This window comes from Hypanus sabinus, unplaced genomic scaffold (assembly GCF_030144855.1).
Source record: "Hypanus sabinus isolate sHypSab1 unplaced genomic scaffold, sHypSab1.hap1 scaffold_623, whole genome shotgun sequence".
Lineage (NCBI taxonomy): Eukaryota > Metazoa > Chordata > Chondrichthyes > Myliobatiformes > Dasyatidae > Hypanus > Hypanus sabinus.
Genome location: NW_026781479.1, coordinates 29,088 through 101,176, shown reverse-complemented (window position 1 = coordinate 101,176; position 72,089 = coordinate 29,088). Strand labels below are relative to the sequence as shown.

Genomic DNA, 72,089 nt, shown 5'->3' with positions numbered 1-72,089 from the left:
GATACCGTTTCCTGGATGGTAGCAGCACGAACAGTTTGTGGTTGTGGTGAATTTGGCTCCCAATATCCTTTGGGCCCTTTTTACACACGTGTCTGTGTAAATGTATTGAATGGCAGAAAGTTCAGAACTACGGATGCACTGGGCTGTCCACACCACTCTCTGCAGGTTCCTGTGATTAAGGGAAGTACAGTTCCCATACCAGGCAGTGATGCAGCCAGTCAGGGTGCTCTCAATTGTTTCCCTGTAGAAAATTCCTAGGATTTCGCCCCATCCCGAACTTCTTCAGCCATCTGAGGTGGAAGAGGTGCTGCTGTGCTCTTTTCACAACACAGCCGGTATGTACAGACAATCTGAGATGCCTGCTGACGTTTATGCCGAGGAACTTAAAGCTGTTCACCTTCTCAACCGCAGATCCAATGATGTCAGTATCAACCGCAGATCCAATGATATCAGCCTGTCTCCTTTCCTCCTGTCATCCACAATCAGCTCCTTTGTTTTGGTGACAGTGCGGGAGAGTTTGTTTTCTTGACACCAGTCAGAATAATTGCTGTCAGAGTCAGCAATCAAATGGTTGAGCATGGGGCGATGAATGTGCTGAGCTGTGTATGTCACAATGCAAGAAGCCTCGTAAGAAAGCCAGATGAGCTCAGGACAGGGGATTGTGATATTGTAGCCATTATTGGGACTTGTTTATACCCAACAGTCTGAGGGATTTAGAGGAACAAATTTGTAGAGAGATCACAGACCATGCCAAGGAACAAAGGATAATTCAGTAAGTGATTTTAACTTTCCATATATTGACTGGGACTCCCATACTGTAAAAGGACTAGATGGAGTAAAGTTTGTCAAATGTGCCCTTAGTACGTAGAATTCCCGACGGAGAAGTGTGCAATAAGCTGTTAGGAAATGATCCAGGGCTGCTGACAGAATTTAGTAAACATCATACCATGAGATTCAAAGTAAAGATGGAAAAAGAGAGGTCTGGACCACGGGTTGAGATTCTAAATTGGAGAACAGTCAATTTTGATGGTATCAGAAAGGATCTGACAAGTGTGGTTTGGGACAGGCTGTTTCCTGGCAATGGAGTATTTTTAAGTGGGAGGCCTTCAGAAGTGAAATTTTGAGGATATAGAGCTTGCATGTGCCTGCCAAAGTAAAAGTTGAAAGGTGACTGGTCTAGGGAACCTTGATTTTCAAGAGAAATTGAAGCCCCGGATATTTCGTTCCTCTAAAAGCCTCAGACTGTTGGGTGCTACTGAGATCCATTAATGACTACAAATCACAATTCCACACACTGAGCTCATCTGACTTTTTTGTTGTCATCTTCTGTTAGGTTCTAAAAGCTTCCAAATAGTTTTTGCTCTTTTGTTTGCCCTCTGTTTGACTTTTATGTTGGCTCTGGCTTCTCATTCCAGCCACTGTTGTGTCCTCAATGTTTTCACTTCCTTGGGATATATTGATCACTCAGCTCTTGCTTGCATTTGCCCTATCTATACTCTCATGGTACTATATGCTTTTAACAAGTCGTCCGTCCAATGTATAATTTCTTTGTGTATGTTTGGAGCCTTTTTTAGGTGCATATGATGATGAGGGGCATTGATCGTGTGGATAACCAGAGGTTTTTTTCCCAGGGCTGAAATGGTTAACACGAGGGGGCATAGTTTTAAGGTGCTTGGAAATAGATACCGAGGCAATGTCAGGGGTAAGGTTTTTTTTTTACACAGATAGTGGTCGGTGCGTGGAATGTATGCCAGCAGTGGTTGACAAAGCAGATACAATGGGGTCTTTTAACAACCTCTTGGATAGGTACATGGAGCATAGAAAAATAGAGGGCTGTGCACGAGGGAAATTCTAGGCAGTTTCTAGAGTAGGTTACATGGTCGGCACAGGACTGTGGGCCAAAGAGCCTGTAATGTGCTATAGATATCTCTGTTCTATGTGAAGGAGCAAAGCAACTTCGGTTATTCGCCGATCCTCTATTACCACCCCCATCACTAAAGGTGACTTAATTATCTCTGCTGGGGCCCCTACAATTTCTGCTCTTGCCTCCCACAGGGTCTGAGGGAGCTCCTGGCCATACCCTGGAGATTTATCCACCCTAATCTGCCTCAGGTTGGGAAACACCTCCTCTACTTTAGTGTGTATGGGGTCCACGATGTTAATGCTGCTTTTCCACACTTCCATTGACTTTGTATCCCATTTGCTGAGTAAACAGAGATGAAAGAAAATGAGGATCTCCCTCTCTGCTTTGTTTCCACACATGGATTGCCACGCTGGTCTTCCAGACGACCAACTTTCTCCCTTGCAATACTTTTGCTCTTAATCTATCACTAGAATCCCTGAGGATTATCCTTCATCTTTTCTGTGAGGGCAACCTCAGAATCAGAATCAGACTTTAATCGCCAAGTACCTGTACACATACAAGGAATTTACTTCCAGCAGATGTTGCCTCTCTGCTCATAACAATAATAATGATAAATATAAATGAAAATATAGATTATACATACAGGTAGTGCAACCCAAGTAATAGTTAGCCCACAGTTAGCTGGCAGTCAACTGTTCAGCAAAGTGACAGCAGTAAGGAAAAAACTTCTCCAGTGCTTATTAGTCTTAGTCTGGAGGGATCTGAAGTGCCTACCAGACGGAAGCAGTTCAAACAGTCCGTGCGCAGGATGGGAGGAGTCCTTTATGATGTACCCCGCCCTCTTCTTCAACCTGGAAGAGTACAGGTCCACAATAGAAGGCAGGGAGGCTCCAATGATGCGCTCGGCATCTTCTTTTAGCCATCCTGATTTATTTCTTATAGCACAGAACACTAGAGGGGAATTCTAGGCAGATTCTAGAGAAAGTTACATGGCTGTCACAACATCTTAGGCTGAATGGCCTGGAATATGCTGTAGATTTCTATGTTGAACAGCCAATTAACTTCTCTTCCTTAACCTGTGCAGGGTCCATGATTTTAATGCGGCTTTTCCACACTCCCATAGAATCTTTGTCCATCTCCTGAGTAAGTAGAGATGAAAAATTATTTAAGATCTCCCCCATCTGCTTTGGTTCCACACATGGATTGCCATTCCGGTCTTCCAGAGGACCAACTTTGTGTCTTGAAATCCTTTTGCTCTTAATCTATCTCTAGAATCCCTGAGGATTATCCTTCATCTTTTCATTGACGGCAACCTCATGCCATCTTTTAGCCATCCTGATTTATCTTTTATGTGTTCTCTTGCATTTCTTATACTCCATAAGAAACTGCCTGTCGATCCCTGTTATGCAACTCCATTTTGTGCTTCACCAGGGTCTCAATATCTCTTGCAAACCAAAGTTCCCTACATTTTCTATCTTTACCTTTTATTCTGGCAAGGAGATACCTGCTTTGTACTTTCAAAATTTTGCTTTGAAGGCCTCTCATTTACCAGGCAAACCTTTGCCATAAGGCAGCCTGTCCCAATCCACAGTTGCCAGATTCTAGTGTTGATTCCGGGTGTTGATCATGTCCTGAACACATCCGCCTTTCCTCCGCTGCTCCTTCTATTGAAATATACAGGGCTCGGCATATTCACTGCACCATGCTGAACGTTTTCATTCCTGACTTTGAGGACTGAACAACATCTGTCTCCACAAACTCTCTCCACTATCTGTTCTGTTATTCAGGCTCCCATTCCCCCTGCAACTTTAGTTTAACCCTCCTTACCCCCACCTCCCACCATGCAGATCTATCACCCCTTTGGCTTTCCTCTCCCAGATAAATAAAAAGGAGATGCATACCAGGTACAGGCAGATAGGAACAACTGGAGTACTTATAAAATACAGGAAATTCAAGTGAACACATATGAAAGAAATAAAAGAAGGCATGAGGTTGCCCCAGCAGACAAGGTGAAGGAGAATCCTCAGGGATTCTGCAGATATGTTAAGAGCAAAAAGATTGCAAGGGAAAAAAATTAATCCTCTGCAGGATCAGAATGATAATCCATATGAGGAGACAAAATCGATGTGGGAGATTTTTTTTGCATCCATATTTACTCAGGAGATGGACACAGATTCTGTAGAAGTGAGGCAAAGCAGCATCAACTTCATGGACCCTGTACAGATTACAGAGGTGGAGGGGTTTGCTGTCTTCAGGTAAATTCGTGTGGATCAATCCCAGGGCCTGATAAGTTGTTCCCTAGGATCCTGCGGAGGACAAGTGCTAAAACTGTCCGGGCACAAGCACAGATATTTAAATAATCTTAAGTGGCAGGTGAGGTACTGGAGGATCGGAGGACAGCCGATATTGTTCTGCTGTTCAAGGAAGGCTCTAAAAATAAACTAAGAAATTGCACATTGGTGAGCTTGACATCAGTAGTGGGAAAGGTCTTGGAATGTTATGTGCAGGAACCCGATATATAAGTATTTGGATAGATGTGGACTGATTAAGGATAGACAGCATGCATGGTAGGTCATGTCTAACCAATCTTATAGAGTCTCTCGAGGAAGTTATCAGGGAAATGGATGAAGGCAAAGCAGCAGATGTTGTCCACATTAGCAAGGCACTTGACAAAGTCTCATATGGGAGGTTTGTCAAGAAGGTTCGGTCACTCACCGTTCAAGATGAGACAGTAAATTGGATGAGACACCGTCTTTGGGAGAAGCCAGAGTGTGGTAGCAGATGGTTGCCTCTCTGACTGGAGGCCTGTGACTAGTGGTAGCCACAGCAATCAGTGCTGGATCTGATGTTGTTTGTCATCTATATCAGTAATCTGGATGATAGTGTGGTTAACTGGATCATCAGGTTTGTGGATGACACCAAGATTGATGGTGTAGTGGACAGTGAGGAAGACTATCATGGCTTGCAGTGTGATTTGGACCAGCTGGGAAAATGGTTTGAGAAATGGAAAATGGAATTTAATGCAGACCAGTGTGAGTTGTTGCACTTTGGTATGACCTACCAAGGGAGGTCTTCCACATTTACTGGTTGGGCATGGAGGAGTGTTGTAGAAGAAAGGGACCTGGGAGTACAGGTCCTTAATTAACTGAAATTGGTATCACAGTCAGATAGAGACGGAAAAAAAGATTTCAGCCCAATGGCCTTCATGAACCAAAGTACTGACAACAATAGATGGATTTTATGTTCACTTGTAGAAGACATTGGTGAGGCCTAATTTAGAGTATTATGTGTAGCTTTGGTCACCTGCCTACAGGAAAGCTGTAAAAGAGGTTCAGAGAGTTCAGAGAAAATTCACAATAAAGTTGCCAGGTCTGGAGGACTTGGGTTATAAGGAAAGATTGAACAGGTCCAGACTTTATTCCTTGGAATGCAGAAGATTGAGGGGAGATTTGATTGTGATAGAGGGGCATAGATAGAGTAAATGCAAGCTGGCTTTCTCCACTGAGATTGGGTGGGACTACAACCAGAGGCCATGGGTTAAGGGTGAAAGGTGAAATATTATGTGGAACATGAGGGGAAACTTCTTCACACAGACAGTCATCTGGGTGTGGAATGAGCAGCCAGCACGACTGGTGCATGCGAGATCGATTTCAACATTTAAGAGGTTCATGTAGGTACCTGGATGGTAAGGGTATGGGAGTGGGCAATTTAAATAGTTTGGCATAAACTAGATGGCCCAAAGTGCCTGTTTCTGTGTTGTAATTTTCTATGACTGACAAGAACCTGAAATAATACAAAAATTCACTCTAAATCCTTTTTAACAGACGTGCGGACCAACCATTCATCTCAGCAGGAATTTTTTATATGGTGTTAAAACTGTGGCATGTTAAGTTAATAATACATAAAAGAAAATCCCAGTTGCACGTCAAGAAAGACTATTTGTGTGAGACTGTTTCAGTTACTGTGGGGCCAGGCACCCATGCAGCTCAGCAGGAGGAGGGAATAATACCAATGGAGAGAGTCAAACTGAGCGAGGGTTCAAATTGGAGATGGCCAAAAGCTCCATTCTTATAGAGACAGGAAGAGCATCAGAGAATTGATGGTCATTCCAGATACCAGCACTCTGCCCAGTCAGGAGATGATATCTCTGTCCAGCTTGTTTTGAACCTCACTGTCACAGTGTGATACCAGATCAAACCTTGGCAACTCAAGTAATCTCATCTGAAATGTTGTCCTACACCCATTGATGGATTTTGCAAATCTTTTTACAGGTTAAAAACGAGAAGGAATTTGTCTCCTGGAAGCTCAAACATGACACGCCAGTTTTGCTGTCTCTGTCTAGATATTTAAGAAGTGGAGCAAGGGATTCAATCGACCATCCTTCCTGCTCAGACTGTGGGGACGGATTCACTCGGTTAACTGACCAACTGGCATGTCTGTCATTTTACACAGGAGAAAGGCCATTCACCTTCTCAGACAGAGGGAATGGATTCACTCGGTCATCTCAACTGAAGGTACATTAGCAAGTTCACACTGGGCAAGGCCACTCACCTGTTCTGTGGGTGAGAAAGGATTCAATCAGTTTTCCCACCTGTGGACACACCAGTCAGTTCACACCTGGCAGAAGCTGGTCATCTGCTGAATTTCTGGGAAAAAGATTCACTCAGTCATCTGACTTAATGGCTCACCAGCGAGTTCACATCAGGGAGCGGCCATTCACTTGCTCAGTCTGTGGGAAGAGATTCATTAAATCATCCCACCTGCTGAGTCATCAGCGAGTTCACACTGGGGAGAAGCCGTTCACCTGCTCAGAATGTGGGAAGAGATTCTCTGAGTTATCCAACCTACAGAATCATCAGCGAGTTCACACTGGGGAGAAGCCATTCACCTGCTCAGAATGTGGGAAGGGATTCACTCAGTCATCCCACCTGCAGAGACACCAGCGAGTTCACACTGGGGAGAAGCCGTTCACCTGCTCAGACTGTGGGAAGAGCTTCACTCACTTATGCAACCTACAGAATCATCAGCCAGTTCACACCGGGGAGAGGCCATTCACCTGCTCAGAATGTGGGAAGGGATTCACTCGGTCATCCCATCTGAAGGTTCATCAGCGAGTTCACACTGGGGAGAAGCCGTTCACCTGCTCAGTCTGTGGAAAGGGATTCACTGATTCATCCACCCGGCAGAAACATCAGCGAGTTCACACTGCGGAGAAGTCGTTCACCTGCTCAGAATGTGGGAAGGGATTCACGGATTCATCCTGCCTACTGGTACATCAGCGAGTTCACACTAGGGAGAAGCCGTTCACCTGCTCAGAATGTGGGAAGGGATTCACTCAGTCATCCAGCCTACTGATTCATCAGCGAGTTCACACTGGGGAGAGGCCCTTCACCTGCTCAGAATGTGGGAAGGGATTCACTCAGTCATCCCATCTGAAGGTTCATCAGCGAGTTCACACTGGGGAGAAGCCGTTCACCTGCTCAGTCTGTGGAAAGGGATTCACTGATTCATCCACCCGGCAGAAACATCAGCGAGTTCACACTGGGGAGAAGTCGTTCACCTGCTCAGAATGTGGGAAGGGATTCACGGATTCATCCTGCCTACTGGTACATCAGCGAGTTCACACTGGGGAGAAGCCATTCACATGCTCAGAATGTGGGAAGAGATTCACTCAATCTTCCACCCTACAGGCACACCAGCGAATTCACACTGGGGAGAAGCCATTCACTTGCTCAGTCTGTGGGAAACAATTCACTCTGTCATTCCAACTACTGAAACATCAGCGAGTTCACACAGGGGAACGGCCATTCGCCTGCTCAAAATGTGGGAAGAGATTCGCTGGATCATCCAACCTACAGAGACATCAGCGAGTTCACACTGGGGAGAAGCCGTTCACTTGCTCAGTCTGTGGGAAGGGATTCACTCAGTCATCCCAACTGCTGTCTCACCAGTCAGTTCACAATGGGGAGTGGCCATAGTTATGAATCCCTGGGTTTCGTTTGCTGCGGACTGTCATTTTAAGAGAGAGCGAGAGAGATTACGAAGGTGTATCAGTCTGACTTGCAGCTTGTTTACATCCCTTGCAGCTTGTTTCGTTTTAACCAAGAACACAGACAATCAGAGTCAGACAGAGACGAAGGAGGAAAAATGGAAGGATCGACACCTGGGAACTAGAGGCCAAATAGAGGTTTGGAACTTTCCTATGCCCACAAGGTCGGGTTAATTATCAATTCACCATACATCAAATTTGTAGTTGTCACCGTGTTTGATCCATAGGAGTGGATCTTATTTGGGGTGTCCTATGAAGACCACTGATGTGTTAACCGTTCCCTGGGTGTGGTGTGGTAATTCACTTGAAGACGATACCGCTTGTGACAAGTCACTTTCGGTGATAAATCTTATGAGGGTTTGGAATGACGACAAAATCGACAGCGACTGTTGTGTGGTTTTACCACCATGGAATCTGTGGAATTCAACATAATTGCCTTCTCTCAACATTTACCCTGGATTTCAAATATCTCTCTCATCACCTATTCTGTGGTTGAACTGAACTTTCATATTTTACCATCCCAAGACTCCAAGCCTTGTTTCCCAGGAGCTCAATAGTTTGGGAGTTTTATTTAAACACATATATACACATAACACTGTTAACTTTTGTTTATCTTGCTTAAGTTACTATATTACAAGTAGATTCGAATAAAGATAGTTTTAACATCAAAAACAGACTCCAGGTATAGTCTATTGCTGCTGGTTCATTTCTAAAACGTTATGATTCGTAACAAAATTGGGGCCTGCATCCAGTATATGAACAGATTTGGGTGCGTATTCATTAATTATCAATTTCATCCCTTTTCATTTATTGGTGTGTGGAAAATCAGCAGCAATGGATGCTGATAGATGTCTGGAAGCACCAACCTCTGAGGCATTAGAGGACGCCAGAAGGATTGAGTTGTTGAGCCTTGCTAGAAGGGTAAAACTTGCTAAGGTGAAATTGACAATGAGGAGGGCACAGATGCAGAGGATAACAGCTGAACATTATGAATTTGTTGGTGTTTTTAAAGTGGAGGAGTTGGAGGTGTTTCCTGAAAGTAAACCTAGTGAGCATGAGCTCCAGTACAAGTGAGAAAAATTAAACTGGAGGCTGCGGAAAGGCAGAGGCAGTTTGAGGCTAGAAAAGCAGAAAAAAACAGAGAAGAGGCAGAAAAATAGAGGGAGGAAACAGAAAAACAGAGGCTGTTTGAGCTGGAAAAGATAAAGAGGTTGCAGCAAAGGAGTCCAGCGTTTTTCTCTGGTGATAAATTTGAGGCCAGTTGGGAAGTTAAATTGGTCCCTCCATTTGACGAAGCAGAGATTGATAAATACTTTCAGCATTTTGAGAAGGTTGCTCAGAGTTTAAAGTGGCCAAAAGAGGTTTGGCCTATTCTCTTACAAAGTGTAATTAAGGGGAAGGCTCAGCAAGCCTATTCTGCTTTGACAGTTGATGAAGCAGCTGATTGTGACATAGTGAAACAGGCTGTGCTCAAAGCTACGAGTTTGTCCCAGAATCATACAGGCAAAAGTTTAGAAATTTGAGGAAATCCATGAACCAGACTTTTATGGAATTTGCTTATGAGAAGATTGTGTGTTTTGACCGCTGGTGCACATATAAAAATGTGAATGATGATTTTAGCAGCTTGAAAGAGTTGGCTTTAATTGAAGAACTCAAAAGGTGCGTCCCTGATGACATAAAGATATATTTAGATGAAAAGGATGCTGCCACTTTGCAGGAGTCTGGGAAACAGTTGAAGGAGAAATATTCTGGTCTTGCTTGTTACTATTGTAAGAAAGCTGGTCATGTGATGGCTGACTGTTCTGTCCTGAAGATGAAAAAGGAAAAGGAGGCAGTCCCAAATGCCCTTGGCCAGTATGTTGAAGCAGCTATCAACCCACTGGGTTCTGAACATTCTGTTGAGGTTCAGTTAAGGTCTGAGAGGTCTGACAGAGTTAAGAAGGGATCAGATCATTTTATGTCAGATGGGTTTGTATTAGTAAAGGAAGGGTCAACCCCGGTAACATTGAACATTTTTTGAGTTACTGGGGCTTCTCAGTCACTTATATCAGACAGTGTTCTAAAGTTTGGTGATGATTCTAACACTGGTGAGGTAAGTCTTATTAAAGTCATTGGGGGCGACATGGTTTCCATGCCATTGCACAAGGTAACTTTACTGTCAGGGTTGGTTTCAGGACCTGTTAAGATCAGATTATGCTCCAGTTTACTGGTGGAAGATGTTAGTTTGCTCTTAGGGAATGAGCTGGCAGATGGTAAAGTTGTTCCTGCAGTGCAGTTAACAACTAACCCAACCACTGACGACCCACAGATGGATTTTAACATTTATCCTTCCTGCACAGGAACTCGAAGTATGGCTAAATTGTCTGCCGATGTAGACGAGCTTATAGCAGAACAGAACCAAGACCCTGAGATTGAAGCTTTAAAAGAAACAGCTCTCTCAGATGATGAGATAATGAAAGTCCCAGCAGGGTATTATTTCAAGGATGGTGTGTTAATGCGGAAGTGGAGGCCACCTGCTATACCAGCGAGTGAGGAATGGGTAATTGTTCACCAAGTTATAGTTCCTTAAGTTTACAGGGCTGAAATTTTAACTTTGGCCCACAGTATACCCTTAGGTGGCCATTTTGGAGTGAATAAAACAGTAAACAGGATTACGAAATAATTCTACTGGCCTAATCTGTGGAAAGATGTTATGAGCTTTTGCAGAACCTGTCACACTTGTCAAGTTGTGGCTAAACCTAATCAGGTCACACCAGTGCCCCACTGTGGTCTATACCTGCATTCGGTGAACCCTTTTCAAAATTTATAGTGGATTGTGTTGACCCATTGCCAAAGACTAAAGCTGGCCATCAATATCTGCTAACTATTATGTGTACTGCATCCGGATTCCCAGAGGCAATACCTCTCAGAAATGTTAAAGCTAAAACTGTGGCGAAGGCTCTTACCAAGTTTTCTACATTTTCTGGTTTGCCTAAAGAAATCCAGTCTGATCAAGGACGTGATTTTACATCTGGATTATTCCAGCAGGTAATTGATCAGCAGGGAGCTGAACAAATTGCAGCATCTGCATACCATCCAGAATCACAAGGGGCTTTAGAAAAAATTCATTCTACCCTCAAAACAATGATTATGACATTAAAATGTTGAAAATGGAAAAGACTGGGATGAAGGTATATAATTGTTTTTGTTTGCAGTAAGAGAGTCGGTACAGAGATCACTGGGCTTTAGTCCATTTGAACTTGTATTTGGTCAGAGAGTGAGGGGACCTTTGACCTTGTTAAAGGAACAGTGGATTGATGGGGATGTACATGTTAACTTGTTAGACTATGTTTTGAAGTTCAGAAATAAACTACATCAAGCCTGTAGTCTATTGAGACAAAAGCTAAAGATTTCTCAAAACAAAATGAAGTGTTGGTTTGATAAGCGGGCTTGCAAAAGAAAATACCGGGTGGGGGATAAGGTGCTTACCTTCTCTCCAATGTTGACGAATCCACTTCAGGCGAAATTCAACAGACCGTATGAAATAGTCTCTCAAATTATTGATGTGAATTATGTTATTAAAACGCCCGACTGACATAAACTAACACAGTTGGTACACATAAATATGATAAAGCCTAATTTTGACAAGCAGGCACCGTCTGTGAGTGCTGTTGTCAAAACATATGAATCTGGTAACCCTGAGAATGAAACAATTGACTCATCTGAGACTTTTCGCAAGCCAAACATGGTCCCAGTTAGGCTAATGAACTCGGTTTTTCTGGAAAACATTGATAACAAGTTGGCTCATCTGCAGCAAAAGCAACAACAGCTGAAAGAATTAATTCTGAAGTTTAAGGATTGATTTCCCGATGTTCCCAAGCAAACCGCGGTTGCAGTACATGACGTAGATATTGGTCAAGCCAAACCGATTAAACAACACCCATATTGCATGATATGTAAATTGGCTGAGCAAGTGTTGTAAGTGGGGATACAGATTCGATATGTCTCAGAAGCAAGGACTTTGGACAGAAAATGATTTTATTTACAGAAGGCAAACGTGGGAAAACGGCAACAGAAGCAACACGCACAATTTACAGCAGTCGTGGGGAAAGTCGGTTCGGCAATAAAACACACACGGACAATTACTAACGAACGTGGGAAAATCGCCTGGGAACAAAGTGCACGCGCATAACACCCGCACACACACGCAAACACACAAGCGAAAATTCTATACGATATCCGCCAGCCCTTGACCCTGTGCAGGCACAGCTCTGTGTTATTAAAGAGAGTAATCAACGCTCCCATCCTACAATGCACAGCTCACTAACAATTTCTCCAGCGCCGTTCCACGGTTCTCAGCCTGGAGTGAAGCAGGGTGGTCTCTCGGAGATGGCAAAGGGAAAGCACACGCGGCACCCTTTATAGTGCTCAGGGATGGAGGGTCCAGCCCAGGTAATCTACAGAGGGGCCAAAGGCTCCGTGCCAGCAGAGTTAAGTCGATTACAAAGGCCGATTGCTCGAGGCCAAGTACAAGGCTAATTAAAGGGGCCAATGGTGAGGTGTGTATTTGGCAGGAGGTGTGCCTTGACCAGGTAGTGGGTAGGTTTGTCACGTGACAGTCACGACCCCTCCAATACAGTCTACCCCTCGGATCCAAGCCACTCGCCAAGCATTACATGTAACAGAGTGAGAAGGAAAGTGCTATATCTTAATGGAAGTCTTACACTTAACTATTTCTAAGGTTAACGCTGTATGTGACTGTACAGAACTAGAGAAAGACAGACGTGCTCTGAATAACATACACACAGCGATGATAACGAGAGGTAAAACGTAGAGAGAAGGAATCACGCCGAATTCCACGGGTTCCACGGTGGTAATTAATAAATATCAGTGGTGGAAAATCCTCCGTCGAGCCGTTCCAAAGCCACACACGAATTACCACCAGAGTGATCTGTCACAGGGATGCCGTCTTCAAGGGGTTGCCACATCACACACCCAGGCAAGGGGTAACTTCGAGAGGCCCCACAGGACATTCCCAGATCCACTCCTTTGGATTATGCGGAGTGACAGCCACACATCCGAAGTGCTCCGGATCGATGATCACCCCACCCTTGTGGGTGTAGCAGAGTTCCAAATCCCCAGCCTCGACAAGCTGGAACTGCTGCCTTTTCCAGGTTCGCTCCTCTCTCTCTCTCTTCTTCCGACTCCTGACCGTGACTGTCTGTGTCCTTGTTTTAAAGGTAAACAAGCTGCGAGTCGGTCAGTGAACAACATCATAGTCCTGCCTCACTGAAGCGCTCTGTTAAAGTGACAGTCCACAATGAACGAAACCTGCGGGTCCGTAACAGTGCATCGATGGGCGAGGAGGGGTTAAACCTTGATTGGCAGGTGACGTGCCTTCCGACCGGGCAGTGGGCAGTGATGTCACGTGACAGTCACGACCCCTCCGATACACTGGGTCAGGCAATGTTCTCTCAAACCGCTCAGTCTCAGTGTACTCCCGACATAAAAACAATTAACCCTGTCTTTCTCTCCAGGCGACCAAGAACGCTCGAAGTCGGCTTTCCTCCAGCAGCTGGTTCTCACAGCGCCAGTGTCTGGATCCCAGCTCAGAGTAGAAGAAGAAGAATGTCCTTAACTCCTGGTGGAGTCATCGGGCGCCGTCATGACAAGTTTTTGCACCGATCTTTCTGGTGATTGCTCATGGCGTTTCTGCGGCATTCTCCAGTTTTATTTTTACAAGGTCGAGTTGCCAGCTCGACGCTCAACCCAGCACGGATGGAAAGCGTGCAAGGGAGCCGGCTGGCCTTGCTCGGGACCCTTCGCTCCGGAGTCCGGCGCTGATGCCACGATGCCACCAGTCGGCCCCGCCTCAGAGTGCCGAGGGGCAAATTCCATCCACACAAGGTGATGGTTCGAGGACGGCATTTGCCACATTCAGGTTGCCATCGCAGGGAGCTGTATGCTTGACAGACATAGAGGCGATCTATTCGGGAATCTCTCCCTCTAGACCTTCTCGAGAAGGCTCCAGAGTCAGGATGTAGATCCCGCCAGGCGTCCACCAAGTCAAAGGAGCCGACTAACTCCTTCAGCTTCTTTGCCGATGCTGTGTCGCGCTGGAGACTGCAGAGGTTCCCCACCTCGAAGGTACATTTGAAGTCCCCACCCCCAGGATCCATGGAGCTCAGTAGAGTGGACAGCTGACGGAATAGGGAATAGGCGCGTCTGCATCACCCCGCCCCTCAGGGCATACACGTTGATGAAATGCAGAGGTTCACCATCCAGGCGCACAGCCAGATGGAGCAGGCGGCCGGGCTCGACATCCGGAGCTTTTAGCATTTCCGGCTGGAAGGTCGAGGCCAACAGGATCGTCACCCCGATAGAGTTGGAGCTGAGGAGGCTCATGTAGACCCCTAATTGCCGCTGCAGGAGCCAAGCGGACTCGTCCCCCGCGGTGGTATGGGTTCCCTACAGGAACCTCACCTTATATCACCCATCCCAAAGGACTGAGAGATTCTTTTATCTGCCGAGAGAACCCCTGCTACCATTAAAATTTAGACCAGCTACAGTGAGCTTCATGTAAGGAGTTTACTAGGACTCAGCACCTGCACTCTTCCCGGTGAGAGCGGAGGCGCCCTCAACCACACTAGCCCGAGAGAAAAAAAAACAAGAATTTTCTTTGCTTTCCGGGCCCCAGTGGTGCCAACGCCACTCACCTGTGACCCACCGTCTCCCGAAGGAGCGAGGCTGATTCCCACTCTGATGTCCCTCACCAGGTCATCCGGAAAGGATTTCAGCTGCCGCCTGACATTCCCAGACACAGCATTCCTCCTCCCCTTTACCTTCCGTCTAAGGATGACTCGCAGGGACTTCATCAGCCTCGGCGTGCCAGACCAGCGAAGCGAGGCTAGCTTAGGCCGATGCTTTGCACCCTCAGAGGTGAGAATGAACTCTGTCATTTCCTCCACAGGTATCAATGGGGATTTCTCCGGAGGGGTGAGGATGTCCTTTGTCTCACTCCACCGCCTCACTACAGATAGATTCCCCCCGTCTTCATCCCCGTGTGTTCGAACAGACGGCTGCACTTAAAGCCCACACTGCGCAGCGGGTACCTCCCTCATACCTTTCCGCTGCACCGTCGCATCAGTCTTATCCACAGTTACGACAATGGAGGGATCATCCCCAGGGTCTCCTCTCCGCTCTTACTGTTTAATGCTCTTGCACCCAGGGAATCGCTTACTACTAAGTCCTGGGTGGAGGGCTTCAGGGCTGTCGCGATTGTGCAAACAGGGCTGGCACTAACTTTCTACACAATCACACCACCTACCACAGGACTAGTGGCTACATCTGGAGATTCAGGGTTAGACACAAACTCTACCCGGATTCCCTCCCTTTCCTGGGAAATCCCCGTATCTACATTCCCTACCCTCTTGGGGGAAGATAACCTTCTCTTCTGAGGCGCACACAGGTGCCGGATTCACCAATGGCGCGGTACTCTCCGCTTCCAACTGCGCACTTTCCCGAGCCTCCCGCTCCACTTCAGGGCAAATAGGCGGGAGCTCTGCGGTCTCGGGGGCCGACTTCTTAGTGTGTTTGGATTTCTTCTTTGCTTTCTTTCTCAGCACAAGCTCCTCCCCGTCCGTCGCCTGAACCTCCTTGTACGTAGCCTCAAGATCTCCCACCTGAACCACGGGGCAGGAGCAGGGACTGAAACAGACGTAGGAATAGGAGCAGGAAGCAGGAGTCGGCTCAGGTGCAGGCACAGGAATAGGATCGGGGCAGAGGTAGCTGGGGCTCTGGTGCCCCAAGTGGACACCCTAATGTTTCGGGTGTTAGGACAGTCCCTCCGAAAGTGCCCCACCTGAACCACGGGGCAGGGGCAGAGACTGAAACAGACGTAGGAATAGGAGCAGGAAGCAGGAGTCGGGTCAGGTGCAGGCACAGGAATAGGATCGGGGCAGAGGTAGCTGGGGCTCTGGTGCCCCAAGTGGACACCCTAAGGTTTCGGGTGTTAGGACAGTCCCTCCGAAAGTGCCTCACCTTCCTGCACGTAGCCCCAGGAGCACCCGCCTGAACCACAGGGGTAGTAGCAGAGACTGGAACAGACGTAGGAACAGGGACAGGGTTAGAGACAGGGTCAGGGGCAGGAGCAGGGGCCGGCACAGGTGTAGGAACAGGGATGGGATCAGGGGCAGAGTTAGCTGGGGCACTGGTTCCCGAAATGGACTCCCTGGGTTTTCGAGTGCTAGGACAGTCACTCCGAAAGTGCCCCACCACCCCGCACGCATGGTACCGTGGGCGCTCAGAGTTCCAATACACCTGATAGTCTACCCCCTCGGGCCGGACAGTAAACCGGCCCTCAACGTCGTCCTCCATTTCCAGCTGCATGAACACCTGACGCCGGAAAGAGATTACGTTACGGAGGGTGTGTCTCTTAAATTTGAGTCTGATGTCAGTTATATCTGACCGTACTTGTCCCAAGCTGTCTAGTGCGGGAAGTAGGACCTCGTTGGGGATTAAACGTGTCCGTTAAGCTGCGTGGAAATGTCACCAGCTCCATCTTTAAAAGGATGTTTTCCACCGTGATCCCCCCAACTAAGATCCCGGTGTACCAACTCATCATTCTCTAGATAAAACACTGCCTCCCCGAACTCATTCTCTGTGGCCAAAATGCCACCTTTCCCAAACAAGTCCTCCAAAGCCGCCACATATTTTTTTGCAGTGCGGTTTCAATGTATTCAATGTATTCAAAATACATTGCACTCGCGTTCTCCTTTCACCGACCAAAACAAGGCGTTGTCCGAGGCCGGAGATGCAGCCGCCTTTGTCCAACTCCCCGAAGGCCTGCAACTCCGTGGAGAACGGCCCGGCATGGTGACACTATGTCCAAATCTAGAGATATACGGATGTGTCGGTTATAAGTCCTGGAACGAGTTGAGTGACTGGCCTGAAAAGTTTGTACTCGACAGTATCTTGCAGGCTCGGCGCCAGAAATTCCAGCGCCAGGAAAGGCTCCGTCGGTCCTGCAGAACTTCCAGGCCGTGAGAGGTCGAGACTTCTCAACAGATGGTCCGGCTCCTACACCGAACGAGAATCACGACGACAAAAGAGGAGGGACGTTGTCCCGATGTCAGTGGGGAAGCAGTGGCGTTTGTCTCCGTTGTTTGGAGCAAACCAGTCTCCTGGCGAATTGCCAGCAGCTGCAGCTGGGAGCCCGGCATTTAGCAGCCGTGAACGAACCCAGACCAAACTGGCAGAAAAACTCCAAGCGAAGCTTCCACGCTAAAACAGCCGCTCACTTATATGTCCAAGAGACAATTCGAAACATCTCCAAAGTTTCTCACGAACTTATACAGCAGATTTTCCTCGATTTTTCCCAGCTCATTCAGAACAGCTCCACGCTGTGTCTGACCGTGGGAGTGTGTGATGGGAAGGCGTGGAGGAAGATTCACGTTGTGTCTGACCCTGGGAATGTGTGATGGTACGATGCGAAGGGAGCTTCACTCTGCGTCTGACCCAGAGACTGTGATGCGACATTGCAGAGGGATCTTCACTCTGTATCTGATCCGTGGAGAGCGTGATGGGGCCCTGCGGAGGGGCACACACTCAGTGTCTGAACCTCTGCTGTTTCCGACCGTTGAGGACGCAGGTCTGATAGTATACCGTATATGAGCTTCCAGTCTCTTTTGTCGATTTTGTCTGCAAAGCCAGGAGAGTGTTCAGGACGGTTGGGGTCCGGAGAGTGGGCGTATCTCGGGTGCGAGGAAGCGGCGGTCAGCCTTGATGGGGGTGGGGACTGAAGAGATCCTGGGGACTGGACAATATCAGCCTGGAACTGAGGTGCAGCTGTACCACTTCATTGTGTGTGTGTCTGTGTGGTTCCCTGTGCTACAGTTCCAAGGTGAACACAATGAGATTCTCCTTTGTAATCTGTTTCAGCTCAAGACCTCTTTTGGTATATCTCACACTGCAGAGACGTGTTTTCTCCCCATGTCTGACCCCAGGAGTGTGTGAGGGAACGGTGTTGAGGTAGCTTCACTAAATGTCTGACCGTGGGAGTGTGTGATGGGATGATGTTGAGGGAGCTTGACCCTGTGTCTGACCCCGGGAGTGTGTGATGGGATGATGTTGAGGGAGCTTCACCCTGTGTCTGACCCCAGGAGTGTGTGATGGGATGATGTTGCTGGAGCTTCACATTGTGTCTGACCCCGGCAGTGTGTGATGGGATGATGTTGAGGGAGCTTCACCCTGTGTCTGACCCCGGGAGTGTGTGATGGGACAGTGTAGAGGGAAATGCTCACTGTGTCTGACCCCGGGAGTGTGTGATGGGACAGTGTAGAGGGAAATGCTCACTGTGTCTGACCCCGGGAGTGTGTGATGGGACGGTGTGGAGGGAGCTTCATTCTGTGTCTGACCCCGGGAGGGTGTGATGGGACGGTGTGAAAGGAGCTTCACTCTCTGTCTGACCCCGGGAGTGTGTGATGGGATGATGTTGAGGGAGCTTCACCCTGTGTCTGACCCCGGGAGTGTGTGATGGGACAGTGTAGAGGGATCTTCACTCTGTGTCTGACCCCGACAGTGTGTGATGGGACGGTGTGGAGGGAGCTTCACTCTGTGTCTGTCTCCGAGTGTGTGATGGGATGATGGTGAGGGAGATTCACTCTGTGCTGAATGCCGGTATTCCATCCCGCATTCCATTCGTACTTGGGACCTCAGTGAAATCACGTTTGACTTTACAGTAGATGTTAACTGTCTGTGGGCGCCTAGTCTCTGAGACGCTGCTGTACCAGTGTGAGGAGCTCAGAACCATTATTGCAGTTCACCGAGTGCGGGGGCAGCAGTAACCCCAGGTCACTGTTTCTCCTCTAGTGAGATTCAGGTCCGACACCAACGCAGGAAGTTACAGCGGTTTATTGATTTCATCATGACAAATGCAAATTAAGGAATGTGTGAACTGGATAGGACGCGGAATCACGTCACTGCGGCACCGCCTCTGAGATCACACAGAGCTCGGCTGAAGCTAGGATCTGTTAGAACAGTTAGAAAGTAAACGTGTATTGCAGGAAATCGGCCAACATGTCCTCATCCAGCGAGCAGGGATGTTCACACATTCAGATCTTCACAACTCCACTCTCAGTCCTGGTCTGGGTTCCTGCAGTGATCTCAGTTCCCTCTCTCCTGTTGGACTGAACCGATTCCAGTGCAGCCTGAAACAGATGGGAGAATAAAGATGCAATAAACAGATTACGCAACAGTGTCAGCAACAGGGGACCGGGGTTAATGTTTCAACAACACTCACAGACAAATATCACCAGAAAACCCACGGATCCGCTGATATTTTATCACATTGAACATTAACACAAACACTCACCAGATCCGCTCCAGACTCGGGAGGGTCAGTATGAGGCGGCGGAGAGCGGGGACAGATCGGTCTGTCAGTGAGTTTAATCCCAGGTCCAGCTCCGTCAGTGATGGGTATGTAATGAGAGCAGAGGCGAGATCCTCGGCGCCAGAATCCCTGAGACCGACATTGTACAGCCTGGAGATGAGAGAGAGTGAGGGTGAAGGACACAGAGAGACAGGAGACGGTACAAATCCCCAGTGTTTATCAGTAACACTATTACTGATCACATTAATGTTCAGTGTCAGACACCCAGTGACTGTATACACAATCTCCCACAGTCTGGTACTTACCCCAGTTTCTGTATTTTACACTCCGGGTTCCTCAGAGCCGCAGAAACCAGTTTCACTCCTGAATCTCCCAGTTTATTTTCACTCAGATCCAGCTCCGTCAGTGATGGGTTTGTACTGAGAGCGGAGACGAGATCCTCGACACCAGAATCTGTGAGACTGATATCTCTCAGCCTGCAGATGACAGAGAGTGAGGATGAAGTACACAGTGAGATACGAGACGGTACAAATCCCCAGTGTTTATCAGTAACACAATTACTGATCACATTAATGTTCAGTGTCAGACACCCAGTGACTGTAAACACGATCTCCCACAGTCTTGCACTTACCCCAGTTTCTGTATTTTACACTCCGGGTTCTTCAGAGCCACAGACAGCAGTTTCACTCCTGAATCTCCCAGTTTATTACGATCCATGTTCAGATCCATCAGTGATCGGTTTGTTCCGAGAGCGGAGGCAAGATTCTCGGCGCCAGAAACTGTGAGATCGACATTGTCCAACCTGTAGATGAGAGAAGGTGAAGGACACTGAGAGAGGAGGTAGTACAAATTCCCAGAGTTTATCTGTATCTCAATTACTGCTCACATTAATGTACAATGTCAGACACCCAGTGACTGTAAACACAATCTCCCACAGACTGGTACTTACCCCAGTTTCTGTATTTTACACTCCGGGTTCCTCAGAGCCGCAGAAACCAGTTTCACTCCTGAATCTCCCAGTTCATTCCCCGCAAGTCTAAACACAAACAGATTACTGATCAAATTGATGTATTGATGAGGGTCTGAGGGAATTACTCTCAATCAGGTATTTCAGGAACCACTATACCCTTCAGTAAATCACTGATCGGTGTTCCCATGACTGTCAACGTCCCTCTCTGCCCAGCTCCAGGGTATTCACCGAGTATCAGTAATTTAATCTGTTGGTGTGATCCTGTAAAATACACATATTCTGTCTCATTTCTGACGGTTAGAGAAGTGTTATTGGCCTGGGAGCATCAGAAGCAGCAGGGAGGAATGATGGAAGAAAGTCCCACAGTGTGGAAAATTTATGACTGGGAGACTGTCAATGGGAATGGTGGAAGAGACCGCACCTGAGGAAAACTCGATGGGAAGAGAGATCCCACAGGAGGAAGGAGGATGGGAAAAGTTAATCCTACAAGACGAGAGGATACAGAAAAAGATTTCATGGAAGAGGTGGGTCTGAACTGAGGCCCACAGTCGGGAGAGAAGATTTGCCCATGGGGTCTGGGTATCTGGTAGTGAGCACAGTCACACAGGTGGCCTGATGGTGATAGTCACACAAGAGGAAGGGCAGGGGAGGACAATCTCACAATGGTATTTCTTTCCTTCTCACTGGGACAGTCTGAGGACTGTCTCTTGTCCCTCACCGGGAAGGGAGTGTGAATCTCTGACCCACCTGCTGCAGTCAGTGTCGGTCTGGGTGTCAGTAACAGTGAGAAGGAACATTGTCAATGGACGTGTCACAGGCAGCGAGAAACACGGCCATTCCTGTGATTTATTATCATTAAACCAAAGGCCGGTGTTCTCAGAACTGACAAAGTCTCTAACAGCCCTTCACAAGGAATCACAGAAACCTCCTGTACTTGGGGAATTAGTGGCCAATCACTAGGGCATTTGTCACAATTTTTCAGAACCTCAGTTACTACAGTTTTAACCAAATCCCTTGACATTGAAACAACACAATGGAACAGAGTGATAGATAAGTCAAGTTACCTCAAATCCTGGCACTTGTGCAGCCTGGGTCCCAGCCGCTGGATTCCTTCACTCTGAACAAGGCAGTACTCCAGGTCGAGGTGTTTTATTGTGTCACGGAGTCCGATGACATAAGACAGGACCGCGCAGTCAATCGGTGTCAGTGTCATTCCACGGAATGAAAGTGATTCCATTGATTCCAGTGCGGCCTGAGCCAGTCCAAGATTCTGAGACTCAAACAGATAGTGCAATGTGTTCAGGAGGCTCCTTTTACCAGCTTCACTCTCTGTGTTTGAACTCTGGTGTTTAACCTTCTTCTTCACCCAGTCAATCACCTGGCAGGTTGTTTCATGAGGAAATGGACCCAGAAACTCTTCCAGGCCCCGAGCTGTCATTGGGGAGGAGAGACCAGCAACAAAACGAAGAAATACCTCAAATCGTCCATCTGTCGTGTTGTGGGCTTCATTGAGGAATATCAGGATATCCCCGGGATGTGGATTCAGGAATTGTGCGACTGCAGCTACAAACTCTTGGATGGTGAGGTGTGGGAATGTGTACACCACGCTCCGGGCAGAATCCTCTCTCTCCAAAAGCTCCATCAGGAACCCGGACAGGAACTGGGAAGGCTGCAGATTGTGGTTGATCAAATCATCATCTGTAAACACAATCTTCTTCTCGGACACTCCACTGAAGGCCATCTGACCAACCCTGAGTAACACATTACGGGGGTTCTCAATCTCACGGCCGTGGTTTTTCAGGATGTTGTAAATATAGTAGGAGTACAGTTGGGTGATGGTCTTGGGAACTCGCTGCGGGTCCCTGACTCTTTGTGTGAAGAAGGGGCCCAGTGCCAGAGCGAGGATCCAGCAGTAGGAGGGGTTGTAGCTCATGGTGTACAGGATCTCGTTCTCCTTCACATATTTGAAAACAGCTGCCGCCACCGTCTGATCTTCAAAATGCCTGCTGAAATATTCCTTCCTTTCCTCACCAACCAATCCCAGGATTTCAGCCCAGCCACTGATCTCTGCCTTTTCCAATAAATGTAACGCAGTGGGACGGGTGGTCACCAGCACTGAACACCCTGGGAGCAGCTTGCCCTGGATTAAACTGTACACAATGTCAGACACTTCACACCACCACTCGGGATCTGGGCACTGGTGCTTTGGTTCTGTATCTCTCCGACTGTCAGCAAAATCGATTCTGTGTTTGAATTCGTCCAAACCATCGAATATAAACAGCAATCCCTCTGGGTTCTTCCAGACCTCTCTCAGGATATTCCCAAAGTAAGGATACTGATCCAGAATCAGTTCCCTCAGGCTTATTCTACAGTTAATGGAGTTTAACTCTCGGAATTTGAAACTGAAGACAAACTGGAACTGTTGGAATATTGTCCCCGTGGCCCAGTCATATACAATCTTTTGTACCATTGTTGTTTTCCCAATCCCCGGGACTCCGGCCACTGCTGCCGAACTCCCAGATTTGGATTTACTCCGGGAAAAGCTGCTCTGGAACAGCTGATCAGTCCGGATTTTCTCCAGCTCTCTGCCGAGATGTTTCTCTCTCCACTCCTCGTGATCTCTGCCTCTTGCCAGCAGCTCGTGTTCCACCAGTCTCCGATCCCGAACAGTAGAAATGACAGTGAGCTCAAAGTATCGATCAACCAGCTGGAAAACCTTCACCTTCTCCCGCATCAGGATCGTGTTCACTCTCAGTGTTTTAGTTTGTTCCCACAGAGTCTCCTTGTGTTTCTGTTGTACATCTTCCATGGGAACAGACAGTGGTCAAACTGTTAGATGCCTCACCTCAGAACTCAGTATTTAAGCACACAAGAGTTAGCTCAGAACTGTTGCATTAATGGATTAATCAATGGATGCTCCTACAGTAAAGTAAATATGATTAACAGAGCCCTGACTGGACAGAGAGGCCTGGTATAGATAAACAGATATTCACATTTCCACATTAACTGTGCTGTGAAGGTGAGTATTTCCCTGGTAGTTTACTGACCCCCGACTGTCCTGTACTGGATAAACTCCCACTACTGACAGAGCTATCTTTGTTCCTGTGGAAGAACTTTGAAAGCCGGATGTTTCATGTGGCGTATGGAGACGGAGAAAAGGATCGTGAGCATTCTATGAAAGGAGCAGGTTAGGCAATCACAGCTTCCCCTCCCACCCACCATCACTGATTCAAAATACAAAGAAGTAGCTTTATTGAGCAGCATGTGCACTGTGGGTGGGTGATGTTGGGTGAGAAAATGTCAATGTCTTGTTCAGGAGATTGGGACTGTCAGCATTTTGACACAAAACGCAAACATTAACCCCCCACCCCACACCCCCCCCCATCATCATAGATGCTACTCAGCTCACTGAGTTCCTCCGGAAAATGGTTTGAGACGGCAGATCTATTGTCTCTTAAAGAGTATGAGCTGCAAATGCTCAACAGATTCAAGATTGAAGATACTCAAGTGCAAAGGTCAGGGCATAAATTTTATTCCGGATGTGATGCAGCACATAATAACTCAGATAAAGAACACAATGGAAAACACAATAAATATAAATACATACGATACAGGAGTTATTTTGACCTCAGGTGGTTCTGGCAGAAAAGTTTCAAATCGTGCTGGTGGTGGGGTGGGGGTTGTTAGTTGTGTAGGGGTGGCTTAATCATTGTTGATCCGTCTTACTACTTGAGGAAAGTAACTGATTTTGAGTCTGGTGGTCCTGCTGTGGATGCTACGTAGCTTCCTCCCTCATGGGAGAGGGGCAAACAGCCCATAGGCAGGATAGGTGGGATCCTTCCTGATGCTACTGGTCCTTTTCCGGAGCCTTTCTGTTTATACGTCCCTGTTTGAAGGTAGGCTGGGGGTCCCGGTGATGCGTTGGGCAATTTTGACTACCGGTAGTAGAGCCTTCCAGTCCACCACAGTTATGCAGCATGTTGGCCTGCCCTCTGCAGCACAGCTGTAGAAGGACTGGAGTGTAGATGTGAGTACAGGTCAGACAACGTCTGTGGAAAGGGGAGAAAGGGGAGATGCTACTGGTCAGCGACTTTAAATACAAGTTTGAAACCATGCCGATTACAGGTCGGGTCGTGAAGAGAGCAGAGACCGAGGAATTTTGGCAGCAGGTGGTTCAGGATTTCAGCTGTCACAAGACCTGTATAGTACAGTATAGGTATGGGACCTTCACACAAAGTTGCTGCTAGCACGATGTCCACATAAACTCATCCCGCCTGCCTCCGGAGCTATGGATATGGATATCAGGATCCCTGTAGATATGAATGACGTCAGGGTCGTGACCTTTACTCTGTACTTCCCCATACTTTTGATCTCCTGAATTGGAAGTACTCACACTTCTCTGGATTAAACTCCACCTGATAGTTCCCCATCCGCATCTGCAACCGATCTGTATCCCAATGCATTCTTTGGCATGCCTCTTCACTCTCCACAACTGACTGTTTCATTTCAGCATCATGAAACTCATCTCTCCCTTTCAGATTAAATTTACAACATCTCCCATCAAGATCTACAGGCATTGACGTCGTTGGCTTTAATCCTCTTTGCAACATTCCAGACCCAAATTCTGCTCAGCTAATATTTAATCATGCCCGTTGGGGATTTGTCTAACAAGAGGTGCTCTCAATCTAAGCCTTTGCCACTGAAACTGCCTTCCCCCAAGTTATATTTCCCACACCCAATGCTGCACACCCCATTCTTGGCAGTGTGGAGAATCAGAGTGACCTTGGGGTCCGAGTCCAGCGGACACTCAAAGCCGCTATGCAGGTTGACTCTGTGGTTCAAAAGGCATACAGTGCATTGGCCTTCATCAACCCTGGGATTGAGTTTAGGAGCCGAGAGGTGATGTTGCAGGTATATCGGACCCTGGTCAGACCCCACTTGGAGTATTGTCTTCTGTTCTGGTCACCTCACTACAGGAAGGACGTGGAAACTATAGAATGGGTGCAGAGGAGATTTACAAGTAATGCCTGGATTGGGGAACATGCCCTATGAGAATAGCTTGTGTGAACTCGGCCATTTCTCCTGGGAACAACGGAGGATGAGAGGTGACCTGATAGAGGTGTATAAAATGATGAGAGGCATTGATTGTGTGGATAGTCAGAGACTTTCTTCTAGGGCTGAAATGGCTAACACAGGAGCGTACAGTTTTAAGGTGCTTGGAAGCAGGTACAGAGGGATTGTTAGGGGTAAGTGTTATTTATGCAGAGAGTGGTGAGGGCGTGGAATGGGCTGCCGGCGATTATGGTGGAGGCAGAAACAATAGAGCCTTTTAATTTCTAAAATAATTACATGTTCGGTACAGCATCGTGGGCCGAAAGGCCAGTATTGTGCTGTAGGTTTTGTATATTTCTATAAGCTGCAGACCTCTACTTATTCATAACCATCTGAGAAGAGGAGTTGTGTTCACTGTTCCCAAATGTTCCACCACTGAAACCTCAGCAACCTGCCGGATTACTTTCAAATACCAGCTGCAGTCTGGCCTCTCCTCTAGTTCACACATTACACACGTTGTTCCCAGAACACATCTCACCATCAGAGATTCCTAAAATATTCTTGCAGGTAGGAAACACGGGACAGAGAATGAAAGATCATCAGCAACACAGGGAAAGTTAAAATTACCCGCTACAACAAACTTGCTGCTTTTGCATCTTTCCAGAATTTGCCTACATATTGGTTCCTGTATCTCATGATGACTACCAGGAGATGTTTTGTAAAAACCCATCAGTGACTGTATCTATCTTATTTCTATGCACTCATATTGCCTCAGTACTTGAAATCCCCAGTGTGTCCTCTCTGATTGCAGCTGTGAAATTCCCCAGGTCAGCAAATAAACCTTTTCAAACGTATTACCTCCCCTCTCTATCTGAAATATTGTAACGCTGGAATATTGATCTGCCAATCTTGTCTCTCTCAATCAAGTCTTCATAAAGACAACAACATCACACTTCCATGTGCTGATCCACTCTCAATGTCCAACTACCTGACCCACAACACTCTTTCCAAAGAACTATCCACTTCAGTCCCAACCATTCCATCATGTTCACTCACCCGGACCGCCGTCCATACAATAAGGATTATTAGCCTAACCTGTATCTTCCGTCGACCCGTCGACGCAGGAGATAATGTAGCTGGACAAGTGTTTGGGGTGCCAGTGAGAGAGTATTCTGGACACAGAGATTATCTGTCACAATCATGGAAAGCGATGTCGATGCCCTGAGACCTGAATTAGGGGAAGGCAAAATGTGGAAACAGCTAATTGCAGCTGCACTACTGCTGAACACAATCCTTTGAAAGGACGTGTAAAAGTATGTTAGGACTCTGCAAAGTGTATCCAGGATTTCACAGAATTTGAAGGGACTGTCAGGAGTGTGCAGGATCTCAGCATGTCCGGACTCTAGCAGGGATGTGCGGGGTCTCACCGTGTGTGAGGACCCTATCAGGGATGTGTGGGGTCTCACAGTGTGTCAGGACCCTGTCAGGGATGTGTGGGGTCTCACAGTGTGTCAGGATCCTGTCAGGGGTGTGTGGGGTCTCACAGTGTGTCGGGACCCTGTCAGGGATGTGTGGCGTCTGTGTTCAATGTATACGGGTGGGATGGGGAGCGTAGGAAAACATTGGTAGTTTAAATAGTTACTTCAGACAAAGTGACAGTGTTAGAAATGATATTCTTCAATAATCAGGGAATGTATCGGTTTTGTATTAGAAATGGGTGTGGGAATTTCACTGCTGTGTCTGTTCCTTCGGCGAACAACATGAAGACCAGTGAAGAGCAAGTTTGCAGGCTACCTTGGTTTCTCTGTCCCAATTCCCATCTCTCACCGTTCCACAGTGTCCATCACACATCACATGAACTTCAGCTTCTGTGGACTGAGCTGAGGATTTTGTCCCCATCACACGCTCACTAACACTGTCTCCTGATGGAATTCCCAGGATTATTGAGTTGGAAGTAAAACTGGATAACTGTAGCAGTGTTTGCAGTAAGGCAGTACTTATGTGAACAAAGTTGGGTTGATATGCTGCTTTGGGGTTGAACAGAGCAGTTGGGTGTTACCTGATTTTCTCATTAAATGGATGCTCTCATTGCTATTCTGTGATGAGAGCTTCCGTGGACTCTCAATTCTAAAAATGATAATCTGTAGGATCTGAGGGGATTTAGAAAAATTATCCAGGATGAGAGCTGTTGCTCAGGTAGTGCAGCTGCAGGGGAAGGATTTCACTTTTCGGAGTGAAGAATTTCTAAGAATTTCACTCCTCCAGATCGTCCTCTTTTCCACTCTGGTCCTGTGGAGGGACCTGTCGTTGTAAGAGTCAGAGAGGAGTGGTCCCTATCAGAAAACACCCCAACTCTATGAGTTGTTCCTGATAATGCCCTGAGAAAGATATCCCTCCAGCAAATATTTTCCACGTGTCTCATGGTGCCACCACATACCTGGTCAAATCCAGGTGGTTCAACATCGATATGGCCCTACACAATATCTACCATCGGTGGAAACAGCGTTTCTTCACTTACCTTTCAGTTCTCTGGGAATCTCCGGTACGGGTCGATGGACCGGAACACAGCCTATTCGGAATAAAACCATTTGAGGAATTGAAATGTATAAAATTATAAAGTCAATTGTGATTGAATCCTAAATTAAATTCATCTGTGATGCTATCTCACCATGTTCCTGTATTTCTTTCAGTATTTTGTCCAATTTTGGGACACCAATCCGCATTTTGACAAAGGTTTCCCACATCACCCTCCGGGCGCGGGAGCCTTTCTCCATCACCAGGCTCAGGAGGAGTTTAGAACTGTCCGCCCGCTCTCCCTTATCAGCGAGATCACAGATTTTCTGTGAAGAGTAACAGTGAACATATTGGGGACTGACAGATTCACACAGAGAATGAGAAGTAAATGATGTGCTCTGTAACGGGATCACACCGAGCAGTCACTGATCCTGTCTGGACATGGACTGTACATTCTGAGTGCAGAGCACACGGAGGGACATTCACCGTGAACCTGGTCCACCACTCAATGAGATCCTGGCTGGTCTGTGACCGCTCCATTGACGTGGCTCCAAATCCATAAATAATTCCTCATCGAATTTGACGGTGTAAAACAGAAATCAGAAAATAACGATCACAGACGAAGAAAGAAGTCAGGCAGGTTTTTATAACAGAGTGAGCAGTCTTGGAGAGGTTGCAGAAAAAATGATTCATCTCCTCAGTCCGCCAGTGTCCAACATGACAGCGGATTACCGGCTGACACCTGATGCCTTTCCTTTGCCATTTCCAGTGGAGGTTTATTCAGTGATTACACATTACAACATGGCAGTGTTCCCCGATCCACATTGTTTGCAGTTACAGATTGTAACAGAATGATCTCCACCCAGAACAGAACACACTCAAGCTCCTGTGGCGAACACAGATGATACCCTACTTCTCAGTGCCATCCAGCTGTTACGCTGCACGGACTTCCGAAAGCACAACATCCTGGCATATTTCCACAATCTCCTCTATTCTCGGTCCATACAGCTGCTGCTCACTCTTAACATTCAGCAGCAACCCACCAGTCTGCCGCGTATTTTCACCTCTTTCCACCACTGGTTCAGAGTCACATTTCGTTTTGTAATTGGATGTACAGTATTTATTTTCCAATTGTTCATTTATTTAATTTATTATCCGATGAGTGAGAGTTCCGACACCCATCAGTCCTGTGAAGTGTGAAAATTCAAACCCATTCTCCCTCTCACTCACCCGATGTTCCTCTCCGCTGAACTGATTCTCGGCCGTTAACGCCAGGCTCACTCCGTGCACCCCTCCTTCCATCGCCTGCTCCAGCCTGTCCCGGTAGAAGTCCGTCAGCTGCAGCAGCTGGAAATCGTTCCAGCTTGCCAGGAGCTCAGTGATTGCTGTGCTCGGACCTGTGAAGGAAAATGAGGAGCATTATTGGGCAGGAACTTTCTCTCTTGAACCTAAAGATGATGCACCAAGTGAGCAAACACCCCGAAATATATATAGGAGGGGAGTTGGGAGTGGTGAAATGGGCGCGGACCTGGGAAGAGCAGATGAAAATCTCTGCCGGCCGAGGCTGAAGAGGCATAATTCCATCTATTGAAGGCTGCCTTTTGTGTCCCTGGGTATATACCTCTCTATTTGAAAAACTCTGCTTCTTCCTGAGAATATAGTAACCCATCACCATCACTCTCCTGGTACTGCCCATCACCATCGCTTTGCTCTGGGTTACTGTCTGCCTGCCTGGCCAAACCCTTCCTCAGCAAATCTCTGGAATATCTCACAAAATGCTGAGGCTGCTCAGCAGATCAGGCAGCATCTATGGAGAAGAATAAACAATCAATGATTCAGGCCAACGCCCTTAATCGGGACTGGAAATGAAGGGGACAGAAATTCTAGATATTACCACATTTCTACTCCTTGTTGTCTCAATCCAAAACGTCAGCTGTTTATTTCTCTCTATGGATGCTGCCTGACCTAGTGAATTCCGAAAATATTTTGTGTGCCCTTGTGTGGCTCAAAACTTTCAGCATCTATGGAATGTCTTGTGTTCTGGAATACTCACTGTTTTAATATGCATCACAATCTGCGAGAGGAGCAGGAAGAAAACAGTAATTGTACCCTGTCCACGTGTGACTGTGCTTCCCCCAGAAATGATATCTGTCTCTGCTCAGTCCCCTCACAAATAATTTGGAAATTGGCGATATTGAATTACACCCAGACACAGAGTCAAGGCAATATTTATAAATTAAAATAATTCGCTGACATACCCGTGACCTTTCCCGATGTTGACTGCACTGGAACTCTTCCGATGCCTGCTCCTTGTGCCATTTTGACGGGTGTGATCCGGTTTTGATGCTCTGTTCAAACAAAATTAACAGGAGGTTCAGACATTAATTGAGCTGTAAAGGAGAACATTGTTTTGCTTTTATACTGAGGAAAACACTTCCAAATGTCTTGGGCCTGTCCACTGAAGCCTTGACATGACCTGCTCCACCTGTGTCCATCCACCCACAGTCAGACAATGTCCATTTCCGATCTCTCCATGGATTGTACACTGGACCAGGATTCTCTGGGGTATCTACTCTGCCTGCTATATTGCAGACAATTCCCTTTTAGGAGCGAATCCGGTGTCTTGGACTGGGAATGATGCGTCAATGGAATACGAGGCAGGTTGAGCAGACAGCACCCACTGTTTTGGTCCTCCTACCACTGATGGCGCTATGGTGAGTAATGGACAACTGTTACACCAGGGTGGATTGAAGCTTTTCTGCTGACCAACAGGACATCTTTTCCTCTCAATCAATGGATTACACAGATTTCTCTGTCACACCTGTTCTCACCGTCTCCTTTCAGTTTAACATCGCCTGGCAATGATGCTTCAGGCAATATATAACCATATAACAATCACAGCATGGAAACAGGCCATCTCGGCCCTCCTAGTCCGTGCCGAACTCTTAATCTCACCTAGTCCCACCTACCCGCACTCAGCCCATAACCCTCCACTCCTTTCCTGTCCATATACCTATCCAATTTTACCTTAAATGACACAACTGAACTGGCCTCTACTACTTCTACAGTAAGCTCATTCCACACAGCTATCACTCTCTGAGTAAAGAAATAGCCCCTTGTGTTTCCCTTAAACTTCTGCCCCCTAACTCTCAAATCATGTCCTCTCGTTTGAATCTCCCCTACTCTCAAAGGAAACAGCCTATTCACGTCAACTCTATCTATCCCTCTCAAAATTTTAAATACCTCGATCAAATCTCCCCTCAACCTTCTACGCTCCAATGAATAGAGACTTGTTCAACCTTTCTCTGTAACTTTTTTGATTCTATGATTTTATTCTATGGTTTGATTCTATATAGAAGCACTGTGACATCCTGAACAATGCAATCCACCCTCCTCCCCGTCCCCACCCCGCACCAAACACACACACACAGCATCGCGACATCTTCTGAGCCACTACATTTTCTCCTGTACGACTTTAAGAAAATCATTTGCACTTAAACTCTGGTCAAGCTTTCATGTCACCTGGCTATTATCAGATAGTTAAATGGCACCTTGCTAAACACAATGTCGACTGCCGTACATCCAAAACAAGTTGGGATATTTTTAACCATAAATAAAACTGTAATTATTCAACAAGACAGACGGCATGTTAACATTTCAGGTGGAAGTCGCTGTATTAGTGCTGAACCAGTGTGTAGGAACCATGCATCTGCTGTCTACCTGCATTGTATTCTGTGTTGTTTTTTTCTGATGCTTTTTATGGCAACTAGTCACATCAGTCGAGGTGTGGTAAACACAAAGGGAAGCAGTTACATATTTGTGCTTTGCTCTGTGCGAAACACAGCTGGGAACTGACCGTTGTCACATATTTTATTATTATCCATTCAAATACGCTGAACTGACACCTGGGGACATTACAGTTTCATCACTTCAAGATTGTATGTTTGCTGATTGCTAATAAAGTATCAAATACTTATTAGCGACTTTGGTAACAATCATCATTGGAGCTGACGGGACGCCAGGAAATTAAAACAAATCTGTGGGTGGGTCACCAGCAATGTCAACTTGGTTTGGTTAGAATTCACCGCTACATTATCAACAGACATTTCTCAATCTGCCGATCATTTTAAATATTCTGAGGCACTTCAAGAATACTTTGCTTCAGTATTCACGCGTGAAAAGCACCTTCACAATTGTGGGGATGACTTACAGTGGACTGAAATGCTTGAGTGTGTAGACATTAAGAAAGATGATGTGCTGGAGGTTTAGAAAGGCATTAATTAGATAAGCTGACGGGGCCGGTTGAGATCTGCTCCCCGGCTACTGTGGGAAGATTGCTGAGCCTCTGGCGATGATCATTGTCAATCGTATGTTGAGAAGGACCAGAGGTTTAGAAGGTTGCAAATACCATTTCCTTGTTCAAGAAAGAGAGTAGAGATAGCCCACTTAATTATAGACCCAGTCAGCAAGTTGAGTGAGTGTGTTGTTGTGGGAGACTCTGAGAGGCAGGATTTATGAGTATTTGGAGAGACATAATCTGATTAGGTATAGTCAGCATGGCTTGGTCAAGGGCATGTCATGCCTTATGAACCTGATTGAATTCTTTAGGGATGTAACAAAACATGTTGATGAAGGTGGAGCAGTGGATGCAGTGTATATGGATTTCAGTAATCCGTTTGATAAGGTTTCCATTTCAAGGTTCGTTTAGAAAGTAATGAGGTGTGGGATCAAACGGGGCATTGCTTTGTGGATACAGAATTAGCTTTCCCACAGAAGTTGTAGATGGTTGGAATACTGCATGGAAGATGGTGACCCTTGGTGTTATGCAAGGTTCTGTTCTGGGACCCCTCCTCTTTCTGATTTTTATAAATGACCTGTATGAGGAAGTAGAAGGGTGGGTTAGTACGTTTGCTGATGACACAAAATGTGGGGATGTTGTGGATAGTCTGGAGGGTTGTCAGAGCTTACAGCAGGACAGCGATAGGATGCAGAACTGGGTTAAAAAGTGGCAGATGGAGTTCAAACCCAGATAAGTGTGAAGTGGTTCATTTCGGTGGGTCAAATTTGAAGACTGAATATAATATTAATGGTAAGACCCTTGGCAGTGTGGAGGGTCAGAGAGATCTTGGAATTTGTGTCCATAAGACACTCAAAGCTACTGTGCAGATTAACAGTGTTGTTAAGAAGGCATATGGTGTGATAGCCTTGATCACCTGTGGGATTGAGTTCAAGACCTGTGAAACAATGTCCAAGCTATATATGACCTCAGTCAGACCGCACTTGGAGTACTGTGTTTATTTCTGGTCACCTCACTAGAGGAGGGGTATGGATAATGTAGAGAGAGTGCAGGGGAGATTTACATGGATTTTGACTGCATTGGAGAGCATGTCTTATGAGAATAGGTTGAGAGAACTTGGTCTTTTCCTTTTACAGCCACGGAGGATGAGGTGACCTGATAGAGGTGCATAAGATGATGAGAGGCATTGATCGTGTTGAAATGGCTAACTCGAGGGGTCATAGTTTTAGGTGTTTGGAAGTAGGAGGTACGGGAGATGTCACAGATCCTGGTGGGACCATGGATTCCACTGCCAGCAACGGTGGTAGAGGCGGACACAATAGGGTCCTTTGAGGAACTCATAGATAGGTACATGGAGCTTAGAGAAATAGCGGGCTATGCTGTCGGTCAACTCTAGGCAGTTTCTAGAGAAGGGTAGATTGTCAACAAAACATTGTGGGCTGAAGGACCGGTAATGGGCTGCAGATTTCTATATTCCATGTTTTTTTATGTTTTATTGTTTTACAACATTCAATCACAGTGGCATTAATGTGGCTTTTTTGACGCTGATGAACATAAAAGTGTCAGAACACGGATTCAGCAGCGCAGTAGATACGGCATGCGCTTGTGAATATGCACATGGCAGTTAATTATTATTTCATTTTGATAGTATTTAACTCAATACTTGTCATCATAGTGTTTGTCGAGAGTTGAACTCAACAATTCTTCGCTGCCTGCTTGCATTCGACCTGAGAAATTGAACTGTCGAGTCAACTGGGTCTGAAGACTAGCGCTATTAGTTTTATATTTAGTTGCTTTTTTCAGCCGCAGTGTAGGCTTCGTTTTCCATTTGAAATTCTTAGTCAACCACCCTGTTTGGCCTAGTGTTTATTGTCTTCTTTTCCCTGTAATATCGTTTGCATTAAATTCTGTGAACTATTGACCTGCGTCAGTGTCTCTCACTCCGTACTTGGGCGATATCCGAACCGGCTGACAAAAAAAACTTGTGTCAAAGTGGAAGAATCTCTGTAAAGTGATCAAAATTAATTCTGAATATAAAACACTAAATGACTGATTGCGTAATCATTCCTCCTCCTTTAATATGACACAACAAGTCAGCACTGGTGCAGCCTATCGGTTCTAGAAGTCACATTATTATTTAAATTGAGATCTGTTTTTGGACACCAGTGTGCAGTCAAGATGTCTGAATTTATTGTAGTAAGTCTACAAATGTACCAAGAAGTTTCAACTGTTGGCGAGTCAAACCACACCCTGAAGACAGAAGAACACTACAAGGAACTCCGTTAAAGGGTTATTGAAAAGTAAATGTCAGGAGATTGATACAAGAAATTTCCATGTCACTGAATATCCCTTGGAGTACAATTAAGTCAATCATCAATAAATGGAAAGAAAATTTTACAGCCCTAGATCTGCCTGGAGGAGCTGTCCTCAAAAACTGTGTGAGCTTACAACAAGAAGACTGGTGACGGAGGCCACCAAGAGACCTATGACAACTATGGTGGAGTTGCAAGTATCAGTGACTGCGCAGACAACAATTGTTACCTGGGTGCTTCACCAGTCACAGATTTATGGGAGAGTCGCAAAGTGAAGGACACTGTTGAAAAAAAAACCAGAAAAAAAACCACATGAAATCTCGGCCAGAGTTTGCCAGAAGACATGTGGGAGACCCTGAATGTTCTAAGGTCGATGAAGCCAAACCTGAGCGCTGCCCATCAGACTAAATGCTATATTTGATGTAATCCTAACACTACACATCATCAAAATCAGACTGTCCTTACCGTGAAGCATCATGCTTTGGGGACGTTGCACTACACCAGGTCCTGGAAGTCATGTGAAGGTGGAGGGTAAAATGTATGCAGCAAAATACAGGGAAATCCTGGAAGAAAACCTGATTTAGTCTGCAGGAGAACTGCGACTTGGGAAAATATTTGATTTGCAGCAAGACAATGACCCCAAGTGTAAAGCCAAACCTATACTGGAGGAGGTTAAAAACAGCAAACCTACTGTCCTGGTGTGGAGTATATGTATAAGCTTTCCAGATCAGTTTCAGACCGAGGTGTTATGTCAAAGGAATACGTTAATATATGCAGAGCGAACGTGTTTATTGCTCTTGTTATATTGTTACTATTCAGCTCTGTTTGGCAGACTTTCTTTAGCCCTGACGTAAATTCTGTTGAATGATGTCTCTTTATCACGCGGTGATCGATCTCCTTCGCTTGTTGATATCCTAAATACACTTACATATTTCATATTTATGTATCTGCTATATTGATTCATGATGATCTGTCATATACTGCAAGCTCCACTGCATCTTTCGTAATGTTTATGTTCTATACTTCTCTCGTCTAAAGCTAATGTTTATATCTTTGGAAATTAGTTCCGTTATTTGAATTAGATTCTTTACAGATGCAACAATGAATATTTTCAAATCATTCTCTATAGCAGTTGCGTCAAGCTATAATGCATGTTTTCCTGTTTTTCTCCGATACGGTAAATTAGAGAGCGGGTTTAAAGCCAGACAAAACCATAGCAGGCTTAGCGTTTCGCTCAAGAAAATGCGTACGTTTATTTTGATAACAGTTTTGTTCCTTTGCAGTTGTTAGTCGGTGATTATTGTACGTCAATGCTTCGTCAGATGTTGTAGATTTTTCAGAAGTATTCGGTGTATATTTTAGGAAGTTTTGTTAACCACGAATGAGGGACAGAGTCAAATGTACAGTACAACCCGTCCCTTTGGTACAGGGTCAAATTGGATCATAACTTCGCTGCAAAACCTTTTTCTGCTTTATCACAGGGTCATGGGTTCTGAGAATTTATTAGTAGAAATATTTGATGAAATAAGGGTATGTAAATGTAAATTATAGATTGGCTTTTGCTTTTTGTGACTGAAGGAAATGTGCTGCTGGGACTTTTGGCATCAGATGGGTTGGTTCTCAGCAAAGGCTTGCACAACCATATATTCGAAGGAAATATATCATTATAGCTTGCAACAGCTGGAAGAATTAATTACATGTCACTGTAGATCGTGGCAGTTCTACATTTCTGAGATCACTACAGAATGAAGCAATTGCGGCGTCTCGTAAAGAGAGGGAATTGTCAAAGCATTTTGAGATGATTGTGACTTAACACTGCCAAGTAAGGAAACATCAGAAGTGATCTAAATCTATTTCAGAAGATGCAAGAGCTTGAGATGATCAAACACTGAGGGAATGGGAGTGGCTTTAAAAAACAGGGATTACAGACAGCAGATTATCAGACCTGGAGTGATTGCAACTGGGTCTACTAGAGGCAGAACTGGTACCTGTGGGCACATTGAGTCTCACTCCAACTATTTCCTACCTTCCTTTGTACAGGTATGTAATGTCTAAAGGACCAGTGTTTGAGTAAATGAGACTCACCAAACTTCCTCCTGACTGAATGAAAGGAAACCCTGAGTCAGAATGGTTCTCTCCAGCTGGTGTCCTCAGTTTTCGTCTCGTTCAAATGTTGCTGCTCCCTGGTCTTCAGTTTTTCTTTGCTTCCAGTCGTGGGAAGCAACAAATCTCTCAGCGCAGATCTAACTTCTATCGGAGAGATAATGAAGCACATTTGCAATATAAGGAAGAACAAAACATATCTGTTGAATACTCTTGAAAACAAAATTCATTGGAATTTATATCTTGAACGCAGATATAATGATCTGAGTGATGAAAACTGTAACGGTCCCGCACAGTTTACAAAACCGGACATGGAATATAAAAGAACGCACACAAAAAGCTAGAGGAACTCAGCAGGCCAGGCAGCTTGTATGGAAATGAGTACAGTCGACTTTTCGTTCCTAATGCAGCCAGCATCTTCAGCAATCTGCTCTGCACCCTCTCCAGCTGGAATGTATGCATGACAAGATTTTCACTGTCCCTCCGTACATGAGAATAATAAATGAGTCCCCACTTATTGTGTGGCAATATGAGACAGACTGAGCTTCTGCTCTGGAACTTCTGGCGAGAGAATTCACTGAAGTGTACAAATGTTTGAGAAGCCCGAAAGAATGGAAAGGCTTCCATTTTGCATTAATAGGGTTATATACCTGGAAACGTTTTCTGCACTTCGGCAATCTGTAACAGTGACATGGAGTCAAGGAACAAATAAATGCCCATCCACAATGAGAAGACATGACATATACGGATGTCACTCCTTGATCTGAACGGAAGAAAGATTGAACTGCACAACCATGCGAAACAAACCCGCAGACGCACGTGACGTCAGATGGGCCAAATGGCCTAATACTGATCCAGTATTTGATGGTTTTATCTGGAGGCGCCAGAGTGACGTCTCATGTGGGTGAGAGCTTGCATTCAAAAGTTGTTTAGTGGAGGTTTTAATGATTTCAGGGGGAGAACGAAGGAAACTTAACGGGTTCCAGCACTGAATTCGATGTTGTGTGATGTAAAGTCCCTTGCCAGGTGCCTTGCTCTGCCATGTTGTCCGTAGAGTGGGCGGTGTGCTGCCTGTCTCGAGTTGGGACACAAAAGCCAGAACGTTTCTGGGGAAGATTTTCCAGGGTGATTTGATTTGAGGTGGTTCGGTCAGTGCAGTGTCTCTTTGTTTAGTATTTTCATAAACAACAGTTTTACTACTGTAAACAGGAATTGCCAGCAGGGGAAACACAGATTCATATCAGTTAACAGAAGACCTCTCGTCCCTGCTGTCCTTGTCTCCCGGTAATCTAAACCACCCCGACAGTGAGCGAATCATTCAGACAGCTGATCGCTGACAGGGATTTATTTCTTGCTCGTTGAAGTTCGCCCAGAGTCGGTTGGATGGAGTTAATGTAAAGTTTGGAGGATGTCACAGTAAAAGAACCGACACCCGAACGCTCTGTGTTGTCCGTCCGACATCCTGCCACAGCTGGCGCTGTGGGGACCTCCTACAGGTCAGGGCACAGTGCCGAACCCAGCTGAATCCAGCGGTTTTCCTGATCGGGCGGCAATGAGGAAGGGGCTTATTTCGGGTTTGTGTAAATCGAAGATCGGTTGCAATGGGTAAGGGCCGAAACTGAACCAGTCATCTGGGGTGTCCGGGGTCGCCAGTGCTGCAGGCCTGGTTTCAGTTTTGCGCCCGAGCCGGGAATGTACGATCAGTTAGTTATGATACCCAAGTTGCGAGTGTGGATGTGGGAGAAGGGTATCTGTCCACGGGTTCGATTGTGGGGTGAACAGTGGGAAGGATGTGGGGTTACTGGCGGGGTGGGGGGAGGCTGGGGGCTTACGGATTATCGGATGCAGCGTACCGGGAAGGATGGATCCCGAGGCAAATCAAGTTGTAAATGACGGAGGATTTTCTCTTTGGATCGGACAGGATACGCGTCCTTACAGAAAGCAGCAAGTTCCTCTTTGTATTAGTTACTGTCTAATCTTGCTGTGAACAATGAGTTTGTTACAGGGCCCCAGAGTCTCCAAACAGATGATTGTTAGGAAAGAGAAGTTCACGGTGAGAAGCTGTTACTTGGACTTGAGTTCCGTGCTTAGTGATGTTCCCGGGGTTTCACCCATTCCTACTTGTCGTGTATATCGATAATTTATTTGAGAAGGTACTGGATATGGTTAGTAAGTCGGCACAAATTAAATTCAAGTAATTACATTTCTGAAAGACAGTAAGTATAAACAAACCCCTCTCATTCCCGCTCCACACTCAGAACTGACCAAAATCTACTTCCAAACGCGCAAAAGCTTGAAATGAGCAAACACTGAGGGAATGTGAGTGGCTTTAAAGAGCTGGGCTGCTGACAACACATTACCAGACTTGGAGTGATTGCAGCTGGGTCTGACAGAGGAATAACTGGCACATTCAGTCCCATTCCAATTGTTTCCTGCCTTCCATTGTATAGATATGTAATGTCAAAAGGACCAGTGTTTGACTAAAAGAGACTCACCTGACTTTCTGCTGACCGAATCAATGGAAACTCTGAGTCAGGAGGGTTCTGTCCAGTTGATGCTCTCAGTCTTCGGGCTGCTTCACTTGTTGCTTTTCCCTCGTTTTCAGTTGTAGTTTCCTTCCATTTCGGGTTTTTCTTCCTACAAATCGCTCACTGCAGGTCTAACTTTAACTAGAGAGATAATAAAACCCATTAGCAATACCAATAAAAAAAAATATTTCTGTTTATTGAAGTTTAAATGTTGATGAAAAAGATAACGATCTCAAAGAACAAATCTGAAACTTCCCCTCGCACCTCGCATTGCCTGATATGGGATACGAAGGGGTCATCGTTCAGTTATGGTCCGACACAAGATGTAGGAGGAGAATTAGATGATTCTGTCCATCGAGTCTGCTCCATCATTCAAACATGATTTTTATTCCAACACCATATTCCTGCCTTCATCCTGCTATTGAGCAATCACGAACATATTAAAATCTGCCATAAATATGCGCAAAGGTCAGCCTCCACCACCCTCTGCGGCAACAGTTTCCACACAGCAGCCATCCTTTGGCTGAAGAGATTTTTGTCAAGAAAGACTTCAGGCCCGGATGGTGTCAGCCCCAGGGTGCTCAAAGCCTGTGCCCCCCCAGCTATCTGGAGTACGTCACCATGTCTTCAAACTGACCCCGAGTCTCCACAGGGTTCCTGTGCTGTGGAAGACGTCCTGCCTCATCCCTGTACCAAGGCTGCCGCGCCCCAGTGGCTCCAATGAATACAGACCGGTGGAAATGACCTCACACATCATGAAGACACTGGACAGTCTTGTTCTGGAGTAGCTGTGGCCTATGTTTAGGCCACAGATAGACCCCCTCCAGTTCGCCTACCAGCCCCGACGAGGAGTTGAGGATGACTTCTTCTACCTGCAGAACCTTGTCTATGACCACCTGGACAAGCCGGCGAGCACTTTGGGGGTCAGGTCTTTTGACTTCTCCAGTGCGTCCAACACCATTCGCCCTGCCCTGCTGGGTGAGAAACTGACAGTGATCTTCCCTGGTGTCATGGAATATTGATTACCTGACTGGCAGACCACAGTACGTGCGTTTGCAACACAGTGTGTCAGACAGAGTGGTTAGCAGCACTGGGGCTCCACAGGTGACTGTCCTGCCTCCCTTTCTCTTCACCATCTACATCTCAGACTTCAACTACTGTACAGAGTCTTGCCATCTTCAGAAGTTTTCTGATCACTCTGCCATAGTTGGATGCATCAGCAAGGGAGATGAGACTGAGTACAAGGCTACAGTGGGAAACTTTGTCACATGGTGCAAGCAGAATCATCTGCAGCTTACTGTGGTGGACCTGAGGAGCATCAAGGCACCAGTGAACCATGTTACCATCCACAGAGTCAGTGTGGACATGGTGGAGGATTACAAGTACCTGGGGATACGAATTGATAAACTGGACTGGTGAAAATACACTGAGGCTGTCTGCAAGAAGGGTCAGAGCAGTCTCTATTTCCTCAGGAAACTGAGGTCCTTTAACATCTGCCGGACGATGCTGAGGATGTTCTACGAGGCTGTGGTGGCCAGTGTTATCATGTTTGCTGTTGTGTGCAGGGGCAGCAGGTTGAGGGTAGCAGACAACAACAGAATCAACAAACTCATTCGTAAGGCCAGTGATGTTGTGGGGGGTGGAACCGGACTCTCTGACAGTGGTGTCTGAAAAGAGGAAGCTGTCCAAGTTGCATGCCATCTTGAACAATGACTCCCATCCACTCCATAACGTACTGGTTAGGCACAGGAGTGCATTCAACCAGAGACTCATTCCACCGAGATGCAACACTGAGCATCATAGGAAATCATTTCTGCCTGTGGCCATCATACTTTACAACTCCTCCCTTGGGGTGTTAGGCTTGTCCTGGACTTATTTCAACTGGCATAATTTACTTACTATTATTTAATTATTCCTGGTTTTATTTTGCTATATTTCTACTCTATTCTTGGTTGGTGCAACTGGAACGAAACTTAATTTCCCTTGGGATCAGTAAAGTATGTCTGTCTGTCTGTCTGCCTTTCTGTCAACACAATTTTAAAGGTAGGCTTCTTTATTCTGAGAATGTGCTCTCAGATCACAGACTCTCTGTCTAATGGAAGCATCATCTCCATGTCCACTGTATCCAGGCCTTTCAGCATTCGGTAGGTTTACTTAACCATACATCCCCCTCACCACCCCTACCGTCCCTCTGAACTCCATTGACCATAGGTGCAGAACCATCAAATGCTCCTCATACATAAAGCCGATCATTCCTGAGATTATTCATGTGAATAAGCATCAACTGCACTGAACAGATTCCCAGGAACAACAGGCAAATGGATACCAGAACAATTTAGTGCCATTTCCATTCCCAGGTTAAATCAGGTCAATTTCAGGAAATATAACACATTCCAGGGTGAATGTAATAAAAGGAAACTGGAATTATGAGGAACACTCAGCAGGTAAGGAACAGCTGTGGGGAGAGGAACACATTTGACGATTGAGGTTCACACCTTTCGTCACAATTACTTCAAACATTTTCAGTTTTTACTGCAGATCTCCAGCATCTTGAGTTTCTGTTAGATTTCCACTGCCTGGCAAACGTGTGACACTGAAAGGGAATTTACAAATACGGTTTGAAAAATGAACCCACAGACCAGAAATACTCACTCAACACCTTATAAGCCTGGGCAAGTTGACCCCCGGGTTCATTTTACTTGATCTAAAACAATGATATCCCATGATCCAACCTCACAGGGTCACACAGCTGAACCTGTCACTTACAGACGCCAGAAGCCTCGCACATCGTCTCCACATCTCACAGAAAGTGGTGTATTCAGGGATATATCCACAACCAATGTCCAGATGCCCGAGACTTCTGATTCATTTGGAAGGAGGAGCATCATGTCCCATCTGTATAAGTACTAAGAATTACAGCCCAAACCTCAACTCTTGGACTGCTTGTTACCGGTATAATGATGCAGTGTTTCAGCCAATCAGAGTTCAGAAACTAACACTCCATCAACCTATGGCAGAATGGGAACATGATGATCATCTGACTGGACCAATGATCGGGCTGGAAAACCTGGGCAGGTGTCACCAGATACCGGGGTTACGTTTCACATTGTCTCCGGCAGCTAAACTGAACACAATTTATCATTATCTTATTGTTTAAAGAGGTCTGGCCCAGCACAATTGGCCATCACATTTCCTGTAGGCTAACAGGAATAAAACGCTTTTAATATAACATTGAAATAATAGTGCTGGAAACTCGTTTCTTCAGATTAGATTTGTGGAAAGAGAAACTGTGGAAGACCCAGTATCTGAACTGGGACTGTCCAAGATGCTGCCCGATCTGCTGAACGTGTCCAATGTTCTCTCTTTTTACTTTAATTGATGCACAACTATTGACTGATTACAAGATGTTTGTGACGGCCTGAACAAAGTCGCACAAATGTAAGTCCCACATTCATTAGTTTTGTCTTCATTTCAACACAGGGATAATACAGTCAATACAGTCAGTGCTCAAAATCCTCCCCACCCCACTATCAGTCTGTCACATCTGGTCCCGAGGCCGCTGTCTCTCACTGAGGGACCGTGACCAGAGAGCGATAAAAATGAGCACCACTCCCTGCAAGTCACATGGGCTGTTACCCTGGCAACAGAGAAAGTGGCTCTCCAAAAATGAAAAAAATAAATGAAATAACAGACTCACTTTAAATGCTGTCAAGATTAACACTTCGCCATTTTGTAACGTTGAAGCTAAAATTGTAATTATTGATGCGATACAGACTGTCATTGATGCGATACAGACTGTAGGATACAGGCTGGACAAAGTTTAAACAAAATGCGCGGGGAATAAGCAGATGGGACCAGATGGGAAAAGGGATCATCAATAATTTTCTCTTCATTCCAACACAGGAATAATTCAGTACACGCAGTCAATACTCACAGCATCACCACCACCCCTTTATCAGTCTGTTACATCTGCTCCTGACGCCACTAACTCTCACTGAGCAACGGTGACGAGAGCGCGATAAAAATGTTTACCACTCCGTACCGGTCACGTGGGCTGTTATCCTGGCAATGCAGAAAGCGGCTCTCCAAAAGTGACCGAAAATGTAAACAGAGTCAATTTCAAACGCTGTGAGTCTCGTTATGACAATGTTAACATCATTCAGTATTGCATGTACTTGTTCAAAATAAGTCTGTGAACCTTGGCTTTCATTAATTGATGTGACCCCCCGCCCGCGCCCCCCCCCGCCGCGCCCCCAATCCCCCGTATAGCAATAACTTCAACCATATGCTTCCGTTAAATGTTGATCTTCCTGCACATCGGCTTGGAAGAATTTTATGGCATTCCGACTTACGAAAGTGCTTCAACTCTGGGATGTTGGTGAGATTCCTCGACGGAACTGCTGCTTCAGGCCATCCCACAATATTCCAATGGGATTAGCGTTAGGACTTTGACTCGGCCATTCTAATTTTCTTTTGAAATTATTTTCTTATTGATTTACTGTTGAGTTTTGGATCATTGTCTTGTTGGGTTATCCAACTTCAATTAAACTTCAGTTGACAGAGTGCTACCCTGACATTCTCTTGTAAAGTGTCTTGATATAAAATTAACACACAGTTATTTTATAACGTTGAAACTAAAATTGTAATGTTTGCCTTTACCTTACCTCAGGCTGCGTTCAATAAATCCTCTGCCATTCTTAGGTAACAAACACTGATATTGAGGCAAAAAACTTCACAATGAAGCGACAGTAATAGTTTCAAGGATTACAGCTCAAACAGCAACTCTCCCAGGACTCCTTGCTACCAGTAATATGATGCAGTGTTTCGGCCAATCAGAGTTCAAAAACTAACACTGCGTCAACTTATGGCAGAATGGGAACCTGATGGTCATCTGACTGGACCAATGATCAGGCTGGAAAACCTGGGCGTGAGTCACGAGATACTGGGGATACGTTTCACATTGTCCCCTGCAACTATACCGAATTCAATTTATCATGATCTTTTTGACAAATCAGGTCTTGCCCAGCACAACTGGTCATCACGTTTCCTGTAGGCTAACAGGAAAAAAATGTTTTTAATATAAAATTGAAATAATAGTGCTGGAAACTTGTTTTCTCAGATTAGATTCGTGGAAAGAGAAACTGTGGAAGACCCAGTATCAGGACTGGGACTGTCCAAGTTGCTGCCCGATTTGCTGAACGTTTCCAGCATTTTCTCTGGTTATTTAAAATTAAGCACAATTATTGACTGGTTACAGGATGTTTGTGACGGCCTGAACAAAGTTGCAGAAATGTAATGCCCACATTCATTAGTTTCGTCTTCATTACAACACAGAGTTAATACAGTCGTTACATTCACTGCACACAAAATCCTCCCCACCCCATTATCAGTCTGTCACATCTGCTGTCGAAGCCCATGTTTCTCTCTGAGGGACCGTGACCAGAGAGAGATAAAAATGAGCACCATACCCTGCAAGTCACATGGCCTGTTACCCTGGCAACAGAGAAAGTGGCTCTCCAAAAATGACAAAAAATGCAATAACAGACTCACTTTAAAAGCTGTCAAGATTAACACTTCGCCATTTTGTAATGTTGAACCTAAAATTGTAATTATTGATGTGATAAAGACTGATCAGAAATTGACAAGAAGTTTGATATATATTTCATTGAAGTGAGGGCATACAGACTGGACAGAGGTTGAACAAGATGGTTGATGCATATCATTGGGATGGTGGGTTACAGGCTGGACAGAGTTTAAACAAGATGTGCGGGGAATGAGTAGGTGGAACCAGAATGGAAAAGGGATCATCATTAGTTTTCTCTTCATTCTGTACACACAGTCAACGCGCTTCAACTCTGGGTTGTTGGTGGGATTCCTTGCCTGAACTGTTGCTTCAGGCGATTCCACAACATTCCTATGGAATTAACGTTAGGGTTTTGGTTCGGCCATTCCAAAACGCGAAATTTTCTTTTGAAATTTTTGTCCTATTTATTTTCTCTTGTCTTTCGGACCATTGTCTTGTTGCGTTATCCAAATTCAATTAAACTTCAGGTGACAGACTGCTAAGCTGACATTGTCCTGTAAAGTGCCTTTATATAAAATAAGCACAGCTGCCATTTCATACCGTTGAAACTAAAATTTGAAATGGTTGCCTTTACCCTACCTCATGCGGCGTTCAATAAATACTCTTCTAGTTCTAGGTAACAAACACTGAGCGCGGAAATAACTCAGTGAGGCAGAATACTTCACAATGGGGTGAGAGTAGGAGAAAGATTGCTGATGTATAATTATTGATAAGACACAGGTACAATATGAACAATATAGCACGGAATGAGCAGGTAGAACTTGGTGGAAGAGCACATCAAGGACAATCACTGATGGCCCTACAGAAATAGACAGTTACTGAATTAACAGTACATACTTTGATATAAATGATCCTAAAGTGAAAAAGCTAGAACGAACCAATGTAAACTTTGGCATATGCCCTTTGAAATTATGCATGCCTTGTAATCCAGGAAATTTCCTGGTAAAGCTCGTTTGCAATCGCTCCAAAACCTCGACATTCTTCCGAGAATGAGGTTACTAGAACTGTATGAAATACTCCAGATGTGGTCTAACTCGTGTTTTAACATAACTTCCTGACATTTGAAATCAACGCCTCGATTATAAAGGTAAGCATACCATTTGCATTCTTTACCACTCTGTCGATCTGAGTAGTCTCTTTCAGGGAGCGGTGATCTTGGACTCCAAGATACTTCTGCTCATCAACAATGGTCAGGTTCTTGTACTTAACAGTGTTCTGTCTCTACATTTGACCCACTGAGATGACAAGATGATAATCAAATCTCATTGAGTTTTGTGGGGTCCTGTTGAATTCATTACGAAGTGCACAACTACGGGAAGGCCCAGGTCCAGAGAAACACTGAACTGCAACAGCATCGCAGGCAAGTACATTCAGATAAAACACAGAACACAAATTAAACAATTGTGCCATTAACAATATCGAAATGTGTTTTATGTCATTAAATACAGGTTCAATGAAATGATATAATATATATTATGTATCAATAATATATAATATAATATTATGTATCAATAACAGACGGAAATCCCATCAACAATGTAGAGATATAAGTTTTAGGTCCTTAACAATATCTTAATATACATTTGTGTCATTATCAGTATATAACTATACTTACATGTCTACAACAGACTTAGAAATGTTGGATTTGGTCCCTCGGTCAGATTGCTGATAGAGTTTGTAAAAAACAGGGCTCCAACCACCGGTCATTACAACACACACTGAAACATCTCACAGACCCAGGAAGGATTTGGTTATTCCATCTCCTTAAAAACAGAGACAACAGGAACCGGAGCAGGCCACTCGGCCCTTCCAGCCTGTACTGTCATTCAATAAGATCCCGGGCCAGTCCATCATTGCCCCACAACACCACTCCTATCCCCACTTTTCCCAGACCATTGGCCCGTCCTGGAGGTCAACAGTCTTTCGGTGTTTGTCCACCAGCTCACCACCACCATGGTTTCAGACATTTCCCAGCTGAACCCCTCCTATCCCCACAGGGACAGATATCGTCTTTGCTCCTTCTCACACCACCGGTATCCTTTCAATAAAATCCCCCTCCCCTCCGTCTTCTGCCGGGATCCCTAACTCCCCCGGGAGCTGATTCAAGCTGATGGGCCGAGCGGTTTCCTCCAAACTCTCAGCGATACATCAGACTCCGGCCACAGGAGAGACTTCACAAGAGCCGAAAATTCCCTCGGAGGGAAATGGAAATACATCAAAAAGAGGGACATTTGCTTTGGGGTTGGCTCCGCTTTGACGGGGTGCTCGCTGAGGGACCGGGGTTACCGCACTCTTGGATGCTCTCCATCCGCTATTGGGTGTAACCAGTGATTGATATCACTTCGCACCAATGGGACAGCTCAGCTCCAGAATCCCTGTTGACGGCAGTGTGTGGGTGACGCCACTTGTGGAAGAGAGCTCGTATTTAAAAACACCTGAATGGACGATTCTTATGATTTCAGTGGGACAACGACATTAATCACGGATTTCATCACTGAATCCAGTTTTGTGGGATGTAAAGTCCCCGGTTATGTGTCCGGTTGTGCCGTGTTGTTGGTGGAGTGGGCAGCGTGGTGTTTGTCTCGATTCGGGTCACAACACCAGAATTGGTAGCGGGGTCCACACACAGTGTATTAGTCAACAGAAAACCTCCCGTCCCTGCAGTCTTTGTCTCCTGGTAAACTCAACAACCTTAACATGTGGACCATAGATATCCCGTCCTCTAAAAGTCAGTGAATATTTTGGACAGCTGAGCGCAGAAAAGAATTAAGTTTATTGGTCATAAAACCTCGCACAGACTTGGTTGGATGGATTTAGTTTGGAGTTCGGGATGTCACAGTGAAAGAGCCGGACGGCTGAAATCTCTCCATTGTCCAAACATCCTTCCAGATGAGGCAACAGTTCAGTTGCGAATCCCCTTGTGGTCGCCTAATTCGATGCAGCCTCCTCTACACTGGTGACACCAACTCCTCCACATTTGTGCGGCGTTAGGTTTTATTTTGGGGGAGAGGGGGTGTTGATGTTCTTGTTGCGTTTTTTGAGGGGAGAGGAGTTTTTTGAGGTTGACGATCGGTTTGCCATTCTATTTATGTTTGTGTATCTGTGTGTGTGGGGGTTATGTTTCTCTCTGAACGGCGTTCATGTTCTTTCTTTGTTTCATGGCTGTCTGGAGGAGAAAAAAAATCAGAGTTGTATATGGATACATGCTTTGATAATAAATTAACCTTTGAATTATCTGCTATGAGTGGGACTTCTAGACACTAGACACTCGAATACTACAGCATAGTACAAGCCCTTCAGCCCTCAATGTTGTGCCGACCCATATACTACTTTAAAATGTACTAAACACACACTACCCCGTAATCTTCTATATTTCGTTCATCCATGTGCCTGACCAAGGGGCTCTTAAATACCCCTAATGTTTTAGCCTCCGCTAACATCACTGGCAAGTCATTCCAGGCACTCTCAAACCTCTGTGTAATAAACTTACCCCTGATGTCTCCCCTAAGCTTCCCTCCCTTAACCTTGTACCTATGCCCTCTTGTGTTCGCTATACGTGCCCTGGGGAACAGGTACTGAATATCCATCTTATCTATACCTCTCATAGTCTTGTAGACCTCTAGCAAGTCCCCTCTCATTCTTCTACGCACCAATGTGAAAAGTCTCAGATCTGCTAACCTTGTCTCATAAGACTTGATTTCAAATCCAGACAACATCCTGGTAAATCTTATCTGTACTGTCTCCATAGCTTCCACATCCTTCCTATAATGAGGTGACCAGAACTGAACACTGTACTGTAAGTGTGCTCTCGCTAGATGTTTGCAGATTTGCAGCATGTCCTCACTACTCTTGAACTCAATCCCCCTATTATCCCATAGGCCTTCTTATCCATCCTATCAACCTGTGCAGCGACATTGAGGAATATATGGATTTCAACCCCAAAGTCCCTCTGTTCATCCACACTCTTAAGTAACCGACCAATAACCCTGCACTCATCCTTCTGGTTTGTCCTTCCAAAATACATCACCTCACACTTCCCCGGATTGATCTCCATCTGTCGCTTTTCAACCAATTCTGCATCCTGTAACCTTCGATAACCTCCAGCTCCACCAATCCGTGTTATCTGCAAACTTCCATCCACCTCTTCATCCAGGTCATTTATAATAATCACAAACAGCAGGTATCCCAGGACAGATCCTTGCGGCACTCCACCAGTCACCGACCTCCAGGAGAATACTTTCCTTCCACTACTACCCTCTGCTTTCTTCCTGCAAAGTAGAAAAAATTTGCCCACGGCTATATAGTTTAAAGGTATCCCATAATGTTCCACTGGAAATTTCTTCCGTTGAGTTAGTTGATAAGAAAAATACAATTTGTTCTTTAATGAAATTAACAAAATTTAAATCCTGAAGCAAAGCAGAGTTGAACCACCATGGTCGATTGGACCTCTTGCGCGTACTAGGCGCTGTCTCCGCGCCGGCTTTCGAGTCTCCGTATTTTTCTTCTCGGGTGGGTTCGGTTCCTGCCTCCAACGCTGGAAATTGCCCAGAGTGTTCCGTTACTAACAGGACTCTGTATGAGAGTTTCATCATACCACTCTGCGCTTTCGTTACAACAGCAGTATTTTGTGGTCACAGAGACGGGGAGGGAGGATGAATATCGCGAAGACAGGTTGAAGAAAGTGAGATCGCGGATACGGTGTGTGAAGGACTCGGGTCAAGCAGGCGGGGTGGGAGAGGTCAGAGAGATGGCACGGGTTGCTTGTTTCAGAGGGACTATAGAATGTAAGCGCTGTAATCCCAGAATACCCCGCAGGTAGGAAAGTCAAAATCGCTTAGTGTATTTATGGAAAATATACTCTGACTCACACTTCCATACCTCATCAAGTCTCTCTCTCTCTCTCTCTCTCTCTCTCTCTCTCTCTCTCTCTCTCTCTCTCTCTCTCTCTCTCTCTCTCTCTCTCTCTCTCAACCCCAGTGTCTGTTTCCCTCCCCAGCTCTTATAATATTCCGTCTCCCTGTATTCACCCATCTCCCCAACTCCTCTGTCCACCAGTACCTAAACCCACCTCTCCCTCTCCATTGACTCCCCAATCCTGGTTTCTCCCTCACACGAGTTTCTCTCTCTACATGCCGACACACCTACTCTACCCATCACACAACCGCGTCTCGGAATCTCTCCTTCTGAGTTCTCTTCAAATCTCCCTCCAGACCCCGATTCCCAAATATCGCTCCTCAACCCAGAACTCTCGACTTCCCCTGCCCCCTCCCCGTCGATCTCTCTCTACTTCACCGGTCTCTCTCCCAGACTCTCCCCTCAGTCATTTCGTCCCAAGTCTCTGCCTCATCTCTGACATACAATTTTCACTTTACCCCGCCCCACTCTATCTCGCTCAGTTTCCCTCTACTTCTGCCGTTCTCCTCTCCTAGAATCTCGGCGGCATTTCTCTTCTCCCACCCCCCCACCATCCTTCTATTCTCAGACACTAGCCGCCGTCTCTCTGCATTCCCCAGTCTCTTTCTCACCCCACCAGTCTCTCACATTCTCTCTAACCGTTCCCTCCGTAACCGCGGCCCCTCTTTCCATGCCTCTCTCTCTCTCTGTCTCTACCTACCCCAACCCTTCGACCTCCTCTGGAGGTTCACTCCGCAAATCTGGTTCTCATTCAGTCATTTTATCGGCCTCTGGTAGCTGCTCCGTCCCCCTCTCCGTCGCGTTTCTCTCTCCCAGCTATCCCCCTCCCGCTTTCTACCGACACCAAATTCCCGACTCCGATCTCACTCCACATCTGATGTCAGTCTCGAAACCCTGATCTCTCTCTACATCAGATACCTCGAACTCCCCAGGGTCTTTCTCTGCCATCCTCTTTCTCTCGCTACCTCACCAGTTTCTGTCCCCGTCTCTTTCTCCCGAGTCCCTCTCTCTGGCCAGCCTCGAATCGGTTCCCGGGTAATGACTTTTCTGTTCATTGACTGCTCATGGAGTGTCGTGGAGTGAAGACAGCGTCTGAACATTCGTGTTTTATAGTTGAAATAATAAAACATACTTGCTGATAAGTGCAGATTCTCTGTACATCACTTATCATTATTACAGGGATGATTTTTGTAACAGTGGCGTCCATCACTAAAGTTGCCCACCAACAGGACATGCCCTCGATACAGTGTTACCACCGGGAGGGAGATTAATTGTACTGCTACCGTAAAGTTAACAAATTTCACAACGTATGCCTGTGATATTAAATTTGTTTCTAATTCTTTTACACTTGCAGCGGGGATGTGTCATTCTGAATTAGTTGAAAGTATGTCACAACTTCGTGAGACGAAGGGTTGTACAATGCTGTAATATTCTACGTTCTATGCTCTATCTACTGTACCGCATCTCACTATTTAAGTCCAGTCGATTATTTATTTAAAGCTACGACACCTTCGTTTCCAGACTACTCTCAATGCGCCTGATAATATTGCAGGATCATTTAACTATAGGCCATAACTATCAGTGACAGCCACAGGATGATAGTGATAGTTTTGCCGCGAAGGGACTCGTCAAGTTCTACTTTATTAGGAATTGTCCTCGGTGTTAAATCTACGCTGGTCATGGGGTATGAAGGGAAGTATATGAACAAACAGGAACATTAGCGATAGTCGGGATGGGGCAGTGCGCAGTAGGTCATGTCTACCGAAACGTACAAAGTTTTACGAGGTAGTTACCAGCAATGGTGTTGACGGTAAGGCAGTGGATGCCGTCTGCAGGGACTTCAGCGAGGAACTTGAAAGGTTTCACATGGGAGGATGCTCGGGATGGGTCAGTCGCTTGGCTTTCACAATGAGGAAGTAAATTGGGATCCTTGCAGTGTCCGTTGTTATTTGTAATCTATATCAACGATCTGGATAATCATGTCATCAACTGGATCAGCAAGTTTGCCGATGACAACAACATTACGGGTGTAGTCGAGGGCGGAAAGAGTACCGGAGCATGAGTCAGGATCTGGACCTGCAGGGAAAATGGGTTGAAAACTGTCAGATCGAATTTAACGCACACAACTGTTAGATGTTGCACTTTGGGAGGACCAGCCAGGGTTGGTCTGACACAATGAGAAATAGGGCACTGAGGAGTACGATAGAGCAAACGAATCTGGGAATGCAGGACCATAATTCAATGGAATTTGCGGTACAGTTAGAGAGCGTCTTGAACTTTTCGCACGTTGGCCTTCCTAGACCAAAGTACGGAGTACCGGAGTTTGGATCTTAGGTTGCTGTCGCTTAAGGCTTTATTGGGGCTTAATTTGGAATATTGTGTACGGTTGGGCTCAACTACCTGCAGGAAAGATGCAAATAAGATTGAAAGAGTACAGGAAAAATGTTACACGGCCATGGCTGGGACTGAATGTTTTGAATTAAAAGGAAAGATTACATATGTCAGCACTTTATTTCCGAGCGAGTAGAAGACTAAGGGGAGATTTGATAGAGGTAGACAACAGTATGAGGCGAATAGAGAGAGTGTAAATGCAAGTGGGCTTTCTGCACTGACGTTGGGCGAGAATACGACTGGAGGTCATGGGTGAAGGGTGAAATGTGAAATGTTTAAGGGAAACATGAGCGGAGGCTTATTCACCCAGAGGGTCGACAGAGTGTAGACAGTACTGACAACACAAATGGTAATTGAGATACCGATGTCAACGTTTAAGCGATGATTGGAGAAATACACGGATGAAAGTGATTTGCATGAACTGATGTGAAATTAGAAGGCCGCATATCTTTCCAAAATTCTCTGAAGTGCTGATGTATGTGAGCCTCAGCTATGAAGCGTTAGTGTTGGTGAGGCTCAGATCTCCACATCTCACTCTCCTAAGTTCATTAGAATAGGAGCTGAGGCCTTTTGTTTTGGAAGTTGTGGATGGCCACGGTCCGGGCCGTAAAAAAAAAGAAGCTTTTGACTTCATTTGACTTCATAGGCTAATGTACTGAGTACAGGAGTGAGGATGTTATGTTGATGCTGTTTAAGACATCATTGTTGTCTCATTTGGAATATTGTGTGCTGTTGGGCTCATCTACCTGCAGGAAAGATGTAAATAGGTTTGAAAGAATAGAGAAAACAAATGAAGACTGTAGTTCCGTGTTGGAGGTGGGTGTGACAGTGGTCTCAGTACGGTGAACAGATCTGTTGCTACAGAGGTGCTAGGAGGTAAAATGGATGATTAGCCTCGATACTATACAACAAAGGGTCATTTAATCCGAATCCTATCCTTGGTCAGAAATTGGAGGTCAGTAATCCTGCAAGTCGTTGGAGGTTTGGAGACGTCATGTTCTAATTGTGTTGAATATTAACTCGTGGAGGATACGTTACCTTCTGCGCCTCTTTGTCTTGGAGTCGAAAGGCTTCATTACATTGTTTATGATTGCAATTACAGATGTTTGTTAACGATTGAACAAATAAGAGCATGTTACTTTCTGAAATATTTGGAAAATATGAATGCATTGTAGCGATTTGCATAACATTTGCCACCTTCGAATCTTCTAGTTCTTCTTCCGTGGTCAAGGAAAAAAGAAATATCCTGTCCGGAATCTCAGCAATGTCTCCGTTTCCCTTCCCAAATCAGCAGAACTGTATCCATTCCGGCACCGGGGAATCATCTATCATAGTGTTTTCCAAGTTTCCAGCGCATCCTCTTTCTCAGCGCCGGCACTTTCGAGCATGTCTGCCTTTTGACGCTCTGTTCACATTCATTAATGTATTCAGCGAGGAGCTTGGACTCCAGACGCAAGATTTCCTCTTTTTCCTCTGATCTGCCCACACTGTCTCCAGTCTCCTCCTGTTCTTCACAGTGCAACTCGCCAAGGATTTCTCAAATCTCCTTCTAAATGTTCTAAATTCATTACTAAATTCTCTTCTGTGTGCATTGTGACCTTCCATAACCCTGCCAGATCCTTTTCCCCGAAAACTTAAGAACCTTTCTTTTTTCCTCTTGACGAGTTGTTGCAACTTTATTACCACCTAGGGTTACTTTACGCTATCATCCTTGCCCTGAGTCAATGAGACAAACCCTTACTGAACCCCATGTCTGTGCTCCCTAAACAATCTCCACATATCTGTTGCACATTTCCCAGAGTACATCATTTCCCAATGTACGTTCCCATGTTCTTGACAGGTAGCAGCCTACACAGCAGACCCCCAATTAAACACATTCCATGCTTCCTGTCCTATTCATGTGCAAGTTAAATAGAGGGCAGATCTGCCCTATTGCACTGAAATGCTGACCCACCGAGAGATCTGTCACCTGATCCGTTTCCTTTTCTAATATTAGATCCAGTGTGGACTGTTCGCCAGTCCGGCTGTCTTCATATAGTGAGATGAATCCTTCCTGGACACAACTGAGAAATTATGCTATAGCAAGACATTTTACACTGGGGAGGTGCCAGGGAATATTCTGGAAGTTTCAGTTACCCATGCCAATAACTGGCCGATGTCAAATATCGGCATCCCGATCGGATCTTTACCGCTCCCGTTGCACTTATTTGGCTGATCTGGTGGGCGGCTGTATAGAATACTCCAAACGGAGTGATCAGCTTCATGAGTGTGTGTTAGTCACACTATCTATTAATAAGCAAACGCTCCACGTTGTCCTCCCTTTCTGCAGCTGCGATACTAACCTGGTTTCCTATTGCGCCCCCTTTACACACTTTTACCCGACCCTGTCCATTTTGTAACAACTAAATCCATCCCTGCCCTTTTGACAGTCGAGTGTCTGTGATAGTTTGGAACATACTTCAACCAATGTAACAATCACACCAGCAGCATTGAGCGTTTGTATTGCTGCCTACCTGAACTGTATGAAGTCAGCAATTTTCTGCCAACTTTACAATTTCAGGATGGCCAGGCATATGATTGTTCGAATTTATAACAATTTGCCAAACCCGTTCATTGTAAATCGGCTTTATTTGAAAACTCCGCAGAATTGCAATTGGACACGGGCGTTATCGACACAGATGGCCATTTAATGTCAACACATACTTCATTCCATTCCTCAGCTCCTCTCTGAATTTCCTCTGTGTCAGTGTATAGATACAAGTATTGGTGCACATGCTGAGAATTTGTAACATGAACCCAAATTGTTGTAGGATGTATACCGGGGAACTCAAATATCTGTCCTGGTAATAATAGTTTTGCACTTGCCATTTCAGGGAATGGGCTACATTGGGCATCCAAAATAATATGAAATTAGCTGATATAGAAAACAGCAAAATCATCGATTTTCTGCGTTTTTCCACCTCGGCATCTTTCTGATTGTCGCTGCTGTGCCGAAGCTTTCTGCGGATTCTATTTGCCACAACGATATGTCTTACGGTTAACCCGTTAAACACCAGGATTAAGCCGATTGGTAGCAATGGTGTTAAAATACTGTTCAGTAATTGGTACCCTCTCCATACGGGTGAAGTGGTGTATTCATATGTGGCGGTGCACCGCCACGGCGTGTTGTCAATGATGACGTAAGGTTCAAGGGCAAAGTAAAACGGGACACCTCTCCCGCAGCCCACTATAATCACGGTCACGATAACCACCGTTGCTGTTCTCTCGGTGCAATATCGCTCCCGCAGCTTTCGGCAACATATTGCGATGAAGCGATCGAAGGTAAAACTGACCGTGAACCAAACAGAACAGTCCTGCGTCACGACCCGAAATATAAGTGTCAGAGCGCAGACAGGAGTGATGAGCAGGGATCTGGAATAAATGTAGATATTGTTGGTCTGTTCCAATAAAGCAGCAACGATAACCACCATCAGATCCGCTGTTGCCATTCCAACCAGGTAACGGGTGATGCATTTGGAGAGTCCGCATTTTCCCCGAGAGAGGATCACAATCGCCATTAAGTTAACTGCAACAATTTGGAAACAAAATAGAAATACGGTCAGCTCCCTGAATGCCCCCATTCTACCGACGATATGCAGAGTATGGTCTGTTTGGAAATCCAGTGTGTGTGGTCTCCGTCGCTGCACTCCGGTTGGAGGATGTGAGTGTCAATGGATTGGCGACCTTCCGACAGTTTTGAACAAGGCATCCGAGTTCCAGGACTCACGTGTGGGCACTCGATCACTCCTGATAGCAAAACCATTTCCATTACTAGTGGTGAAAGAACTGAAGGGATTGTTTGCAGCCGTGACTAAGTGGAATCAGAAGATACAAAGCACAAGTTATCATTTCAAGAATAGACCTACGTGTCGAAAATAGACTGGAACATCACTCAAATAAGCTGCCACGTTGTTATAAGTCGAAGTGTCTGCACTGATAGAGACTCGGACCCAGAAAAGCAGAGACCATCATCACTTCCAAAAGCATAACGAGGTGAAATTATGAAACAGTGACAATATCGGGACCAACTTAATTGAGAAAAGAAGAAAACTCAGCGATCAAAGTATGGAAAATAGAAATAAAACCATTAGATGCCTGAGTCCTCCATTTTCAGCCGACGGTAGCATCTGTGCTTAGAACCAGTGCGGATACCGCAGCAGAGTAACGACGGCACCATACATAAAGAGACCAGCTCCGGCATCTTACCGGGGACACCAACCGCTACAAGTGTGGGATAGAAAATGCACGCGATGTGGTAAATCGTCGAATATCCCATATTCCGTCAGAAGCAGCGTTCAGTTGTACGGAGCGTTTCAACTGCTCAGATGGACTGGTGATCGGTTTAGCAGACTTTTATTGAGCAGAGAACAATTCCACTGAGGCAATTAGCGTGCCTAATACGTCAGGGAAATTAGTGACAACCAACTGCACAAACACTTATCTTAAACTATTTATCCTCACTCTGTCCATGTGTCATGAATTTGACTCCTCAATAGAGTCCATTACTGTAAAACAAAATAGAATGTGCTTTTTTCCATGTTATTTTGCATGATACCTGGCCTCAGCTATTTAAATGGCATTTTTTATATCATTATTGCTTTAAAACCGGCATTCATCTTGAAGTTGATTTATTTTGTAATATTTGAGCGTGCATATTCGCTTCTGAAATGGAGTGAAGGAGTTTGTTCTGGCGGGTGAAATGAACAACACTTCCTTATTAAAGGGGAACGTTCGTTTGTTCTTTTCTTTCGTTCGTTCCAGTCATTTCAGTCTGTTTGTGTGTTGGAAATCACAGTTACAGATGACATAAAATAAAATACACTGCACGTATTCCTGCAAACACTGTAAAGATCCACAGCGATATCCCAGAGGCCTGTGATCAGAACGGGAGCGTGTCCTCGGGAGATTAGCGAGGGCTGTGGACAGTTTGAAGAACAATGTTTCCCAGCGCACACATGGGCAGTTTGGCAGGAACCTGATCTCTGCCAGTCAATGACTTGATGCCCTCATACCCATGACATGCCATGCAGTCTACTTAACCTTAAAGATATTCTCAAACCTGCCACTATTCTACCGCTAATTTTCCATCCATTCTCTGTTTCAGTAAATATAGTAACTAAAATCTATGGACAATCCGCAGGTTTTCAGGCCGTTCTGTCATTTTCCACGAAGTTGTATTTTTTGCTCCGGATTTACTGTCGGGTATATTGCCTTCCGAGCGTCACTATGAGTGTGAGCAGATCAGCGGATGTGGTCAAGCTCACCTGTCAATCACACTTCCTTCTGCAGTGCACCGCTCCGTGCCTGTTGTGATACACGTAGCGATGAGCGGCCCTCGACTGATTGGAGAGAGTCATCACTCCGTTTCCATTGCGGAATTCGTACTGATGTGCGGCCCTCGATTGACTCATGAAAGTATCACTTCTCACTTCAAATTCGTCCTCCCAAAATGGATCACTCCGTAACCTTCCGGGTGGAACTCCATCTGTAACTATTCAGCGCTGCTCTGCGTCCTGTCACTGTCCTGTTGCAATCTGTAACAAACTTCTATACTGTCTATAATTCCACCAACCTCCACATCACTGGAAATACAATAAACCATCCTTCCACATAAAAACACCAATAAAATCCTGGGTCTCAGACAGATCTCTTCAGGACACCTGTCACCAACATCCAGAGAGAAAACGCTCCATCCACAACTAACCTCTGTGGGCGTCATTTCTGAATCTAGCAGCTAATTTTCCATGGATACGAAACCATCTGCCATTATGGATGGTCCTACCATGACTAAGCTTAACGCCTTGTTAAAATCCGTTCATATCATATCAATTATCCCCCACTTTATTTCCAGAAGACCACACAACAAACACGTTCTCCCATCTGTTTCTCTTTTCCATTGACACCACCTTAGCTCGGGCGAGTGCAAAGATTTGACCTATCCTCATCCTACGGGAGCAAACTGGAAGTAGTTGCCCAAGTCACTGAGGGGGCAACTGCTCCTTCATCCCCATCACCGTCGATTGCCTGAAACATAAATCTAAGAGGATCACTCATCTCGGTCCAGAGCAACCCATTGGCAATAGGTTTGCTGGAACTCAGCTACGAGAGGACTTTGACTATCTCCAAGGGGTTTGAGTTCGTTAACATGATACCAACCCAACTTATTTGTAGCAGTCTGAATTCGATATACTGATCCTACCGGTTCTGTCAGCGATATCATATGACCCTACAAATCGCGAAGCTGTAAAGTGGCGTGACTGATTTAGAAACATGATAACCTTCTGTCCTATTTCCAACACCCGCGGTTTTGATCGCACCTCGAAATAAGCTTTGCTCTTCTGTTTCTTCCGTCTCCTGTTATAGGTGGCAGCAGAATGGGCCTCCTGAATAGAGTCAATTAATTGATGCTTGCATTTGTTCACCCAATGCCAGCACACTCGGCTGAAGATAAATCTAGCCCAAACAAGGATTCTAACCCTTTCATTCTAACTAACATTGTCATTAAAGTTATGTTCATCCATTCAGCAATTGCACTGCATTGTGGTCGATAAGCGATACCAACTGTGTTTTATCCCAAACAGTTTCATTACATTTTGTATCACATGTGCGGTGCAGCAGCGACCATGACTGATTCTAAAGTGCTTGTCAATCGCCATCGGGTAAAAACTCTTTCAAAAGCAAAAGTGTGGATGAAACGTCAGCGGTTTTCATTATCTCTTTGGGAAAGCCTCTATCCACTTTGAATCGGGCGAGTGCAAAGATGTGACCTGTCCTCATCCTCAGGGTACAAACAGGAAGTGATTGCCCAACTCATTGAAGAAGCTTCTTCCACGTCATCGTCGATACATAAATCTAAGAGGATCACCTTATCTCGGTCCAGGGCACCCCAGTGGCAATATATTTTCATGGAACTCAGCTACTAGAGGACAATGACTATCTCTAAGGGGTTTTAGTTTATTAATATGATACCAACACAACTTGCTTGGAGCAGTCTGAATTCGATATACTGATGGACTGGCTCTGTGCCGACAAAACTGGAAGGTGTAATGGGTCTTGGCTGATGTAGTGACATCATAACCTTCAGTCCTATTTTAAACGCCCGCGGTTTTGCTCGAACCTCGAAACAAGCTTTGCTCTGCCGCTTCTTCCGTCACGTACTATGGGCGGCATCATAATAGGCCTCCTTAATTGAGTCAATTAATTGCTGCTTGCATTCGTCCTTTTCAGTGCCATCATACTCGGTCTGTGATAAATCTAGCCAAGAAATAATACGAACACACTCATTTTTTCTCCCTATAGTCAACTTAAAACGTATAAATGCAGGAGAAAACGCTTTTGTGGTGAACACTATCATAAGAACATAGAATAAGACAAGACCCATGAGCCGTTTATTCATTTTGGACAACATTGTTGTTAAAGTCCAGTTCATCCGTTCAACAATCGCACTGCATTCTGGTCGATAGGCGATATGGAACCTCTATTTTACCTCCAAACAGTTTCATTAGATATTGTATCACCTGTACAGTGTAGCGGGGACCGTGATTTGGTTCTGGAGTCCTTGGCAATCCCCAACGGGTAAAGACGGGTAAATCCTGGCTGTGACGTCAGCACTTTTTTATTGTCTAGTTGTGGAAGCCCCTATCCACTTGGTGACTGCATCCATTATCTCGAGGATATAGTTCAGTCCTCCAGGGGATGGATGCGAATATCCAACAAAATAAACCAGCAAATCAACACGTGGTCATTCGACGGGAAACTGTTTCTCGAGCCGATTTATCTGGGTTAGATCAACATAGATAAAACCCAATTACTTTCATATTACTATAGCCCACCAAGGGAAAGTAAAATTCGAAACCCCTTTCAAGTCTTTCAAGTATTTGGGCACCATTATGCCAAAAGATTTGGCAAAATGATCAAAATGTAACTATCATCCTTTATATAAAAAAGAAAAATAAGGAAGATGTGGCAAGATGGAGCCTGACTCCTTCTCTCAGTCTCAGTTCAAGGATTGAGTCTATTAGAATGAATATACTGCCCAGACTGTTATATCTCTTTCAGACACTACAAATAGAGATTAATCAAAATCAATTTAATGAATGGAACAAGACGCTATCAAGGTATATTTGGCAGGGTAAACGGCCGAGAGTTCTTCTCAAAACTTTGCAATTAGCAAAGGAGAAGGGGGGATGGGGCTTGCCTTCTCTTAGAGGTTATTATTTTGCAGCCCAGTTGAGAGCTGTGATATGTTGGTGCAACACATCATCTGACACTCAGTGGAAAAACATGGAGGAGCGGGTACCTCCCATCCCCATACAAACAATTTTGGCTGATAACAACCTGCAAATGTACGTAAATACTATTGATAACCCATGGGTGAAATTGACTCTTAAAATATGGAAAACTACTATAAAAGAATATAATCTGAAGGGAGATATTGCAATTCTTATATGGTGTGTCTGTGACTTGGATTTTACACCGAATAAACTTAATGCTAGATTTAAGGACTGGACAGCCAGAGGAATAACAGTTCTTTGCAACATAATGAAAGAAGGAACACTGTTCAGTTTTGAAATGTTTAATGAGAAACACTTACTAGGAAAACAAGATTTTAATCGGTATTTACAGATGCGACAATATGTTAATAAGACGCTTAAAGATGTTACCAAAGCAATTACATGCTTGATTGAACTCTTTAGAAAAACATATAATTCAGAGAATGGTAGTAGAATCATTTCAAGCATGTATAAGGGGTTGTTAAATCTCAGAACACATTTGACTTCATACATTAAAACAAATTGGGAGAAGGAAGGAGGGATAATTATATCTGAGGAAGAATGGACAACAATATGGAGGTATCAATGGAAGTGAATCAGTTCACAGAAATGGAGGGAGTTCGGATGGAAAAACTTGATACGATATTTTATTACACCCTCTCAGAAATACCATTATGATAGTAACCTCCCTGTTTGCTGGAGAAATTGTGAAAATCAAAATGCAAATCATTATCATATTTTTTGGCACTGCCCCGTTATCAAAGACTATTGGAGGGGGATACACGATGCCCTACAAGACATCTTTAAATGTGAAATACCCTGAGAGAGTAAGACCATATATTTTCTGTACACAGCGGAAGAATGTTTGAAAAGAGATAAATATTTAATGAATACACTGTTGGTTGCTCGTTAAAAAGACTCTTGCTAGGAAATGGTTATCACAGGAGAGCCCAACTTTAAATGCATGGATGGAAATTACAATGGACATTTACAAAATGGAGAAGAGAACAAAATCTGTTAATCATAAGCTGGAACAATTTGATTCATACTGGGAAAAATGGCTTAACTATATAATGCCTCATAGTCCTGATTTTATTCTCACAAATTACTGAATATGTTGTAAAAAACAATGATGACGCCCTACCTATACATAGTTCGTTCTTTTTGCTTATTTCCTTTCTTTCCACTCTTTTCTAAGGTCGTGTATACTCTTTTCTAAGGTCGTGTATACCGTAGATCAAGTCAAGTTAAGTCAAGTCAAGTCCGCTTCTATTGTCATTTCGACCATAACTGCTGGTACAGTGCATAGAAAAAATGAGACAACGTTTTTCAAGACCATGGTTTACATGACACAGTACAAAAAAACTAGATTGAACTACGTAATACAAAAAACACAGAGAAAGCTATACTAGATTACAGACCTACACTGGACTGCATAAAGTGCACAAAAACAGCATTACAATAAATAATAAACAGGACAGTAGGGCAAGGTGTCAATCCAGGCTTCGGTTATTGAGGAGTCTGATAGCTTGGGGGAAGAAACTGTTATATAGTCTGGTCGTGAATGCCCGAATGCTTCGGAGCCTTTTCCCAGATGGCAGGAGGGAGAAGAGATTGTATAAGGGGTGCACTGTCCATTCATAATGCTGTTTCCTTTTCAGATGCAGCGTGTAGATAAATACTTTGTGGAGATTTGTGATATGTATGATTATATGGTAAAAATGTACAATGTCTGAAATACATCTTATGGAAATGTTTGTTTAATGATGAACTTCAATAAAAAATAAATTACAAATCAAACAATTCTTACAGTAATATTGTATATCTTCTCGCAATTTCGACTCCAACACAGATTCTTCAACTGTTCCATAATTCTGTCTGCTCCTTGATACCCACTAATGTCCTGGTGACAATACACCACCTGGTTTCTTTCACATTCTGGCACAAAATAATACCATTATTAAGTACAATCCGATACCGTGCCTATATCCCTCGATATTTCCCAAACTCGTCAGAATCCTCGCCTCTTTGTAGCTTTGCTAACTCATGACCCGGTTAATGAGTCATGACTAAGTCTATATCTGTACAGGTTGCTGGTTTCTCTGTCATCCCGACCTCTACATCTGGATTCCCTTTCACTACCCAGATTGATTCTGGTTTGGCGAACTCACCAGCCTTCCTGCTTCCTTCCGGGGAAGTCTGTAACTGAGCCTTCACCTTTTAGTTTAATCCCTAAGTGTTTCCAGTTCCCTCCTCAAATATTTACTTCAACGTGGGCGCCGATCGTACTGGTTTGTCATCTTTTGAGTTATAACCTCCAGCTTCCCATAACGGTAAATATTTAGCCAAAGCTCATGAGCATGAAGTGAATGAAGGGAGATGGGTCAGGTGCAGTCATCGGAGTTTAATCTCATTCGAGATGTTGTTCAGCGCAGAAGTAGTGAGTCAAAAGGTTTGTTCCCGTGCTGTACTGTTCCCAGGATCCCAATATCTCCAGCTGATGTGTTCGCATTGTAATATCAATTTATTAATTATCATCTCTCCATTCTCCTCCATTCATCTCATTCTTCAGCACTGTGTCATATAGGACACGGTGTCTTGCAACACAGGAGTCATCTCTTCCTTCCATCCTGTCCCAGACGGGCGGAACAGTGCCGTCTGAGCTGCGACGTAACCAATAACGTCAACTTCTCAGGAGGTCATCAATGAACCGGGTGCTGCAATGTGGAACTTGGATAATTCGAAAGGTGGAACTTGACGTTCCCTCGCATTCCTATTCACAAACTCTCTCAATGCTGCACAGAACAACGGAGCCACAATTTTATCAATAGAAAATGCAAGGCATATTGCAGACAAGTCTGAAGTTATCAAGTCTTATGGAAAACCTCCATCATCCACCCTGGTGCCTTCAAACGACATCAGAGCCGAGAAAGATACAGTCGTATCAGATTGAATGGTTCATAAAACACTGTTGGCCAGAAGAAACCAAAGTCTGATCAAGGACAGGGGAAGCAGACAAACAAGTTCTCTCTGTCTTCCCCCATTTTGTGGACTATGAACTGATTCTTGCACTGGAACAATTTAAGCAGAGGAACTGAATATGGACACAGGAAGCTTCAAGTAATGATCTGCTAAACCTGATACCATTCTCAAACAAGTCGCCATTTGTTACGTGTAGGGCGTGGACTCTGAACTGATTCTTGACTCTGGGACAATCTAATCAGAGCAATAAACCTGAGACCATGCTCAGAGGAGCAGCTACTTGTTATGTAAGATGCCAGACATATCAAAGAAGCAATCTGCAGTCTCGTTAGACTCTGTCTGGGTTGCATCATTTAACTGGCTTGGACTAGTCAGGGTGTAAAAGATACGAATACAGAAGGCTGGGGTGGGCAGAGCCACGTAAAATATGTTTGTTGTAACTCTGTACAATGATCAGGAACCATGTGACCCAGGTAGGTCAGGTGACCTTGAGCCAATGGTTTGGGGATCCAATGGTTCAATTGATGAGTAACAATATAAGATTCCGGAGCTTCAGATATGCAGGGGTGATAACTCTCCAGCGGCCAGAAAACATCCATAAACGAAAAGTAGGACCACACGGACTCGTGGAAATCGGGAACATGAGGATTGGAAGATGATGAGAGCCATTGGTCGTGTGGATATTAAGAATCTTTTTTCCCAGTGCTAGAAATGGTTGCCACAAGAGAAGACATGTTGAAGGTGCTGGAGAGTCGGTACAGAGGAGCTGTCAGGGGTTAGTTTTTTTTACTCAGAGAGTGGTGAGTGAGTGGAATAGGCTGCCGGCAACAGTGGTGGAGGCGGATACGATTGTGTCTTTTTAAGAGACTTTTGATTAGGTACATGGAGGTTAGAAAAATAGAGGGCTATAGGTAAGCCTAGTCATTTCTAAGGTAGGGACATGTTCGGCACAACTTTGTTGGCCCTGTATTGTGCTGTATATTTTTTATGTTTTCTATGTTTCTATGGAATGCTTTGCCAGCGTAGACTCTTTTCCTGGATAATACCTTTTCTCTTCATTGACTGTTCGTGGAGTGCCAGGGTTTCCAGTACGGTGCACACAGGAAGATAGTGTGTAATTCTACGTGCTTTTAGTAGAAATGATAAAAGATACTTGTTGGTAAATACAAATTCTCTGTATCTCATTGATTATTGTTACAAGCGATGATTCTTGTCACAGTGGTGCCCATCATGAACATTGCCCACTAACAGGACGTGCCCTCTACACAGTGTTACCATCGGGAAGGAGATACAGAAACCTGAAAGCTTAGGCTCGGAGATTCAGGAACAGCGTTTTCCCCGCTGCCGCCTGTATCTCAGTTTTGTTTTCTCTATATTTATTTATCCTGTATTTCATTGTACTGCTACCGTAAAGTTAACATTTTAGCGACGTATGTCTGTGATACTAAATCTGGTTCTGATTCTTGAAATGTAAGTCGATTAATTATTAAAAGCCATGACGCCTTGCTTTTCCAGAGTACTCTCAATGCGTCGGATAATAAAGTGCAGGAGAAATTAAAAAAAAACAATAGGCCATAAATATCAGTAACGACCGCTGGATGATCTCGATAGCTTTGCTTGGAAGGGACTTGCCACGTATTATGTAATGATGAATTGTCCTCGGTGTTCAGACTACGCTGCTCATGGGGTATGAAGGGAAGTATCTGGACGAACAGGAACATTAGCGATAGTCAGTATGGGCCAGTGTGTAGTAGGTCATGTCTAACCAATCTCACATTGCTTTACGAGGTAGTTACCAGGAATGGTGTTGATGGCAAGTCAGTGGATGCCGTCTACAGGGAGCTCAGCAAGGAATTTCTCAAGGTTCCGTAGGGGAGGATGCTCGAGAAGGTTCAGTCGCTTGGCTTTCATGATGAACTGTTAAATTATTGTCACCATTGGCTACGTCGGGGAAACTAGAGTGTGGTAATAAATAGTTGTCTCTCTGATTGTGGACTTGTGACGAGTGGAGTGCCGCACGGATAGTTGCTGTCATCGTTGTTTGTTGTTTGTCATCTATAATAACGATCTGGATAATGATGTCGTTAACTGGATCAGCAAACTGCCGATGACAGCAGCATTACATGCGCAGTTGACAGCGAGGAAGAGTCCCAGTGCATGGTACCGGAAAAGGGATCTGGACCAGCTGGAACAATGGGCTGAAAAAAAGCGGATCTGGTTTAACGCAGACAAGTGTTAGATGCTGCAGTTGGGAGGACAAGCCAGGGTTGGTCTGACACAATGAGAAATAGAGCACTGAAGAGTACGATAGAACAAACGAATCTGGGAATGCAGGTCCATAATTCAATGAAAGTTGCCGCACAGTTAGACAGGGTCGTAAAAACAGCATTTTGCACATTGGCCTTCCTAGACCAAAGGACTGAGTGCAGGAGTTGGGTTGTTACGTTGCTGTGATTTAAGGCTTTATTGGGTCCCAATTTAAAATATTGTGTGCGGTTGGGCTCAACTATCTGCAGGAAAGATGCAAATAAGACTGTACGAATGCAGAAAAGGAATTACACAGTTATTGTCGGGACTGAATGTTTTTAATTAAAAAGAAAGATTACCTATGTTAGCACTATTCCCGAGGGGGTAGAAGACTGAGGGGAGATTTGATAGAGGTATACAACAATATGAAGCGGATGGAGAGTGTAAATGCAAGCAGGCTTTCTCCACTGATGTTGGAGATGTTGATGAATACAACTGGAGATCATGGGCGAAGGATGAAATGTGAAATGTTTAAGGGAATCATGAGGGGAAATTTCTTTACCTAGAGGGTGGTCAGAGTGTAGACAGTGCTGCCAACACAAGTGGTAATTGAGATTCCAATTTCAACGTTTAAGAGATGATTGGAGAAGTACACGGATGAGAGGGATACGGATGTCCACGGCCCGGGTCTGGGTCGATGGGATTAGGCAGTGTAAATATTTCCACCCTGACCTGACGGGCTGAAGACCCTGTTTCTGTGCAGTGGTTTCCTATTGCTGTCTAACTGTGTGTCTAGGTTAGAACCTCAGTGTCTCACAGCACCGTCCAATCTAGGAAGTCGGTGGTACTGTTCGACCCCCCTGTCCTTGCACACACTGAAGCATGGAGACTGAGTGAAATGGATGGTTACAGCATGACGATATGGAAGCACAAATGTGAGATGATAAGGGGAGTATCACACCACGGGAATATGCCCTCACTCCTTCAGTTAGGCGGTACAGACAATAGTTCCGGTCTGGAGGTGGGTGTGACAGTGGTCAAATCTGTTGCTTCATCAGTTGTACAGGGAATCATTAGCCCTGATACTAAACAACAAAGGGTTCCTTTAATCCGAATCCTGTCCTAGGTCAGAAATTAGAGGTGGGAAACCTCGGAGGTCGTTGGATGCTTGGAGCTGTGGAGACGCCATATTTTTATTGTGTTGAATATTAACTTCTGGACGATATATTACTTTCTGCGTCTCCTTGTCTTGGAGTCGAAAGTCTTTACTAAATGTTGTATGATTGCAATTACAGATGTTTGTTAACTATTGAACAAATAAGGGCATGCTATTTTCTGCGATATTTTGAAAATATGAATCCATTGCGGATTTAAAATATAGCATGAGGTATGGACATAATTGAGTTCAATCGAAAGAGAAATAGAAAGATTACGGCCAAGAATAACTTCATGGTGGTCGTGTGTTTCTGTAGTTTGTATGGGATGGATGATTGAATTAATCACTTTTTCACTTTAGATGAGGCAGAACATTTGTGTCTCCTTGCGAGAAGTGTTTTAAAGGAACTGATGCGAAATTCGGAGTCTGCATATCTTTCCGAAATTCTATGAAGTGTTAATGTATGTGAGACTCAGGTCTCCACATCTCACTCTCCTATGTTCTTTAGAATACGGGCTGAGGCCTTTTACTTTGGAAATGGTTTATTCTGTGCTCTCCAATTGCCTGCGATGGTTTTGCAGGAAGACAAGTCTGAGTCCAAATGTTTGGTTTGCTTTCGCCACGTATTTAGTTTGTGTAATTATGTATGATTCATTTATTATGGATTTCTGATGGAGACACGGACTCCACACCGGCCGTGTGGATTCAGGATTAAAGGGATCGAAATTTGACCGCTTCTACACCCGACACGATAAATTCACGATTCAGAGGGAAATTTGCATTGGGATAAAATGGTGTCTACTTGAATTGGCAATTTGGAATTGGCATTTTGGAAGGCCGGTTCTTTTAATGAGCAGCAAAAGCTGCTGCTGAACACTTTGAAATTCTAGCTTTAAGTTGTATGTCTCATTGGAAAAGATTGTTTTGAGGTCATTGTAGCATCTGCCCTGTAATATGTAAATTGAAGGTCAGTTTAGATAACGTGGCGGTGTAATCATTAGCTCAACTATTTGCTTACATCATCAGCCCTAATTCCATTAATTATCCAGCTGCTGCTGGGTGGTTAGATTAAATCGGTTATTTCCCTCTATAACTGCGAAGTTGGAAAGTGTACCGAAATTTCGGCCCACTACTGACATAATACTCACCCGTTTGTAATTCGAAGGAGTCTCCCTATTATCTTTCGTCAACAAAAGAATAACATTTGCCACCCACCGCTCACACCCCCCAGTCTTCTTGTTCTACTTCCATGGCCAGCGAAGACACAAGTATCCCGTCCAAAAGTACAGCAATATCTTCGCTCGCTTTCCGAAATCACCTAGACTATATCCCTTCCGGCACCGGGGAATCATCTATCATAATGTTTTCCAAGGTTCTAGCGCATCCTCTTTCTCAGCGTCGGCATGTTCTAGCCCTTTGACGCTGTGTTCACATTCACTGCTTCCTTGACTCCAAACACAATTTTCCTCTTGTCTGCCCACACTCGATCTGGTCATCCTTGCATTCTTCCTTTACTTCAGTGCAACTCGCTAAGGCATTCACAACTCCCCTTATACCTTTTCTAATTCCATTGTTCAATTCTTTGCTGTCTGCATTGTGACTCGCCATAACCCTACCCGATCCTTTCTTCCTAAACCTAAACTATCTTCTTTTCTTCTTCTTGATTCGTCCATAATTCTTGTCAGCTAGGGTTACTTTACGCTATCATCCTTTCCCTGTTTCAATGAGACAAGCCCTTACTGAACCCCATGTCAGTGCTCCCTGAACAATCTCCACATGTCTGTTGCGCATTACCCAGAAGGCATCATTTCCTAATGTACGTTCACAAGTTTCTGCCAGGTAACACCATACAATGCAGACCCCAAATTCCAGGCTCCCTTCTCCATTCCCTGTGCAAGGTAAATGTCGTGGAGTTCTCCCTGTCGTTCTGAAATGCTGACCCGCAGAGAGATCTGTCACCGGCCCGGTTTGCTTTTCTAATAGTAGATCCGGTATCGACTGTTTGCGAGTCCGCCTTTCTTCTTATAGTGGCATGAATACATCCTGGACACAACTGAGAAATTATGCCACACCTGAACCTGTTACCCGACCCTGTCCATTTTGAAATATCTTAAACCAGGCAAGTCCTGAAGACATCCCTGCCCTTGTGACAATCGATTGTCTGTGATGACTTGAACGAATTTAACACTAACGCCAGCAGCATTGAACGTTTGCATTGCTACCTTTCAGAACTGTATGAAGTAATCAATCTTCCGCCAATTCTGCAATTTTCCGGAATATGATTGTTTCAATTAATGGCATATTTGCTAAACTAATTCATTGTAAAACGGCTTTAATTGAAAACTCCGCTGACATACCATTAGACAGCTGAGTTATCTACACAGATGGCCATTTAATGTAAACACATACTGCATTCCATTCCTCAGCTCATCTCTGAATTTCCTCTGTGTCAGTGTATAGATACAAGTATTGGTGCACATGCTGAGCATTTGGAACATGAACCCTAATTGCTGTAGGATGTATACCGGGGAACTCCAATATCTGTTCTGGTAAAAATAGTTTTCCAATTGCCATTTCAGGGAATGGGCTACATTGGGCATCCAAAATAATATGAAATTAGCATATATAGAAAACAATAAAATCATCGATTTTCGGCGTTTTTCCACCTCGGCATCTTTCTGATTGTCGCTGCTGTGCCGAAGCTTTCTGCGGACTCTATTTGCCACAATGATATGCCTTACGGTTAACCCGTTAAACACCATGATTAATCCGATTGGTAGCAATGGTGTTAAAATACTGTCCAGTAATTGGTATCCTCTCCACACGGGTGAAGTAACGTATTCATATGTGCCGGTGCACCGCCACGGCGTGTTGTCAATGATGACGTAAGGTTCAATGGCAAAGTAAATCGGGACACATCTCCCGCAGCTCACTATAATCACGGTCACGATAACCACCGTTCTGTTCTCTCGGTGCAGTATCGCTCCCGCAACTTTCGGCAACATATTGCGATGAAGCGATCGAAGGTAAAACTGACCGTAAACCAAACAGAACAGTCCGTCGTTGCAACCGCAAATACAAGTGTCAGAGCGCACACAGGAGTGATGAGCAGTGATCTGGAATAAATGTAGATATTGTTGGTCTGATTCACTAAAGCAGCAACAATAACCACCATCAGATCCGCTGTCGCCATTCCAACTAGGTAACGGGTGATGCATTTGGAAAGTCCGCATTTTCCCCGAGAGAGGAACACAATCGCCGTTAAATTAACTGCAAGAAATTGAAAAAAACAAGAAGAAATGTAATTAGAATAAATGTAGATATTGTTGGTCTGTTCCACCAAAGTAACATCGATATTCACCGTCAGATCCGCTGTTGCCATTCCAACTAGGAATAGGTGACGCATTTTCCCCGTGAGAGGATCACAGTCGCTGTTAAATTAAATACAAAATAATTGGAAATAAAATAGAAATATTGTTAGCAGCATCTCCGTGAATGCTCCCATTCTACCGATACTATCAGGGTATGGTCTGTTTGGAAGTGGAAAGCGGGAGTCCAGTGTGTGCGGTCTCGGTCGCTGCACTCCGGCTGGAGGACAATGACGGATGTGAGTGTCAGTGGATTGGCGACCTTCCCACAGTTTAGAGCGAGGCATCCGAGTTCCACGACTCACGGACCGGTGAGCAGTCGATCGCTCCTGTAAGCAACACCATTTCCATTATAAGAGGTGAAATAGCTGAAGGGATTTTTTGTAGTCGTGACAAAGTGGAGTCAATGAGATATAAAGCATCAGTTCTCATTTACAGACCTACGTGCCATTTAAATAAGCTACCATGTTGTTAGAAGGTCGGAGTGTCTACACTGATAGAGATTCGGACCTAGAAAAGCAGAGATCGGCATCACTTCAGAAAGCTTAGCAATGTGAAACTGTGAAACAATGACAATATCGGCACCAACTTAATTGACAAAAGACAGAAATCACTGCGATCAAAGTACGGATAATGAAAATAAAACAATCAGATGCCTGGATACTACATGCCGGAAACACGTTTCAGCCGACGGTAGCATCTGTGTTCAATAACAGTGCGGATACCGCAGCAGAGTAACGACGGCACCATACATAAAGTGACCAGCTCCGGCATCTTACCGGGGACACCGACCGCTACAAGTGTGGGGTAGAAAGTGGCCGCGATGTAATAAATCGCTGGATATCCCATATTCCGTCAGAAGCAGCGTTCAGTTGTGTGGAGCGTTTCAGCTGCTCAGATGGACTGGTGATCGGTTTAACAGACTTTTATTGCGGAGAGAGCAATTCCACTGAGGTAATTAGCGTGGGTATCACGTCAGGGACATTAGTGACAACCAACTGCACAAACACTTACGTTAAACTATTTTTACTCATTCTGTCACCGTGCCATCAATTTGACTCCTCAAGGGACATTGCAATCTACTTACTTTAAAACAAAGTATAATGTGAATTTGCCAGTTTAAATTCCATGACAACTGACCTCAGCTATTTAAACAGGACATTTTGTATCAGTGTTTATGGAGGCGTTCATAATCAAGTCGATTTATTTTGTAGCATTGCACGGAGCACATTTGCTTCTAAAATTGAGGGAAGGAGTTTGTTCTGGCGGGTGAAATGGAGAACGCTTCTTTATTAAAGGGGAATATCCGTTCACTCATTTCTTTCGTTCGTTCCAGTCATTCCGGGCGGTTTGAGTGTTGGAAAACACAGTGAGAGCTGACACGTGTTACAATAAAATATACTGCACATATATTCCACGACACAATTTAAAAGATGCACAGCGATTTCCAGAGATCTGTGATCAAAAAGAGAACTTGTTTTCGGGAGATTAGCGAGGGCTGTGGGAAGTTTGAAGAGCAATGTTTTCCTGCGCACACATGGGCCGTTTGGCTGGAACCTGGCCTCTGCCAGTCAATGACTTGACCACCACACACCCGTGATTGCGATGCAGTCTATTTAACTTTAAACATATTCTCAGACCTGTCACAATTTTACCACTATTTCTCCATCCATTCTCTCTTTGAACAGAAGTAGCAAGTGGAATCTGTGAATCCTCCGCAGGTTCTCAGGCTGTTCTATTATTTGCCACGAAGTTGTATTTTTTCCCCTGATTTACTGTCAGGTATATTGCCTTTCGAGCGTCACTATGGGCATGTGCAGAACAGCGGAAGTGTTCAAGCTCACCTGTCAATCACACTTCCTTCAGCTCCTGCAATGCACCTCTCGGTGCCGATTGTGGTACTCCATCTGATAAGCTGCTCTCGGCTTATTGGAGAAAGTCTCATGACTCTGTTTCCATTGTGGAACTCGTGCTAATGTGAGGCCCTCGGTTGACAAGAGAAAGTATCACCTCTCTGACTTCAAATTCATCCTTCCAAAGTGAGTCACTTCGTACTTTTCTGGGTTGAGCACCATCTG

General features: G+C 45.0%; 2 protein-coding genes across 6 annotated transcripts in view; one reads left to right on the top strand and one right to left on the bottom strand.

Moving 5' to 3' along the window:
- LOC132389678 (zinc finger protein 226-like) overlaps window positions 1-8,501 on the top strand; it is a 10,283-nt gene extending 1,782 nt beyond the window's left edge. For 2 of the 3 annotated variants that reach the window (XM_059962232.1, XM_059962231.1), the window contains exon 2: window positions 6,136-8,501. In XM_059962232.1, coding sequence (XP_059818215.1) covers window positions 6,544-7,842 — 1,299 coding nt within the window. In that variant the 5' untranslated portion in view covers window positions 6,136-6,543 and the 3' untranslated portion in view covers window positions 7,843-8,501. Of the gene's footprint in view, window positions 1-5,688 lie in introns of all 3 variants that reach the window. The other variant, XM_059962230.1, reaches the window with a different exon arrangement.
- A 10,386-nt stretch (window positions 8,502-18,887) lies between these two features.
- On the bottom strand, window positions 18,888-43,862 carry LOC132389676 (NACHT, LRR and PYD domains-containing protein 3-like). Of its 3 annotated transcripts, XM_059962224.1 has the most exons (13): window positions 43,722-43,862; window positions 39,025-39,198; window positions 36,512-36,676; window positions 30,076-30,165; window positions 29,048-29,214; window positions 27,972-28,143; window positions 27,822-27,872; window positions 21,316-23,053; window positions 20,231-20,317; window positions 19,913-20,083; window positions 19,587-19,757; window positions 19,264-19,431; window positions 18,888-19,099 (listed from the first exon to the last, which is right to left on the bottom strand). In XM_059962224.1, exons 4-13 carry the CDS (start codon window positions 30,134-30,136, stop codon window positions 19,012-19,014), a joined length of 2,874 nt encoding a protein of 957 aa, XP_059818207.1. In that variant the 5' UTR covers window positions 30,137-30,165; window positions 36,512-36,676; window positions 39,025-39,198; window positions 43,722-43,862; the 3' UTR covers window positions 18,888-19,011. The 3 variants fall into 3 exon arrangements, with proteins under 3 accessions (XP_059818207.1, XP_059818208.1, XP_059818205.1); XM_059962225.1 differs by lacking the exon at window positions 36,512-36,676; XM_059962222.1 differs by lacking the exons at window positions 36,512-36,676; window positions 39,025-39,198; window positions 43,722-43,862 and adding an exon at window positions 34,892-34,957.
- Window positions 43,863-72,089: the final 28,227 nt, after the last annotated feature.

Excerpts from the sequence above, each read along its gene's own strand:
- LOC132389676 (XM_059962222.1), bottom strand. Across the intron at positions 20,084-20,230 it reads TGTAAAATACAGAAACTGGG|GTTGGACAATGTCGATCTCA; the intron begins GTAAGTACCAGT and ends TCTCATCTACAG. Across the intron at positions 19,100-19,263 it reads CCGAGTCTGGAGCGGATCTG|GCTGCACTGGAATCGGTTCA; the intron begins GTGAGTGTTTGT and ends CATCTGTTTCAG.